The sequence below is a fragment of the Molossus molossus genome, unplaced genomic scaffold, assembly GCF_014108415.1.
Source record: "Molossus molossus isolate mMolMol1 unplaced genomic scaffold, mMolMol1.p scaffold_m16_p_12, whole genome shotgun sequence".
NCBI lineage: Eukaryota > Metazoa > Chordata > Mammalia > Chiroptera > Molossidae > Molossus > Molossus molossus.
Genome location: NW_023425347.1, coordinates 102,995,890 through 103,063,244, shown reverse-complemented (window position 1 = coordinate 103,063,244; position 67,355 = coordinate 102,995,890). Strand labels below are relative to the sequence as shown.

Genomic DNA, 67,355 nt, shown 5'->3' with positions numbered 1-67,355 from the left:
CTTCCCCCTTCCTTCCTCCTTCCCCCTTCCTCCTTCCTCCTTCCCCCTTCCTTCCTCCTGCCTCCTTCCTCCTTCCTTCCTCCTCTCTTCCTCCTTCCTCCTCCTTCCTTCCTCCTCCTTCCTCCTTCCCCCTTCCTTCCTCCTTCCCCTTCCTCCTTCCTCCTTCCCCCTTCCTTCCTCCTTCCTCCTTCCCCCTTCCTTCCTTCCTTCCCTCCTCCTTCCTTCCTTCCTTCCTCCCCTTCCTCCTCCTTCCTTCCTCCTTCCTCCTTCCTTCTCTCTTCCTTCCTCCTTCCTCCTTCCTTCTCTCTTCCTTCCCTCTTCCTTCCTTCCTTCCTCCTTCCTTCCTTCTCTCTTCCTTCCCTCTTCCTTCCTTCCCTCCCTCCTTCCCCCTTCCTTCCTTCCTTCCTTCCTTCCTTCCCTCCTTCCTTCCTTCCCTTCCTCCTTCCCTCTTCCTTCCTTCCTTCCTTCCTTCCTTCCTTCCTTCTCTCTTCCTTCCCTCTTCCTTCCTTCCTTCCTTCCTTCCTTCCTTCCTTCCCTCTTCTTCCCTTCCTTCCTTCCTTCCTTCCTTCCTTCCTTCCTTCCTTCCTTCTCTCTTCCTTCCTTCCTTCCTTCCTTCCTTCCTTCCTTCCTTCCTTCCTTCCTTTCTTCCTTTCTCCTTCCTTCCCTCTTCCTTCCTCCTTCCTTCCTTCCTTCCTTCCTTCCTTCCTTCCTTCCTTCCTTCCTCCTTCCTTCCTTCCGTGCCCACTAGTGCCCCCGAGCGAGCACTGTGTGATGAGAAAGGCCCTCCGTGCCCCCAGGGAGGTGCTCAGAGCAGTGGCCGTGCAGTAGCCCAGGTCCACGTTGGCCGCCAGACCCCCTGAGACCCCGTCCGGTCCATCCGCACAAACGGGGTCGGAGCCTCATATGTAGTTCTGCGTTTCCCAGCAGCCACATTCAGAGAGGGCAAAAGGGGCCGGTGGAAATGATGGACTTGTGTCCCAGACTCTGCTGGCCTCAGTGTGTGACCAGATGAAACGGTGAAGCAGAGGTTTTTCTTTTACAATCTTTTCATGGCGGTGAGGCCTCGGCGCGGGGGCGCCCTCCCGCCCCCCTACAGCTCCATTGACGCTGGCCACCCGGCTAGAGGCTGCAGAGGGGACGGCCCAGCGTGGGGCAGCTCAGTGCCGGCGTCCGGCTGGGCAGACGGAAACCACAGGCTCCCAGACGCAGCGCACCCCCACTCGGGGTCGGGCGAGGGCACCGGGGCCCAGCCTGTCTCCTGGGGGTGCCTGTCCCCCCTCACGGCCGTGCTGGCTGGGGAGGTGAGGCTCGGCCTCTGCCTCGTGGTCAGTGGCTTCACTGAGCCGTAGTTTACGTTACACACCGCTCGCCCATTTCAAGTGCGTTGTTCCCGGATCCGTGTGCCCCTCACTGTGGTCGGTTTCAGGCCGTTTCCGCACCCCCAGAGGAGAGCCCAGCCCCTGGCCATCAGCCGTCCGTCCGTGTGTCTGTGGCCCTGCCCTCCCTGGACCGTGAGCCGCGGAGCCTGAGCCGCGATCCGCCTTCCCTCACTCGGCAGGTCCCGCGTCTCCGCCGCGTCAGAGCGCGTGTCCCCGAACGCCACCCTGCTTGCTTGCCCATTGCCTGCTGGTGGGTGTGGGGCCTCCCCATGTTACAGGTGAAGGCACAGGAAGCCAGGAGGGCTGTGGGGGGCCCACTGGACCGAGGTGGGAGGTGGTCCTGCAGGGGGACCCCACCCCACTGGTAGGCCGGTCCCCGGGTTCACAGTGCCAGGCCAAGATCCACGCTGGGTGGCAGCGGGTCGTGCCGGGAGCCGAGTCATCTGAGAAAAAGCACCTGCCTGGCCTCCGGGTGGCACAGGGTAGTGGTGTTGGTAAGAACCTGTCACCTGCCACCTTGCTCCCCTGTCATCGCCTGAGTCTCCTTCAAAGACGTCAGTGGAGCACGTCCCCCCTGAACACACCCCTCGGGCTGTGCAGCCCCGGCCCCTGGGCTGGAGAAGAGACTGGGGTGCAGGAGGGTGCGAGCCTCTGAGGAAGGGGCCAGGGCAAAGGGGACCCTGCTCTTGCCGCCCATCCTGCCTCTGCCCCTGCCATGGGGCTGTCGGACCCTCTGCCAGCCAGACAAAAGCCCCTCCCCCACCTCACCGTCTCCACTGGCCCCAGGGAGGGCCGGCTGGTCTCTTGTGCTGCCCACCAAGGCCGCTACCTCGCCCCAGGCAGGTCACTGCTGCTCCGGGCCTCAGTTTCCTCATTTGTGAAACACACACTGACAGTGCCCACGCGGGCCGTGGAGGGAGCCTCCAGGCACAGACGGGCTGTCTCTGTCCGCGGTCGGGGGCTGTTCAGGCTGCTGCTGTTCCCTCCTCGCCTGCCCTGCTTGGGGCCTCCAGACCCGGGGCTCCGCGTGGGACCTGGTCTGCTCTGGACTCGGGACAGTGCCATGTGGGCAGCGTCCCCTCCCTCGCTGGGCCCCCCTCAGCTCCTGCTGGGGGCTGATCCGTCCCAGGTCCCTGGACCCCACAGAGGGTGACCCAAGGAACACACCCACACCGCGAAGCTCAGAGCTCCTGTTCCTTTGGTGTGTGGCCAGGGGGAGGGGCTGGGTGCCAGTGCCCAGGTTGGGCAGAGGGTGTGGACCACGGAGAACTCTGCCGGCGGAGAAATGCGGGAGGCAGCCCCCGGACGGAGGCCCTTGGGTAGTGGCTTCTGACTCAGACACTGACCTTCAGCCCCCACCTCAGCCCCAGCCCCTCCATGGCCGGACCTGGGAGCCAGACCCGGTCCCCAGGGCCTCTCAGGCACCCCTGCACCAGAGCTCAGGGTGTCTACCTTGCTTGGCGGGTGTGCCCTCCGTCCCAGCCCCCTGGCTCCCACGGCCTGGTTCCCGGTGGCTGGGGTCTCCCAATGTGAGCTGTAACGGGGACTCGGGGAAGGACGTCAGGGTCGGGGTTGCCCCAGAGGGTCCAGCTGGAGCCCGAGAGGGTGTCGAGGGCTGGCACCCCACCGGCAGCTGCCTCCGGGTCTGCTCCGAGAGCCCAGGAGCCCTGGCACCCAGGAGGCTGATGGAGGGAGGGCGAGGTGAACGTGTCAGTTTATCCTCACACAAGTAGTGACCTGTCAGGGGTGGGGGGGACCGAGAAAATATTTGGGATGACGAGCAGCTGGCCCTTTAAGGCTTCTGTAACAGGACACCTCCCTGCCGGGACGGGACGGGCCGCGCTCTCCAGCCTGACTGTGGGTCCCCCTTCCCGCCTCCCGCCAGGCCCAGTTCAATCTGCTGAGCAGCACCATGGACCAGATGAGCAGCCGGGCGGCCTCGGCCAGCCCCTACACTCCGGAGCACGCGGCCAGCGTGCCCACCCACTCCCCGTACGCACAACCCAGCTCCACCTTCGACACCATGTCGCCTGCGCCCATCATCCCCTCCAACGCCGACTACCCCGGCCCCCACCACTTCGACGTCACCTTCCAGCAGTCCAGCACAGCCAAGTCGGCCACCTGGACGGTGAGTGGCGCCCCGCTCCCGGCGGGCCTCTGTGGGCGCAGGGCAGCAGAGAGGCGTGTTCTGGGCACGAGGGAGGCCGAGCTGCCCGGCTGTCCGGCTGTCCACACAGGGTTCCCACCTGGCCCGTGCCACCCCACCGGGAGGAGCATCGGGCAGGAGGCGTGGCTTGGGGCTGGGCAGTGTGGGTGTACACACCCCTCGGACATGTGGCCAGAGCTGGCCAGCCTCCCACAGGGCCCCGGGGGGGATGGATGAGGCTCCTCAGCAGGGCCAAGGACCAGAGGCTGCCTGCCTTTACCAGGACTGTGGGGCCCACATGCTTGCAGTCAGGTGGGGGCCCTGGTTTGAATCCTCCCCGGGGTGGGCAGGAGGCGTTTGGCTCTGTTGCCTGGAGCCATCGGAGGCCAGGTCCATGGAGGCTGCCTCCGCCAGGCAGGGGGAGGTCGGCCCGGAGCATCTGAGGGCGGCGGGCACGGCTCCGCCTCATGCGTGGCCCCCGCCTGTCACCTCCAAGCACGGGCGTGAGTTGGGGACGTCAGGGAGAACCACGGTGCTGCGGGCTCGAGCTTCGGCCCCGTGGGGACTGTGCCGCCGTGGGTGACAGCTGTGCACCTGTGCCCTGGGCTGAGCGCCTTGAGTCTGCGTTAACTCTTGAGGTCAGCAACCCACGAGGCAGAACCTGCCATCGTCTGGTTCCACAGCCAAGGAAACTGAGGCGCAGGGAGGGAACGTAGCTTGCGCAGTTGTGCGGATGGAAAGCGGGGTTGCGGCGGGGGCGCCAGGGCCTGGGCTCTGGGCTCTGAGCGCCTGACCACAGAGCCGCATCCGCACTGCAGCCGGGAGAGGGGGCTCTGCCCGCTGTGCCCGCTGTGCCCGCTGGTGGACAAAGGCTGGGGGACACCTCCAGGCAGAGCTCAGGTTCACCTGAGGGCAGGGGTGCAAAAGGCAGCCCCAAGGCCCTCTGGGTCTCCTGCCCACCCCCAAAAGGGGGAGAGTGAGCCCTGCCCTGCACCCACCCCGCAGACACCTGGTAGTCCCACGAGCAGCGCCGCCTCCTCCAGGGAGTAGCCTCTGCTTACTCCCACCTGGACATGGGACCTGGATCGGAAAAGTCCTTGCAGGGTGCCTGTGACCTCCCCCAAGGGAGCAGCGGGCAGGTGACCCTGATGTTCTACCTCTGTAAGAGCCCACTGCCCTGTGGCCGAGGCTGTGGTTTCCCCACGCTCCTGGGGTGGGGAGATGATGGAGGTGGGGCGGGGCCACAGGTACCCTGGGTGCAGCTCTGCAGGGGGCCCGTCCGGGGTCTAGATTCCAGACCATGGCCCCCCTGCAGCTGTTTCCAGTCCCTGCTCGGGCCGTGGCCTCCCCAGGTGCCGGCCCCTCGCCGGGTTAGGGTAAGCCCACCGCCACTGGCTGTGGGGGCCGGTTTTCTCATTCACGCTCCTGCTGAGAGTGGCGACAGGGCTTGGAGGAGAGGGGCCAGCGCACAGCGTGGGGCCAGCGCGGGCGGAGCGGGCGGGGGCCTCACGCCGTGTCCCTGGCGGGCAGGTGGTGATGGGGCTGGGAGCCTGGTGTTCCTGCACCTGCAGGAGGGCTGTTTCAGTTCTCTGGTGCCTGTAGGGTGCTGGTCCTCGCACCCCAACTTTGAGGCCTGGCTGCGTGACAGGGGCCCCCCCGTGGCATCCCAAAGTTTCACCTTGTCCGAGGTTTACTGCTCTGATTCTGCCTTCGACTCGCTCCCTAAGCCCTCCCTCGCCGCTGGAAGGGGCAGGGTCCCAGTCCCTCCTGCACGCACCTCTGTCATTGGGGCTGAGCCGCTGGGTGTGGCGGCAGGCCCTGTGGGGGCCCTGATCCCCGCCTGTCCACAGGGTGCCGCTGGGGTCTCTGTGGTATCTGGGAGCTCAGGGTGCCTCCGGTGGCCTGAGCTGGTCCAGGGGGCAGGAGCGGCCTCCCAGCTGGCTGCTGCCCCGTGTCGGCCCTCTGCCCCCCTTCTGGTTGCCCTCTGCCCCCCTTCTGGTTGCCTCCGCCGCCGCCAGGTGCGTGGCCACGGAGCTGGGGGCTATGGCCGGGTCACAGTTCTCTCAGCCTGAGTGTCCGCCTGGGGTGATCTGCCAGGATGGAGGCAGCCCCGCCAGACACACCAGGGGCAGGGGAAGGCTCACCTGTACTCAGAGCCTCTGCCTCCATGGGGCAACCCCCACCCCCACTCCCTAGCTTGGCTCCAGCCCGCCCTCCCTCCTGGGCCCGCTGCTCCAGCAGCCGAGCGGGAGGATGCTGCGCTCCGCCGCCCTGCCGGCCCTCATCCACGCAGGGGCGGGGGCAGCACAAACGTGGATAATGAGATTTTTGGCACCTCGGCTCCCGGGAGCAGACCCCCCACGGGCTCCTTGCCTGGCCCACGGAGGGGGCGGGCGGGCTCACGTGCAGGACAGGACTGCCAGGCCCCCCGCCCGCTCACAGCTCTGGGGGTCTGATCTCGAGGGCGCTGCCCAGACTTGCCGTCCCGGCCTCCGCGCCACGCCAGCCGGCTGGTAACTGATAGATAATTCATATTTTTCTCAAGTACAATTCCAAATGGACTGCTTCCTTCGCTCCTCTTCCCGCTCAGGAAAAACACCCTCACCCGTCCCCAAGTGACCACAGCTGTTAATGGGGTCTTTGGCTTCTGCCTGGCTGGGGCCCCGCGGGTTGCCCCTGCGGGTGGTGTATCTGCCCTGATCAGCTTCCCTTGGTCTCCACACTTCCTGCCTGTGCTCCGGGGGCACCGGGTGCCGGAGCCCTCGGCTCACAGGCCGCACGCGTGGGCACGCATGCAAACACCGCACACGCGTGCACACAGGCAGACGTATACACACACGTGTGCGGGCCTCTTCTGGTCACTGCCCAGGGTTCGGACAAGCCCACTCCCCACGGAGGGCTACGAGGAGGGGGTCTCAGGCCACAGCAGCTGGAGACGGGCTTTGTGCTGACCAGGGACGGGGCCAGGGCCAGGCTGGGGTTTGTGAGGTGGGAGGAGGTGGAGCACCCTGCTGTGCCCCATCCTGGCTGATGCTTGCTGTCTGGGGGACATTTGGGCTCAGGGGAGGCAGACACTGTGCAAGGTCACGGTTTCCTGTGAAGCCCTCAGGAACTGATGTTTCTTGGACCGGTTGGCAGAGGAGCCCGGTGTCTGTGTCTCCATTCCACACCCTCCCCCAGCCCCCCTACGTGTTGGCCGTGATGGGACAGCTGGTGATAGGAGTCCCAAGGGAGAGGAGGAGCCGCTCCATGAGAGGGGTGTCTGGACACCGTCCAGCCTGGCTCAGCCTCTTCCCGCTCCCAGGGCTGTGCTGGGTGTTGAAGAGGTTTGGGGAGGGGGCTCTGAGGTCCAGCAGGAGGCATGGTGTGGTTGGCATCCTAGCCCGGCCTCGGGGGCACCTCTGTGGGGTCGAGTGGCGCAGCAGTGAGGTTTTGCATGCTACAACGGCAAGCCAGTCCCCGGGAGGGGCCAGCCCGGACACAGCCCCTGAATGACCTCAGCTGCACGCGGCGTGTGCGCGTCCATCGGGGCGGTGGAGGCAGCAGGAACACGGGCTCGCGGGAGTCCTGGGTGGAAGGAGGCTGAGTCCACACTCGGGGGCTGGGGAGAAGCTCTCCAGGCCTCGCAGGCAGGGAACTCATCCCGGAGGTGCCCCGACACGACCGCGGTATCAATTGCGTTACCCTCAAAGTTTATGGAATGCGTAAGTGGAATTAATCCCCTCTGCTGGCACCAGCGGCAATTACGCGTAGTTAGGGCCCAGGGAAGCATCCCGGCGGTGCTGATTGTGGAGATGAAACGCGGATTATTGAGGGGAAACAAGAACACTCGGGAGAAATTGCCGAGATTGCTCCCATTGTGTGCGGATGAGCTTCCTGTGGGCGGGCCCTGCCGCCGTACCCCTTCTCTCTCCACCCTCCCTGGCAGCTGGGGGAGCCCTGGCCTGGAGGTCACGGACCTTTCGGCTCCTCCTCACACCCCTGGCTCTTTTTTTTTTTTTTTTTTTTTTTGGTACGTGCCCCTAGCGGGAACCGAACCCGGGACTCCGGTCCACAGGCTAACGCTCCAACTGCTGAGCCAAACCGGCCAGGGCACACCCCCGGCTCTTGCAGGGGACACACAGGGCAGCCCTTGGGAGATAGGAGTCAGTCCCACGGGGGCTGTGGGTGGGCACCTGAGGTTTCGTGGAGAATCACCTCTTTGCTGGGACTTGTCTCCAAGGTGGAGCAAGGCCTGTGGGCCTGGCAGGTGGTCAGTGACACTGAGGGCACCCAGCAGAACCCCACGCCGCAGCCACGTGCTGTAGGCAACTGGGGTTGCCCACTTTCAGGGGTGAGGAAACCGAGGCTCACAGAAGGCAGGTCCCTGCTCAAGGTCACCTGTCAGCCAAGGGTGAGGCCACGTGGCCATCACCACCTGGCCCGGCAGCCACCCCCTCTTCAGGGGTCACCGGTTTAGAAACCAAAACTGCTTTCCCGGGCCCCGCCGGACACATACGAGGCTCAGCGAAACCCGCGGCTGTGTCCAGCTGGAACGGAAAAGGCGCAAAGGGACCGCCCCACACGCGGGCATGCGGCGCCCGGCGCCTCTCCTGCCAGCCGGAGTCGGGCGAAGAGCTGCCACTCGCTGCTTCCGGACGCGGGGCAGGTCCTGACCTGGGGACTAACCTGCCGCTTCTGTGGCGGGCCGGTCAGAGGCGGGAGGGCCCCATGCCCCGGGCTCCCCACTGGAGCCAATGTGACAGTCCTCCCGAGAGGCCCCCCTGAGCACCTGCCAGCTGTGTCCAGAAGATGTGCCAGTCAGAGGGTCCGGGACTGTCCTGCAAGCAGAAGGTGCCCGCGGACCCCAGCGTCCTGCCCAGGTGGGCTGACCCTTGCAATCACCACGGCAGACAGCCAGGCCAGCTCAGAGGACACCAGAGAGGTGGGAGGGGGGCTGGGCTCCTTCCCCCAGCAGGCAAGGGGGCCGGGTCTGCGGACCGAGCTGGCTGGTCGCCAGCCTCCCGCTCCATCCCCAGGCAGGGCAGCCCTGTGGCCTGGCCGGCTGCCCGGCTGCCCGCGGCTGGGTCCCTGCCAGGGCGGTTTCCCCGTGAGGCCCGCGGCGGGCAGCGGCGCCTCCCTTCTCCGGAGGGCTCTGTGGGCTCCCCAGCTGGCAGAGTCAGGAAGGCAGTTCACGGGCAGGGTCAGCCGCGCTTGGACCTGGCTGAAGCTGAGGAGCGTGAGCCCCTGCAGGAGCGCTCGGCTGGCTGCACCCGGGCGGGACAAGCAGACCCAGGGGAGGTCCCAGTGACTCCTGCTCACCAATTTGGGACCTGGCTGGAGGGAATGGGGGGCAGCTGCAGCTCCTGAAGAGCCCCGCCGGCCCAGGCTCGCCTCTCCCCTTCGCCTCTAGGGACTCCCCTGAACAGTGCTCACGGTCACCCAGCACCGGCATGTTTCTGCTTCCTGTCCATCCTCCCCTGGGCTTCTGTGAGGGGACCTGGCCATCGGCCGGTGTGCGGCTCAGTCGATGCTCCTGCCCCACCCCCTGGGGAATCACAGCAGCCTCTTTGATCTGGCGCATCCGCGGGGCTGGACACTGGCTCCACAGGGGCCCAGGCCCCTGCGGTCTCCAGCCATGGGACCGGGGCCAATTTGGGGTGTGGCCTGTGGGTTTTCTTGTGCATGCTCTGAAGCAGGCTGGGGTGGTTGTCGCGGGTGCCCCCTACCCCCTCTCAAGGCTATTGGCTTCACCGTGATCCTGGCCAGTCTCCCTACACCTGCCAGAGCCCACTGGTGCTCCTAATGGCTCCCCACGGAGTGGAAACACGTGAGCAGGGAGGGCAGGGAGCCTCGGCTATGCAGGGCGAGAGGTCCCACAAGGGGCTTTTGTCACCAGGAGGGAGGAGAAGGTCCCGTACCTGGGGGCACTGGTGCCGGGGGCTGGTGACCGGGGCTCCCGAGTCTCGGGTTTGCCCTGTGAACTCAGGGCCACTTGCTAAGGGTCCGCCAGGCAGCTGGGGAGCCGTTCCAGGGTGAGCGGGTCTGCGGCCTCGGGGGGGTCCTCAGAGGGACCTTAACTCGAGACAGGAGAGAGAGGTGGCTGTGAGCACACGCACACACGCACACACACGCACACACATGGAAAGCAGATAAAGTGGACTCCAGACACACATGCACCAAATCAGCGCCCCCACGCAGCCCGGTCTTCCAGAGTGTGTTGTAACAGATCCGCCCGAGCTGGTTAACGGTATTTGCGGTTTGCAAGATGCTACACGTCCCTGGAAAATGACAGACAAGTTATTATCACCTCTCCACGCTCCTCCTGCCCAAACCTGCCTGCGCCGGGCACCCAGCTGCTGAGGAGTGGGCGCGAGGAAATTAACAGCCACCGCGCCTCGCCCGCCACCCACCCGCCGCCCTTGTGCCCACTGCCCTGCTCAGCCCGGCCAGGCCTGGAGCTCCCAGCCCGGCCGGCCATGGTGGGCCGGGGCAGGGGGCTGGAGAAGGGCGTGGGGGGCAGGGTGCGTATGCCCAGCGTGTGGGCAAACCATTTCCTGCAAGCACAGGGGATACTCGCATCCCAGAGCGGCAAGTCCAGACGGCTCTGTGTCAACAGCCGAAGATAAATAAGATTTTATCGGCTCAGAATCTGTTGAAACACATCCATCTAGCGGTTCCGGGGAAGGAGAGGCAGGAGGGAGGGAGGGGCGGAGCGTCTCCACGTGACCTTGTCTACACTGCAGATGAGGACCCAGGAGTCCTCCTGCCCGGTGTCCTCAGCACCCAACCCCAAGGCCCAGGAGCCTAGGAAGAGGGGGCACCCAGCCTGTGAATGGGGGCTCAGGCCTGCCTCTGCGGGCTCCTACAGGTCACACCCTGCCCCGCCCTCCTCCCCCACAGCCTCCTGTCGCCGCCTGACGCTGCCAAGTGGGGGAGACCACGGGCGACTTGGCCGGTGCCTCCGTGGGGGCTGGCAGGTGGATGTGCCCGAGAGCCTCCGGAGCAGACAGCGCGGGCAGCATGGGGCTGGGGACCCACCGTGGGGAGTGGGGCCAGGCCCAAGGCTGGCCGTGGCCGCACCCGGGACGCAGAGGGAGGGAGGGGTGTTTCCTGTGACCCCTGCATCCCGGGCCCACTCGCGGACCGCCCAGGTGAGAACCTGCCCACCCCGGGCAGCTCCCTGCTTCCCGCCGGTTCACCTCCGGGAGAGGCTTCCGCCTGCGGGACTCCTAGTACCAGGGACAGCTCCCCGGCTCCGCCCGGGGGCGGGGTGACCACCGAGCGCTCCTCCTCCCTCTGACCGCGCCTCCGCCTCCGCACGTCCTGCGTTTTCCCGGACTCGGGTGGCGAGTCCAGGCCCCACAAGCCCCCCTGAGGACCCCACCCCACCTGGGTTCCGAGGAGACTGGTGTAGGGACCCGGGCCCGGCTGGGAGCTGCCCGGAGCCCCATCCTCACCCCCTTCTGTGGGCCCGGGAAGTGGGGCCCAGGCTTCTAAAGAGGTGGCCAGAGGGGCTGCAGGGGCTTTGACGTGGGGCCCCCACTGCTCAGACCTGGCCTCGGGGAGCTGCAGGGAGGGCTGAGGGCGGTGAACAGCTGCACTTTCAGCCTCTACTCCCCGTGGGAACTGGCCAGCAGCCACCGACCCCTGTCACTGCTGGCCACCCCCTCCAGCCACCTGGGCCTGGCCTGGGGGGACCTGATGACCCCATCTCAGGTCATGGTTCCCAGAACAAGGGGAGAGGATTAGCAGGGGCCTGTGGGTGGTCGGCCCAGAGAGGGGACTGCAGGCTCTCCGGGGACCCTCATTCTCTGCCAGGGTCCCCTGCATGTTCCTTTCCCAGCCAGGTGACCTCACTCACTAAACGGTCCCAGGGATGGGGCACCTGGGCAGGGCAAACCCCATGGACATCCAGTCCCATCAGATGAGGGCGCGAGGGGGCTGGTCCTGAGCCGGGTCCTGCTTCCCAGCCTTCTGGTTCCCAAGCCCCCTCAGACCCCACCCAGAGACAGGTCGGTATTTCGGGCTGGGGTTCAGGCGGGAAGAGACTGCTCGCTCTGCCAGGGCCCCGGGGCTGTGAGGGCGCTGGGGCCCCTTGCTCCTGGGCTCCAGCCCAACTCCATGCGCCCACTTGGACGTGCAGGAGGGGTGAGGCCAGAGGCGGTTCTGATGGCCAGTCGGAGTCTTATGTTTTGGGGCCCTGGTGTCAGGCCCCCAGCGTCCTTGACGAAGCTGGGCTGGGACCTGCTCTTTCCTTCCTGTGGCCTCAGTTTCCCCAATGGCACCATAGTGGGGCATGGTGGGTGCTCTCTGGGCCTTGTGGCTGGTGTGACAGCCTCTGAGGGCTTGTGGTAGCACAGGGCACAGGGGGACAGGAGGGACCCTGTGAATCTCAGACCTGGAATGTCCCCCACTGTCCCCGGGGAAAGGAGCACGAGGAGCCCTGGACTGGTCCCCTCCCAGGCGCTGGGAGGTCAGCCACCCTGGCAGGGACTGATTCTGTAGTTACCAGCATCACCTTTGAGCTCACGAGGGCCAGCCTGCGTCCTCAGGTGGGCGACTGAACCCCGAGGAGCTGTCTGCGGGGGCAGGAAGGGTAGCCCCTGGTTCTCCCTGGGGCTGGGGCCCGGGCTGAGGGTCCTGGGGCTTCAGGGTGGAAACCAAGCTGCAGGAATTATCTCCTCCGCCTCCATGTTCCAGGGTCTCCCTCCCAGAGCTTGAGTGCAGAGGGGCACCTGGCTTGTCCGAAGATTGCACCCCTTCCCTGCACAACTCCAGGCTTCTCAGACCCGGGAGTCCCTGCAGCAGCCCCTTCTCCCTTTCCTGGCCTTTTCTGACCTCCTCCAAAAAAGGGACACGATGGTCCCTACCTCTCCGGGGTGAGGCCCACAGAGAAAGCATCCAGGTCTGGCTGCGGTGGGCACCTGCAGCAGCGCCGTCGCCACGCCCAAGCAGCCAGCCCGGTGCCCCTGAGGGACAGGCACTTCGAGGGGAGGAGCCTGGAGCCATGCACGGGGTGGCTGTCCTCAGGAGCTTGGGGAGGGACTCCTAACTGCCCCGACGGGCGGGCGCTCCCAGAGGGCAGCACCGCAGTGAGGATGTGGAGCTGGGACTGTGGCCTCATGCCCGCTCCCTGCCCACCAGTACTCTCCACTGTTGAAGAAGCTGTACTGCCAAATCGCCAAGACGTGTCCCATCCAGATCAAGGTGTCCACCCCGCCGCCCCCGGGCACGGCCATCCGTGCCATGCCTGTCTACAAGAAGGCGGAGCACGTGACCGAGGTCGTGAAGCGCTGTCCCAACCACGAGCTCGGGCGGGACTTCAACGAAGGTGAGCCCCCAGCGCGGTGCCCGGGCCCGGGAGGGGCTGGGGCCCGAAGCGCAGGGCTGCTGGGCCTGGCACCCCACGGGCACCAGGGCTGCTGGCCGGTCTCCCCTGTGAGGCCCAGGGGGCCGGGCCCTGCACTCCCGAGTCTGCAGGATGTGCCTGGCACCGGGGTGGCAGATCCCGTGGGCACCTCGCTGAGGCGGCCTCCCCTCCTGGCAGGACAGTCTGCCCCGGCCAGCCACCTCATCCGCGTGGAGGGCAACAACCTCTCGCAGTACGTGGACGACCCCGTCACCGGCAGGCAGAGCGTCATGGTGCCCTACGAGCCCCCACAGGTAGGCCGGGCTGGGGGACAGGGCCCACAGTTAGCTGTAGGGTGGAGCCCGGGCAGAGACCCTCGAGTCTCCTCGGCAGGCAGATTCGGTTGGCCCATGTCCCTAAGCTAAACCCGTGCCATGGGGCTCCTTCCTCACCCTCAAGGCCCCTCCGCTGCCTCCTCCCTCCCCTTGGGCCCTCTCTGGACCTGGCCCCCCTCCACAGTGATGGGGTAACTAACGGCCCCTGATCTCAGCCCTCGCCTGTCCCTCTTCCTGCCTGTCTGCTCCCACACACGGGACTCAGGTGGAGGGGCTGAGGCCTGGGGTGGGAGGGCAGGGTGGGAGAGACCCACGGTCAGGGGTATGGTACGTGCAGGGCCTGGGGGTGAGGGGTGACTGCTGCAAGTGGGGGGCTGCAAGTGGGGGGAGTGGAGAGGCCCTGGGAGGCCAGACGCTGACCTGAGGCCGCAGAAGGTCTGGGAGGGCCAGTCTGAAGCTGACGTGGGGGCCCAGCTGGACTGAAGAGCGGGGGGTGGAGAGAAGTGGGGGTGGAGGGTCCCAGGGGTGCTGGTGGGGTGGGGCCGGGACAGGGGGTGGACAGTGAGCCCTGTTTTCCTCTACCTGGTTCTGAAACCACCCCCTCCACCCCATCTCTGTACCTGGCTTCCTGGGGCCCCCAGGCCTAAGAGCAGCCCTGATCTCAGTGGGCCCCGGGCCCAGGGTGGGGTGCGCTCCCCCTGCCGGCTCCCCCTTCACCTGGCCCCGCCTTCACCTGCCAGGGCTGGCCAAGAGAGTGGGGCTCTCCTGCCCCCTGCTGGCTGCCCTGTGAAAGGCTAGGTCTTCCTGAGCCAGTGACAGCTTCTCCGTGCTGCCCGAGCCCAGGACAACGCCCGCTTTGTGTTCTCTGTGTCCCCCCGTGGTCAGGAGTTAGGGTTCGCGTCTCGGGGCTCCACACACTCCCTGGGGCTGGGGTCTACTCCAATGGCTCTGGTCCCTCCCTCTGCCAGGGCAGGGTAGGGCGCCCTCGTGCCCCGGAAAGCCCACACCACGCAAACACACACCTGTGCCCATTCGCACCCAGCCTGCAGGACTTGACTTCCAACCTGTGTCAGGAGAGATGGTCAGGGCAACCAGGCCACAGCACTCTGTGCCGCCCGGGAGCAGAGGCCAGGTCTGAGCCTGCTTGGTACCCAGGGCCAGCACAGCACTTGACTCTGTGTGCCGTATGAATCAATAGATGCGTGGGTGGGTGGGTGGATGGATGGATGGACGGATGGATGGACAGATGAGTGGGTAGGTGGGTGGATAGATAAATGGATGGATGGATGGATGGATGAGTGGACGGATGATGGGATGAATAGATGGATAGATAGGTGGATGGATGGTGGGTGGATTAATGGATGGATGGATGATGGATAGATAGGTGGGTGGATTAATGGATGGATGATAGATAGATAGATAGATAGATAGATAGATAGATAGATGGATGGTGGGAGAATAGATGACAAAGGACCATAGAGCACACCTCATCCCCCCCATCCCAAGCCTACCCAGAGCCAGGGATGCTGCTTTGAAGGTCAGAAGCCCCCACCTTAGTGGGTTGGGGGCTGCATGCTATTACCACAGCCCTTGACCCATCTCCCCTGTGCAGGTGGGCACCGAGTTCACCACCATCCTATACAACTTCATGTGCAACAGCAGCTGCGTGGGGGGCATGAACCGCCGGCCCATCCTCATCATTATCACCTTGGAGACCCGGGAGTGAGTCTGCAGCCTGTGGAGCGGGGGGCATGGTGTGGAGACAGGGGGCCAAGGGCAAGGAGTAGTGTGGCCCTGGGTGGGGGGATAGTTCGGGAAGGGGCCCTGCAGAGGGTGCCGCGGGGAGGGTGGGACCTCCCCTGGCTGCAGGGGCTGCTGGAGCAGAGCTGGGCCTTGGGAGGGACCTGGTGTCCCAGAGCAGCTGGTCATTCGGTCAGGAGCCCTTGACCCATCCTGGTCCTGGGCGGGGAGGGCAGGCAGCGCCGGGGCCCTGAAGCTCACAATGCGGCTGATTCCTCAACAGCGGCCAGGTGCTGGGCCGCCGGTCCTTCGAGGGCCGCATCTGTGCCTGTCCTGGCCGAGACCGCAAGGCTGATGAGGACCACTACCGGGAGCAGCAGGCGCTGAACGAGAGTGCTGCCAAGAACGGAGGAGCCGCCAGCAAGCGTGGTGAGCGGCGTCAGTGGGGTGGGGTGCACAGGGCCAGCCTGCCGCTCCCCGCTGGACGGAGCAGGGCCTGCCTCAGGGGCTTGGGTGAGGTGCTGCAGGTGCTGTGACCCCGTGTCCAGGGCAGAGAGCCAACCCCACCCACATGGCCACCCCTGGGTCCAGCTCCAGCCAGCACGGGCGACAGCCAGGCTTCTGGTGGGCTCGCACGGCGGGGTGGGTGTCCGTCGGCTTTATCTCTATGGTCCCGCCCCCGCCCTGCCGCTCACAAAGCCTTTCCCCGCCTGGCCCTCCAGCCTTCAAGCAGAGCCCCCCGGCCATCCCCGCCCTGGGCACCGGTGTGAAGAAGAGACGGCAGGGGGACGAGGACACGTACTATATGCACGTGAGTGCCCCAGTCTGCAGAGCGAGGCCGGGCAGCCTGGGATGACACCCAGGGGCCACCAGGGGGCAAGAGAGCCTGTCACACCCTGAGAGCTGAGACCCCATGCTCTGCAGGTGGCAGGTCCATGAAGGGAGAGCCAGGTCCCACAGAGCCAGACCCCAGACAACCAGGTCCCAGACAACCAGATCTCAGACAGGGTCAGACCCCAGAGAGCCAGGTCCCAGACAGGGTCAGACCCCAGACAGCCGGGACCCAGACAGGGTCAGACCCCAGAGAGCCAGGTCCCAGACAGGGTCAGACCCCAGACAAGGCCAGACCCCAGACAGCCGGGACCCAGACAGGGTCAGACCCCAGAGAGCCAGGTCCCAGACAGGGTCAGACCCCAGACAACCAGATCTCAGACAGGGTCAGACCCCAGAGAGCCAGGTCCCAGACAGGGTCAGACCCCAGACAAGGCCAGACCCCAGACAGCCGGGACCCAGACAGGGTCAGACCCCAGAGAGCCAGACCCCAGACAGGGTTAGACCCCAGAGAGCCAGGTCCCAGACAGGGTCAGACCCCAGACAAGGCCAGACCCCAGACAGCCGGGACCCAGACAGGGTCAGACCCCAGAGAGCCAGGTCCCAGACAGGGTCAGACCCCAGACAACCAGATCTCAGACAGGGTCAGACCCCAGACAGCCAGGTCCCTGACAGGGTCAGACCCCAGACAGCCAGGTCCCAGACAGGGTCAGACCCCAGACAGCCAGGTCCCAGACAGGGTCAGACCCCAGAGAGCCAGACCAGACAGGCCAGACTGCAGGGAATCAGGGTCTGCATGATGCAACTCCGAGTGTAGATACAGTGTGTGGGGTGATGCAGATCCTGGGGTGGGGGCATCAGGAACCCTAGATTCCAGACTCTGGCAGGCTGCATCACTGTCACCCAAGTTTACTCGACGGTCACGTGATGTGGCCACTCCGGCCGGTAGAGCAAAGCACCACATGCCTGGCTGAGACTGGTTTTCTGTTACGTGGGCTCTTTATTTTTGAGTCAAGAAAGAGTCCCTTGTTCTAAAATCCCCTTTGTTGAGTTTTTTTGCCCCTGGACCCCGAGAGTACGGGACACTGGAGAGAGGAGGGGAAAGGCGGGGTGAAGACTCGGGGCAGGAAGGGGTGGGCACGGTTGCGGGGACAGGGAGCACCTGCGCACCTCCCGGGAAGGAGGGAAGAGGAGGCCCGAGGGTGCTGGGGAGCCCACGAAGCTGAGCCCAGGGTCCTCTGAGACTCCCACTGGGGGCTGGGCCGAGAGGAGCTCCTGTGCCCCTGGGCCGAGGTCTGCCTCCTGTGCTCAGGTGCGGGGCCGGGAGAACTTTGAGATCCTGATGAAGGTCAAGGAGAGTCTGGAGCTGATGGAGCTGGTGCCCCAGCAGGTGGTGGACTCCTACAGGCAGCAGCAGCAGCTCCTGCAGAGGCCGTGAGTGCGCATCTGCGGCCTTCGAACCACTTCGGTCCCCTCCTCCGGGAAGCCTTCCTGAACTGCAGTGGTCACGACCATCACTATGCTTTTCTGTCCCACAAATGTCCTCTGAGTGGAGGGGAAGGAGGAGTGGTTGGAGCAATGCACACCTCCCTCCTGCCCATCCCTGGGGGGCAGGGGGGGTCTGTGAGAGCAGGCCGGCTCAGGGTCAGGGTCCCCATCCCCCTGCAGCAGGGGCACCGTGTGGAGGTGACATGGGCAAGAAGCTGCCTGGGCGCGTACCCACACGGGCTGTCCCTTTCTGAGCAGAAACCACCTGCCGCCACCGTCCTACGGGCCAGTCCTCTCGCCCATGAACAAAATGCACGGGGGTGTCAACAAGCTGCCGTCCGTCAACCAGCTGGTGGGCCAGCCCCCCCCGCACAGCTCAGCCACAGGGCCCAACCTGGGGCCCATGGGTGAGTCATGTGGGCATTGGGGACCCAGGGTGCGCTGGGGAGGCCCAAAGGCTAGGCCTGGCTCCACACAGCTGCCTCCTCCAGGTGGCCCCTCCGCCCCCTCCTGCTCTAGCAGAGGGCTGTGCCCAGGCTCTGACAGTCGCACCCGCCCCGAGCAGGCCCTGGGATACTCAGCAACCACGGCCACACCCTGCAGGCCAACGGCGAGATGAACGGCAGCCACAGCTCCCAGTCCATGGTCCCAGGGTCCCACTGCACCCCACCGCCCCCCTACCACGCCGACCCCAGCCTGGTCAGGTACGTGGGCCCCTGCTGGGCTCTGCCACTCACCCACTCACTTCAGCCCCTTCGAGGCTCCCGGTCCCCTGGCCTGAGCCTGGGGACAGTCTGCCTGCTGCCCGGCCTGTCCGCGTGGCCGTCTCTGCATGTGGATAACTGACCGGGGCTGAGCGAATGACGGGAGCGGGTTTCCGACAAAAAGCTAGGGTTTCTTTGGAGACCGTGCCCCAGGTGAGCATGTCCGTGGTGCCGTGGCCACGTGGGCAGCGGTGGCCAGCAGGGTGGCCAGGAGTCACCCTTTAGGAGGACGTGCCCACCAGCCAGGCCAGTTCCTAGAAGTGAATGCAGTTTTATGGCGCGAATTCTCTCTGCAGTTTTTTAACAGGATTGGGGTGTCCCAACTGCATCGAGCATTTCACCTCTCAAGGCTTACAGAGCATTTACCACCTGCAGAACCTGACCATGGAGGTAACCGCCCAGCCCTCCCCGTGCACCCGCCTGCCGGGCCCTGGCGCTGGGCAGGGAGCTCTCGCCTCTTTCTGGGGTGGTGCTCTAGCCGGTCCTTATTCTCGAGGTTCGGGGAGCGGGCTGTGAAATTCGAGAAACCCTTTTCCCAAGCCCACTCCACGTCCCAGCCCTGGATTTTGGGCTCTGTCATAGGTGTAGGCAAGTCTGACTGGGCAGGCGGTGGGCCTGGGGGGACCCCATGTGGTCTGCGGCCCCAGCAGCCAGGCTGCCTTTGATTTGGGGGACTTGCTGTTTGAAAGGCACAGAGAGTTCGGGAAGGCAGAGGTCAGAGGGCCTCGGAGCTGGTCAGCCTCAGCACTACTCCCACGGGGAGGAGAGCTCCCCGGGGCGCCACGTGAGCCGTTCTGCCATGGGCACACGCCTTCTGTGTCCGCGCAGATGCCGGCCACCGAGTTTCTCCCCAGCCACCAAAGACTGAACCTCCGCTAGGGTGCCCGAGCCGGAAGGTGCCATTAGCCAAGGGAAGCGCAGGCTGTGGCCCCTGGAGACACAGCAGTGGCCTGGAACCCCTACTCCCTCCTCCGTGTCCCTACTCCCGGCCCAGAGCCCCTAGCCAGACATGTGCTTGTCAGGGAACTGGGGCCGTTCGCCCAGAAGGTGGCCATGTCAGCAGTCTGTGTGTCAGCAAATGTCCCTGGTGACCCCTGCTGGGCTGGCTCAGTGTTAACTCTCTCACCAGCATGATGTGTGTGTGCTTGGTGTGTGGGGGGGGCGGGGGGCAGGGATGGTGGATAGGATCCCTGTGATCAGCTCTGGTCTCAAGGGGCTGGGTAGAGGGGCTCCACTGGTCATTGTGCTTAAGGACAGGGTCCCAGGCCCCACAGAGCTCTGCAGGGACCACACACACACACACACACACACACACACACAAATGCACTAGCACACACCTCACTTCTCAGCTCTCCTGACCTCTCTCAGGGCCCCCTAAAATGGGTGTGTCCAGACCCGCTGCACAGGGTGCCCCCCACCATCGAGTCCTGCCGGTCAGGGGTTCCCTCCTGGTCCTGGGGGCTCTGCAGGAGCAGCGTGGTCCCCGGGCGGCCGTCCGCGGTGGGAGGGGAGGGCGCAGGGTCCTGGGCTGGGCTCTAACGGGGCTGCCGCTGCCGCAGGACCTGGGCGCCCTGAAGATCCCGGACCAGTACCGGAATGCCATCTGGAGGGGCCTGCAGGACCTGAAGCAGAGCCATGACTGTGGCGCGCAGCAGCTGATCCGCTCCAGCAGCAACGCCGCCACCATCTCCATCGGCGGCGCGGGCGAGCTGCAGCGGCAGCGCGTCATGGAGGCCGTGCACTTCCGCGTGCGCCACACCATCACCATCCCCAACCGCGGCCCGGGCGGGGCGGGGGGCGCGGCGCCCGACGAGTGGGCCGACTTCGGCTTCGACCTCCCGGACTGCAAGTCCCGGAGACAGCCCATCAAGGAGGAGTTCCCCGAGGGGGAGGCCAACTGACGGCGGAGGGCGCACGCGGCTGGGCGCGCGCGGACCGGAGCCACCAGACCACGGAGAGCCAGCGGAGCCTGGGCATCTGTGGCCTGGAGCCTGAGAGGCCTGGCTTTACCCCTTCCTTTCTGGCAAAAACTGCCCTGGGAGGCAGGACCTGGGCTGTGCCCGAGAAAAGGCCACGTGCAGCCGTCCGTGGACAGCGGGCCTGGTCAGCAGGGACTCCCGGAGATGCGCGGAGGGTGTGGAGAGGCGCAGCGCTGCCGGAACCAGCCAGCCTCCCTCCTCCCTGCCTCATCTTTCCTGGGGACTCTGCTGCTCCCACTCGAGATCCTTAAAAATAAAAGGAGCCTCTGTCCGTGGGCTGCCGAATGGTATTCTTCCTGTCCTCTGCACCTGGGTAGCGCCCAGCGGCTGGGTGGTTGTCTGAAACATTTCTTTGCAGGCCAGTGCTCCAGACTGTCTCTGCAAGGCTGGGTCCCTCCGGACCGGGCGTCAGCCCATCCCTGCCACTCCTGACTGCTAGTTCCAACCCCCTGCAGCTACCCTCCCCCACTGCCAGAGTGAGAGCCAGACTCTCTGCACTCGGAGGAGACTGGGAGGAGGGTGCTGCCGAGTCCACGGTCCCTCCTGGGCGGCGAGGGAACTTCCGGCCCTTGGCCACCAGCCAAGGCCGTGCCAACACCGCTGGCCACAGTCACCTCTCTTCGGCGACCATCTCAGCGGACAAGGAAGACGTGCTTCTCCGACAACTGGAAATTGTCAATATCTGATACAATGACGCCCTTTTGTACATTGCGGGGGTGGGGGGGTCGGCTTTTTTATAAAAACAACTCATTTTTAACATTCCCTTCAGGATTCCACCTAGGGGCACCCCAGGTCTACAGCCGGGCTAAGAAAGTGGAAGGGCACAGCAGGTGGGGTCCTGGTTTGGCTGGGTGGGGATGAAACCCAGATGGAGAGGCTGTGGGGGGCCTTGTGGTTGGGTGGGGAGCCCTCCCCTTAGTGACCCTGGCAAGTTGGCAGAGGAGCCCTGGGCGAGAGTCCCCCCCCCCCCAGTGGAGGGAGCAGGAGGCAGGCAGGTCCGCTCCTGGGGCTCGGAGTGGGCTCTGTGCTGGGAGAGGCTTCCTGTCTTCTGAGGGGTGGCGGGGTCTGGTCCTGCATGAGGCACCCCAGGAGTCGGTGGGCTTGGCAGAGACAGCTTCTCCATGCCTACCTGATGGGGCCATTGGGAGCCGGCTGCAGGGCAGGACACAGGAGACCGCAGAGAGCATGGGCAGTGGGGAAGGAGCCCCTAGTTCTAGGCGGGTGGGGTGGGGGACCCCGGCTAGTGCGCACCTGAGACACTGCCCCCTGGTGGCTGCCTGGCACTTTCCAATCAGCCGCTCCATCCCTTTGCCTCCCTTGGCCGGGTCCCTGTGTTCATCCTTCCATCTGGCTGCTCCTCTCAGTAATGTCGCCACAGGAGCAGGGGAAGCCCCCAGGCTGGGGGGTGATGGACACACAGCCCTGGTTTCCCTTGGGGTTTGCCGGTTGCTGTAAACCCCCAGCCCTCGCCCTTCTGTCTGGGCCGGGAGGGCCCTCTTCACGCTGTGCGCCCAGAGAAGCAGCCGGTCTCCTGCGGTTGGTTCAGAAGTGAGGCTCCAGCCCTTCCCACGTTGACGGGGGAGCAGGTGTTAAAATGCCAATGTCTCCCTTAGATCTCCAGGCTCTCAGGAAGGGCTGGCCTAAGGGGGGCGGGGTGAGGCGTTGCTGGGGAAGAGAGACCTCCAGCGGCCAGAACTGTCCTGGCCGGAGGGGACATGGCTACAGAGCCCCTCTGCCCCAAACCCTCCGCCAGGGGTGGGCGTCTCCAGACCAGACTTCACCACAGGAAGTCGTGAGCGGCGACCCTGCCAGTTGCGCTGGTGCCCGTGCCTGTGTCCAGGACGGTGGGCCCACCCTCCCCTCCACGTGGCTCCCAGGACCACGCATCAGGGGTGGCGTTGCCCTGGAGGCTCTGACTGGCACCAGGGATAAGAGCCTCGGGGTGGCAGAGCCAGCTGTGTCCGGCAGGTGCCAGGCTTTGCCAATTAGCTGGGGGCGCTCTGCAGTTTCCCCAGAATACACACCCCAGGGGAGGGGTACAGGCACCGCCGCACACTCCCCTGTGGGCTGCGCATGGGGCTTCCCCGTCTCGCTCTCACAGGGCGCAGGGCAGCTGTTCCTGCCATTGCACAGAGGGGTAAACTGAGGCGCGGGAGGCCTTTCTGGCAGCGAGGAGGTGGGAGGGATGCTGCTCACTAGGCTCTGAGGACACCTGCCGGCTGACAACCAGAGCGTGTCGGGCCCACGCCCTGGAGAGGTTTGGGTCAGCTACCTGATCTTGAGGTCCCTCTGCCCCCCAGCGCCCCGCCGTGCTGCCGGGAAGCCGGCACTCAGCAGGCTTGGTTGGCCGGCCGGCGGCCCAGGTCCCCGCATGCTGGGCTCCAGGACGCAGTGTAACTTGTCTCCTGGGACGTCCCCCAAGTGGGCGCATCTCTGTTCCATGGGTCGGGGTGCAGGGTGCCCCAAGGTTGGAGGAAATGCCCGATCTTTATGTAACGCGGTGCTTCTCCAGGTCGTGTTAATGGTTCGCTCCCAATGAGTCCCCCTTCGGGTCCTGTCCTCTCGGGGAGATGTGTTATTTTTGTAGCTGTGTTTGGTGGGAATTTTCGTTTTTGTAACATAATAAAGCACATGTCCCAGCGACCGTCTTTTCTGAGTCAATCAGTCCTGAAGGCAACATTCGCTCCTAGCAGGCGAGGGAGACCACGGCGCCCACACCGGCCTGGGTCACCCCGTTTGGGTTTCTCCCACGTTTTCAGTGAGGCGATGAACCCCAGCACCCTTCTCCCCCGTGCCTCAGAGCTGTGTGCTCAGCGTGCACTCGAGACACGAACGGCCGTGGGCGAGTCGGTCTGTCCGAGCAGAGCCAGCTAACCTCCAGGCACGGACCTCAGCCTCAGCCTGGCCACCCGGGCTTCCCGGGGGGGGGGGGGCGCGCCATGACCCCCTCCCACGTCTGTGAGGCCCGGGGTCTCCGCCTTAGAAAGGTCACCCGTGGCTTCTGTGGAGATCACCAGTGGAGCTGAAAATGGACGATGACAGAGAGCTCGCGTCCGCTCAGCCCAGGTGTGAGGACACACGACCCTCGTTTCTGTCTCCCCACGTCTCAGGCTCCTGGATTTTAGAACTGGGGACCTGCCCAGAAAAAAACTGGGCTCTCAAAATCCCTTCGACTTCGAGAGGCCGAGGCTTTTCAGACACCAGACTGAAACTGAGCGGAACAAGGTGCCCAGGACGAGGGCGAGAGCCGCTTCCCTGCGGTGGTCTGGAAGCGAGCACCCCTCCCCCTCCATCCCCCACGGGCTTGACCTCTCTTTGTGAACTTGGTCCCTGGCGCGCTGGGATCTCCTTGTCTGTCTCTGCACGGGATCCAGCAGCACAGGATGGGGACTTGGCTGCACTGGGAGCCGTGCCCCCCGCGGCAGGTGGGAGGTGACCATCTGCACATGGATTGAAACTCAATGCTGGCCGCTGAGGGGACATCTGCACCCTGTTCTGGAACCTCCCGCATGTTGGCCAAACACTCGGCCCTGAAGTCTCTCTCCTTGTCACACACTGACCCCCAACCGCAGAAGGGAAGCAGTAGCTGCCAGGTCTGTCACACTTTGGAAGGGCGCTTTGCTCCCGTGCCCCACCCTGCGGACACCAGCCAAGGCGGCCACATGTCCCCGCTCCCGTGTCCTGAAACCAACGCATGCAGCCTCCCGGCGCTGCGCCCTGGGGTTGGAGGCTTCCGAGAGCAGTCTCTGGTTGGCCTGCTTTGAGGGGACTGAGGGCCTTTTCATTTGGCCAGAAATGCTGAAAAGTGGCGGCAGAAACAAAGAGGTCCTCTGGGGGAGCCGGCGCTGGTGGCAGAGCTGGCCGCCCTGGGGGGACCAGGCAGCAGGGAGGAGGAGAGGGCTGCTGGGAGGTGGGGCTGCCGGAGACAGTGGGGGGCAGCTGAGGACTAGAGGCCCCAGCAAGCCCTGACAGAGGATGACAGGTCCGGCACACCACAAATGTGGGGAGACTCAGTGTCCCCAGCGCCCGAACCACCCCACCGACTGCTCACTCCAGGACGTCCCCAGCATGGGGTACCAGGAAGCTTCCAGTTTAACAAGAGGGACGAAGAGCTGGATTTACTCCCCAAGTTAACAAGCCACCAGCAGGTCCCGCTAAACTAGAGTAGGATGGGGCGGCCTGTCCACGCAGTGGGTAATCCCCTGCAGGACACAGGATCCTAAAGCCAGGCCCACCGGGATCTCAGGAAACAGTGGTGTCGAGCGGTGGGGTCCCGTCCAGGCTGGGGTGACACCTGAGAACCTGAGAACCGGGTCCGGAGGCCCTGCAGGGCGGGGCTCTGAAGGCAGGGCCTTGGGCTCTGGGTGGGGCGGGGCTCTGGGGGCGGGGCTTGAGGCTCGTAGTGGGGCGGGGCTCTGGGGGCGGGGCCCTGGGCTCAGGGTGGGGCGGGGCTCTGAGCTCGGGGTGGGGCGGGGCTCTGAGCTTGGGGTGGGGCGGGGCTTGAGGCTGGGGTGGGGCGGGGCTCTGGGGGCGGGGCTCTGGACTTGGGGTGGGGCGGGGCTCGAGGCTGGGGTGGGGCGGGGCTCTGGGGGCGGGGCTCTGGAGTCCAGTTAGTCTCTCTCCAGGTGCCAGCCTCCCCTACTGGGGCGGTTTCTCTGTGACTGTTGTGTCCTTGTGGGGCCTCTCCTGACACCGGATGTCCCTGACCCGAGCACCCTTGCACTTACTATTGCTGCCAGAAGGTAGTGTCATGGCTTGAACTGTGTCTCCCTAAAATTCGCTTCTTGAAGCCCTAACCCCCGGCACCTGGGAATGGGACCTCATTTGGAAATAGGGCCGTTGCAGATGTAATTGGTTAAGAGGAGGTCATACTGGAGTAGGCTGGGCCCTACTCCCATAAGACAGGTGACCTTATAAGAGGGGAAATTTGGACACAGACATGCACACAAGTAGAATGCCACGTGACGACAGGCAGAGATGGGTGATGCTTCTGCAAGCCAAGCAGCCACCAGGAGCTGGGGAGGCCCGGGGCGGGTTCTCCCTCACGGGCCCATTAGGAACCAGCCCCACCGACACCTCCATGCTCCAGAACGGGGAGAAGGGAACTCTGGTGTAAGCCCAGCCCTTGGTGTGTGTTACAGCTGCCCCCGGAACCAGCAGTGATATTCACCCTTAGGGATTCTGGTTGCTTCCAAGAGGTCTCACACTTTTGCCACCAGGAGGAACACTGGCCCCAAGTTCTGGCTTCTGCTGCTCTTTAAGCCAAGCTGACTTCCACCCCAGCAATGGCCTTGCTCCTGTGCTAGGACCACTTTCCTCCCAGTATTCCTTTTTGCCTCTGAGTCTGTCTACTCCAGGTCCTCATAGAAGTGGAATCATGCAGAATTTGTCCTTTTGAACCTGGCTTATTTCACTTAGCACAGTGTCCTCAAGATTCATTCACGTTGTAGCAGGCGTCAAACTCTCCTTCCTTTTAAAAGCTGAATCATTCCATTGTATGTGTATGTCTCATTCTGTGTATCCATCCATCCGTCCATCCACCCGTCCATCCATCCATGGACCCTTGGGTTGCTTCTACATTTTGGCGATTGTGAGTGACGCTGCCATTAAGATAGGTGTGCAAATATCTTCTCTCTCTTTTTAATCCCCTAACCAGAGTGATGGCCATCGTGTTTGGAATGCTACATCATCAAACAGCCAGTCCTTTAGTCCATCTCTTCAAACGATCGCTGGATCGCAGGTTCGGGGAGAGAAAGGTCCCAGTGGGTCTGAATTTTCACTGTATCCCAGCTGGGAGAGCTGAGCCGGGCACAGGAGAGACACGTGTGTCTGTTGGGAAAGGACACTGGTGGAAGGCTCGCTTGGCTTAGGAAAAGCATAGTGTGTTACGCACTTTACTGGTCTTGCATACCTGGCTGGTCAATTTTCACAAAAATAGCCTTCAAGAATGAAGGCAAAATAAACCTCTGTGTAGGAGGACCCCCACTGTAAGAGATGCTCCATGAAGCTTTGAGCTGAAGAGAAACGTGTAAGTGCAAAGGGCCGCTTCTCTTAACTGCTTTGAAATACTGTTCATGTGGGGCATTGTGGGTCAATGCAATACTAATGAAAACTACAGGTTTGTTTATTAAAAGTCACCACTTAAATTTTTTTTTTATTTTTTTATTTTTTTTAGAGAGAGAAGGGAGAGAGAGATAGAAGCATTGATGTGAGAGAAATACATCGATCGGCTGCCTCCTGCACGTCCCCCACTGGGGATCAAGCTCGCAACCTGGGCATGTGCCCTGATCAGGAATCGAACCAGGACCTCTCAGTCCGTGGGACGATGCTTCATCCACAGAGCCACACCGTGGACGACACTACATCCACAGAGCCACACCGTGGACGACACTACATCCACAGAGCCACACCATGGACGACACTACATCCACAGAGCCACACCGGCTGGGTTAAAAATCAGCATTTTATTTATTTTATTTATTTATTTATAATATGTTTTCTTGATTGATTTTAGAGAGAGAGGAAGGAAGAGGGAGAGATAGATAGAAACATTGATGAGAGAGAACATCGACTGGCCGCCTCCTGCATGCCCCCCACTGGGGATCGGGCCCACAACCTGGGCATGTGCCCTGACCGGGAATCGAACCGGCGACCTCTTGGTGCAGGGTCAGCGCTCAGCCGCTGAGCCACACCGGCCGGGCTACAAATCTCCATTTAAAGTGCAGTCAGAGGCATGCAGCACACCAGCAGTGTCGTGCTCCCATCACCACTGTCTAGTCGCAGAAATTTCCTCCCACTCCAGGGAGCCGGTCCCAAGCTCACTCCCCGCCCCCAGCCACTGGTGAGCTCCGTCTCTGTGGATCTGCTGTTCTGAACATTTCATACTCATGATCGCACGATGGGGCCTCTTATGCCTGTTTGTCTTTTTGTTTCTTTCACTGCAGTTTGGAAACCACGAAGCAGCTGTAAAGAAACTTTTCAGGCAGCAGCCGGGACGCGGAGACTCGCCGAGGCCGCTCCATAAAGTCCTTGGCCAGCCCGAGGCCTGTGCGTCCGGGTGTCTGGCACAGTGAGGTTTAACAAAATCACAATGAGCGATTTTCTAGAGGACGTGTCTCCCCTTTCCACCCCCCAATTCTATATTTTTAGAAAGAATTACCTGCCTGGCTGGTGTGGCTCAGTGGCTGAGCGTGGACCCATGCACCAAGAGGTCGCCGGTTCGATTCCCAGTCAGGGCACATGCCCAGGTTGTGGGCCCGATCCCCAGTGGGGAGCATGCAGGAGGCAGCCAATCCATGTTCTCTCTCATCGATGTTTCTCTCTCTCTCTCCTTCTCCCTTCCTCTCTGTCTAAAACCAATAAAAGAAAAAAGAAATTAAAAAGAAAAAAAAAAGAATTACCATATCAGGTGTTAAGAGATGCTTCTAAATTGTGAATTTTAACCCAGGACGTCTAATTTCATACCAGAGCCACTGACCCAATGTCAGGTTTTTTGAAAGCAGCATAGCCCGGCCGGTGTGGCTCAGTGGACTGTCATCCCATGGGGCGTGCCGGAGGCAGCAATGGATGTTTCTCTCTCTCTCCCTTTCTCTCGCTCTCTACAAAATAAATAAAAACACATTTTAAAACATGGAAATAGTCATAAAAAAGGTAAAATACTGATGATGGAACAGGAAAACAAAGCAAACGGAAGATGCCTGCCGTCGCCTCAGGCCGCTACTCTGCGCGCAGAACACCCTGAGGTCCAGCAGAAGTCGCTTCAGAGCCCCTGTCCAGGAGACAATGAAGACGAGGCTCAGGAAATTAAGAGGAATGGCCTGCTCTGTTTCCATGGAGACATCTGTGATGCCACAGCCTGCTCCCAGGATCCGAGGATGTGTGCCGGGCGTTGGGTCCACACGGGGGCTGTGCCCCCGATGCCCTGCTCCGGAGTCAGAAGCCCACAAGAGCCTTGCTCTAAGTCACCCTCCAGGTGGCAAGCTTGGCCCCCACCCCCCTCTCCTGATGTTGCCTCTGGGGCCCAGAAGTCCCCCAAAGCCGAATGTCTTTCCCAAGTTGATGGAGAATGGCCTGAAGGCCCTGCGGAGCGTGGCCAGCCGGAACTGCCAGACCCCGGAGGGGAAACTGCGCCCCAAACAGCGGTCCCTCAGCAAGTCGGCACAGGCCATCTGCTCGTACTACAGGAGGAAGGTACGGGGAGGGGGCTGGAGGCCCGGGCGGCTGCCCACGGAGCTCCCCAGTAAGTTTGATGATGGGGAGAAGATGCTGCATTGGCCTGAGCCTTCCTTAGGGGCGTCTTGAAAAGGAGCAAAGGGGGACGAGGAGAAGCTGGGAGGAGAACCCTCAGGGATCATGCGTCTGCCACGTGCCAGGGAGACCGGAGCCCCCAGCCCCCGGCGTTCTAAGTGGACGGGCACCTAGGCTCAGCCGCTGCAGTTCTAGAGCGGGGTCCGCCCGCGTGGCTCCGGGGACAAGGCCCTGGCAACGTGGGGCCTTTTCTCTGCGTGACTGTCCTCTCCCCACCGTGCAGAGTGAGTTCAGGCCGGATGCCAGCCCCAAAGAAAGGACTTTCGTGTCGGAAGTGGAGGAGCTGCGGAAGATGTTCCTCAGGCGTCCCGGCTGCCCGCAGTTCTGCACGCGGGCCACGTCCATGTCCAGCTACGGTGAGAGCCACCGCCAAGGGCCCGGCAGTCCGCTGCTCCTGAAAGCACGGTGCCCGCCCCTGGTGTGGAACGAAGGGGGCGGGAGGGAAGGACACCTGCCCAGGCTGTGATCCTCCATCCCCGGCCGCTTGCTTCTGTCTGTCTCAGAGACGCAGTAGGGTTGGGGCGGGAGAGAGGGAGAAGGTTGACGATGCTGGAAGCTTCGGGAGAGAGGTCCAGAAGGCCGAAGGGAGCTGATTGGGAAGCCACCCCTGTGGAATGCGGGAGGGCGGAGGACAGCCGGCTCCAGGTGGCCCTCCGAGGAGCTAAGCGCACGTGTTCTGAGGCTCAGGGAGGACAGCTAAGGCACACAGTGGCCGCAGGGGGGCACCGGTCCAGCCAGGCCTCACCCAGACCTGCCAGCTGCCGGTCCTGGGCTGGTCCCGTGGCCCACACACAGGGTGATGATAACGGTGAAGCCTTCAGCCGCGGGGACCGCACCCACCCTGCAGGTCTAAGCTGTCTCCGTAGGGCCGGGCCTCGGAGAGCATGACTTGGGGGCAGGTTCCGGGAAGGGTTGAGGGGCCCCCGTCCTGGGTGCAGGGTCTGTGCCTGCAGGTGATCCCAGGGCTCTGCCGATGGTACGATTCCTGAGGCTTAGAGGAGATGGTCTGTCCCAGGGCTGGGGGCTCTGTGAGGCGGAAGGGGGGCCATTTTTACAGGCGGGAACGGGGGAGGAGACGCAGCCATGTTTGAATGGCTCCTCGGGGTTCAGCCCTGAGAAAGGTCACCTTTAACCCTACCTGTGTATAAAGAGATGACATAAAAACTGCTGCCCCGGGCGTCTGAGGAAGACGCCCGCCATCGTCAGCCGCCCGGTTGCCCCCTGCAGGTCTGGCTTCCACCATCGCGTTGCCCGAGGTGTGCCTGGGCTCTGAGGCCTGGAAGACGGCCGAGGACGCGCTGTCCAGCCGGCAAGGCTCGAAGGCGGACGGTGAGGGCAGCCCCTGAGGGCCTGGGTCCTCTCCTCGGCACCCAGCCCTGAGAGCCTCTGCCTGCACCTGCTGGGCTGCTGCTCCCCCAGGAGAGGCCCCTTCCCAGGACCACCTGCCCGGCCACCTCCCTGCGCAGGGCCCCTGGGACGCATCCCTCCTCGAGGCCAGAGACCAGTACGCACTGTCCCCACAAATACCCTCGCTTCGGTTCCCCAACGATGAAATCCACACCTGGGCCTGAATGCGAGGGGCCCCTGCAGGGCCCAGGGCCGCCTGTGCGCGGGCTGCACCAGGATGACCGTGTCGTCCTGACTCCGGGCTCTGGGACCCTCCCGGGCCCTGTGCCTCCCTCCACTTCGTCAGCAGACACACTGGGCTGGTGTGGGGGATGGACAGCAGGTGGGACCCAGAGACACGGAGGCAGGGTCTCTGCGGGGTCTGGAAAGGGGGACGGTAACATGGAAGACGCCAGGACCGCCCTGACTCCTCTGCCCCTTGACAGGGCCCTGTCTTCCCTTCAGTAAGAGCGCCTGCGAGTTCCACTACTTGCGGAAGACGAGCGAGCCCCAGCCGTGGAGCCCGGGCACCAGCAGCCCAGTCCTGGGGCAAAGCCACCTGAGGAAGCGGATACCCTGGTACATCTCGGTCATCCATGAAAAGGTACCGCCGAGCGCAGGCCCTGGGCAGGGATCCGGGTCCCCACGCCCCAGCTCTGCGTCCTGCTGGAGAGGCAGCCCCTGCCCCCCCTGAGCCTCTGTCCTAGAATCTGGTCAGCTGTGCCCGCAGGGCCCCAGGCCCCTCCTCTGGCCTCTGGGAATCAGACGCTCTACAAACCTCCAGCCCAGAGGGTGGCGCTCTGAGCCGCAGCGGGTCTCACCAACCTGCACGCAGAGGCCAACAGGCATCAGGACCTTTGACCAGCTGAACAACCTCGGCCCAGTCATTCCGCTTGGGAGAATGTGCTCTTAGAAGCAGTAGCAATGCCCTGGCCGGTGTGGCTCACCGGTTAGAGCATCAGCCCACAGACCAGAGAGTCCTGGGCTCAGTTCCCACTAAGGGCACGTACCTCAGTTGCAGTTTGTCCCCACCCCGTTTGGGGTCGTGTGGGTGGCAATCACTCTGTGTCTCTCTCACATTGATGTTTCTCTCTCTCTCTTCCTCCCTCTTTCCTTCCCCCTGTATCTGAAGATAAATGCAAAAATGTCCTCGGGTAAGGATAAAAAATAAAATAGAAGAAACAGTAGCAGTGCCCTGGCCAGTATGGCTTAGCGGTTAGAGCATTGGCCCGAGGACCAAAGAGTCACGGGTTCAATTTTAGTCAAGGGCATGTACCTCGGTTGCAGTTCAGTCCCGGGCCCTGGTCAGGGTTGAGTGGGAAGCAACCAATCGGTGTGTCTATCTCACATCGATGTCTCTCTGTCCCCCCCACCCTCCACTCCTACTCTATCTGAAGATAAGTGGAAAAATATCCTTGGGTGAAGATTAAAAAAAAAAAAAGAAACAGTAGCAGTCACCTGTAACAATGTGTCAAGGTGGACCTGCGAGGTGGTTTCTGTGTCTTCTCCCTGCACCTGTGCTTCTGAGGGTGAGTGGCCACTAGTCATCCACCCAGTAACTCCTGTGTTTGATTTGGGTGTCAGTTATTTTGACCTCGTAACCAAAAAAAGTTGGGATGCATTTCCGGTGTGTCCTTTTCTGTTCTCTGAAAGAGTGTGCGTAAGACTAGAGCTTCTTTGTTCAATTCTGAAACTCGCCGTTGAGGTCATCTGTGTTTGCGGGTGTCTTACAGGGTCGGTTCCCAAAACAACACATTCCATTCCTTTAAAGATACTCAGATTTCCCTCTTTCTCTTGCTTTGTTTGGGTAAGTGCTGTCTTTCTAGAAATGCGTTCATTTCGTGTACATTTTCAGATGTATGAACCTAACCCTGTGCATAATAATTTCTCGCTGTCCTCCCCATCCCTGCGGGGGTTCTGCGGGAGGAAGGCTCTCTGTGGACATCGCTAGTCACCCTTCTCTCCCCTTCTCTCCATCTGCCTCGCTCGAAGTTTATGGATGTTAATGGTCTTAGGATCAGCGTCTGTTCTGTTTTTTAAGGCGCTGAAGCTTAGTGACAATGACTGACGTGAGTAACACAAAACCTTGGGTAGTTAGCGGGTCCACAGTGGGGACTGACCAGGTCTGATAGTGAGGGTCCATGCGGACTAATTTCATGTCGAGTCCCTATATTCTGCCTCTATTTTTATTTTTTAATCCGCACTCAAAGATATTTTTTTCATTTTTTTTTTTTTTTATCCTCACCCGAGGATATTTTTCCATTTTTTGTACAGATAGAGCGGGAGGGAGAGAGAGGAAGGGAGAGAGAGAGAGAAACATCGATGTGAAGGGACACATCGAGTGGCTGCCACCCGCACGACCAACCAGGGCCGGGGACAAACTGCAACCGAAGTACGTGCCCTTAGCGGGAACCGAACCCGGGTCTCTCCGGACCGCAGGCCGACGCTCTAACCGCTGAGCCAAACTGGCCAGGGCTTTATTTTTTAATCCGCACTCAAAGATATTTTTTTCATTGGTTTTTAGAGAGAGTAGAAGGGAGGAAATGACGGAGGGATGAGAGAGAGAGAGAGAGAGAAATATCAATCTGAGAGAGACACATTGATTGGTTGCCTCCCTCATGCACCCAACTGCAGCTGGGGATCAAACCTGCAACCCAGGTATATGCCCTTGACCAGGAATTGAACCCAAGACCCTTTGGTGCGTAAGCCAGCACTCTGTCACTGAGCCACACCGGCCAGGGCTCTGCTGGTGTGATAGATTTCACAATTTAAAAAGTGTTGAGCCCTGCTGGTTTGGCTCCGCAGTTAGAGCGTCGGCCCGCGGTCCAGAGAGACCCAGGTTTGGTTCCCACTAAGGGCACGTACCTCGGTTGCAGTTTGTCCCCGGCCCCGGTTGGGGTCATGTGGGTGGCAGCCAGTCGATGTGTCTTTCTCACGTTGATGTTTCTCTCTCTCTCTTCCTCCCTCTCTCCTCTTGCTCTGTCTGAAGATAAATGCAAAACTGTCCTTGGGTGAGGATAAAAAAAATAAAAATAAATAAAGAGTGTGGATGCCCTTTGACCCGGCAATTCCACTTGGGGGAAATGGCCTGAGGATATAATGAGATAGCGTCACACAGATATAGTATAAAGGATGTTCTTTGCAGTGCTGTTCACTATTCAAACTGCAGGAACAAAATGATCAGCTCATGTATGTGAACAGCCAGGGGACGGGCTGCAGACGTGGCTGCCTCCAGGAGCTCAAACAGTACCCTCAGTTTTCTCCCCTTTTCTCTGCATTCTTCTGAGCTGTCACAGGTGAACCCATCTCCTCCAGAGGCAAGACAGCCACCTGCAGCCATACATGTGTGTTGTGCAAACTCAGCAACCCCAGCAGACATGAACACCTCCTTACCAGTAATCACTGTCTGCTTTGGGACATGTGCACATGTCTATGTCACCACGGCCAGTGTGAAGACATATGATTTCTGCATGACTATGTTTACCTCTAACCTAAAGTACAAATAGTTCTCACGTACCCTTTAGATTATCCAAATGGTCAAATGTTGCCATATTTACTCTGTCCTCTCCTTCCCCTCTCTCTTCCTCACTATATCATTCATTCTTGTACTTGTCTGTACTATTCCCCTTCTTCTTTGTTCTTTAAGTTGAATTTGCGGTTCTTTTTCTGAATTCTAGAGATAGATACTTACATAATTGTTTTCCATTGTTTTCTCTGATAGATGCATTTTAAGGCTATACATTTGTCCTTAATTACTGCTTTAGCTGCACTCCACCAGTCCCAATATGTTCAAATATGTATTATTGTTCAGTTTAAAATATTTTCTAGCTTCCTTTGTGACTTCTTTGACTCATGGGTTGTATGGAAGTCTATCACGTCATTTCCAAACATTAGAGGACTTTCTAGTTACCTTTCCTTCCAGAGTTCTGTCTGGGACCATCTCCCTTCTGCCTGAAGAATTCTCTTTAGTTTCTCTAAGTTCAGATCTGCTGGAGAAAATGTCTTTCTGTTTCTGGTGTGTCCAAAAAGAACCCCATCTGTATTGTGTCTCCAATTTTGAAGAATCTAGGGCATTAAGGTGTTGAGAATGGAAGGCCGGGAGGCAGAAGGCCCCCGGTTGGCCCTCAGAGGGAGTTACTGGTTCGGTGTGGGGTTGCACAGAAGTCCTCAGTCACAGTGGGCAGCTGGCCAGGAGCCAAGCTGAAGTGGAGGCTGCCAATGATCTCCCAGGACCAGGATTTCAGACCTGCCTAAGTCAGGGCGTGGCTGCAGTAAAGAGGCACACATCCTGGGCTTGGGATTTCAGGATCCCAGGAGAGGTCTGCTCCTCCTGGGTCCACAGCTGCTGTCCTGCTGGTGGCTGGAGGGCGTGAGGAAGAGTGTGATTGTGTGTTACCCTGGCCAGTGTTGGTCAGGGGCGTGCACCTGGGTTTCAGGTTCAACCCCTGGCCCCAGTTGGGGTGCTTGTTGGAGGCAGTCAATCAATGTGTCTCTCTCACATCGATGTTTCTCTCTCTCTCTCTCTCTCTCTCCCCCCCCCCCTTCCTTCCCTCTCTCCCTCCCTTCCACTATCTAAAAAATAAAAAAAAATAAAAACAATGGGAAAACTACCCCTGGGTAAGGATTAGCAGCGATGACAAGAAGGGTGTGGCTGTGTGCACACGGGTCTGCCGCTGTGTTCTGCCCAGGACCACTGCCTGTCCCTGCTGGGGGAGGAAGTCCAGCGCCTCTCCAAGCTGGAGGTGCAGGTGCAGCAGAAGGACGAGGAGATCTTGGCGCTGCAGGAGGAGAGGGAGACCCTGAAGAAGCAGCTGAACTACCTCCTCAGACGCAAAGGCCAGGAGATCATGTACCAGGGCACGAAGGTGAGCCGAGCGTGGGGGCCAGGCGGGCCTGGTGAGCCACACACTCTGCTTCCACGGCGTCCAGTCCTCCTGGTGACCCTCAGCACCCTCGCCCCCGCCCCGAGTCACCCTGGACGGTTGCTGGGTCCTCGTGGGAGCTCGGGCGGGGCTGGACAGCGCCCTGCGCTCTGCCGCCCCTCGCTCTCTCCCTGGGACAGCCGTGCGCTCTCTGGACTCAGTTTCCCTACCTGTGAGTTTCCCTACCCGCTTTTTTGTCATCAGGAAGGAAGGTGCCCTGCAGGCGGAGTCCCCAGACCTGGCCTGGCCGTGTCCCGAGGGCAGCAGTGACATGGACTAGCCTGACCTGTTCTGACTGTGGGACCTGGAGCATCAGTGTCCCTCCTGTCAGACAGCCTTGGGGATGCTGCCCCTCGCCAGGTCTGGGCAGGGGACTGACCCAGGCAGGTCCAGGTGGGGTCCAGGGGCAGCTCTGCAGGTCCCAGGGAGCAGCCTTCGGTCTTGCTAAGACCTCTTTTTCTTTCATGCCCGAGGGTACAGCCCAATTTTATGCTGGGGGCGCGCACGAGGGGAAAGAGGGGTGTTTCAGGCCATCGCTGAATCCCACGGATGTCTCCAAAGACAACTGCCCGGACGCTGCCTGTGGGGCGGCTGGTGGGCAGCGGGAGGCCCAGAAGCACTGCCCAGCCCCCCAAGGCCGTGGGCGAGCTGGAAGTGGTCAGAGAGCAGGGCAGGGATGCGCATGGAAGGTGAGCACGTCCACAGCTGGACCCTCGACTCTTCCAAATGACCGGGCTCACAGCAGCCAAGCCACTGCTCCAGGGCCGCCACCTGCCGGTCCCTGGCCTGGCCTGCTGCCGTGGAGACGGCCGTCAGCCTCCCAGGAGGGCAGGTCCCCGCGGTGCATCCAAGTGGGAAACCCTGAGGCCCAGGCGGTGTCTTGCAGGAGCAGCCCTCTGAGTTCCTGCCGAAGACACAGGGCAGGCTCAGCATCCTGAAAACCTTCAGCCGGGAGGAGGAGGAGCTGCAGCGCTGGCGGCAGGTGCGCTGGCCAGGCCCGGGCCCTCCGGTCACCCTGTCAGGGAAGGAGTGAGGGGGCAGGCAGCTCCCACCTGGAAACGCAGCTCCCGCCCCTGCCCTGGGGAGCTGGTCCCTGGCAGGTCCCCAGGCTGCGAGGCTGCGCTGTCTGGGCTGGGGAGGTGGCAAGTACCCGGCGTGCCCCTGTCCCCACGCCGCCCCGGCACTCACAGCCCTGCCGTGTCCCCTTGCGTCGCAGATGCAGGAGGGGCTGGTCGTGACGGACAGAGCCAGGGACCTGGACGGCCACGGCGAGGAGGAGGAGGGCCGGGAAGTGGAGGCGGAGAGGGCAGATCCGGCTGCGGGCAGGAAGGAGGCCGAGGGCGAGCGGGCGGAGGACAGTGAGGAGGTGGGGCTGGAGCTGGACTCGGAAGAGGAGGCGCTGGCGGAGGAGGAGGCCAGCAGGAGAAACACCTGCCTCCTGGACGAGGCCTTCGAGGAGGAGCTGATGGCGCAGCTGGAGGAGTACGAGCAGGTGATCCAACAGTTCCAGTTCGAGCTCGAGATCACCAGGACCAGGTGCTCCCTGGCAACAGGTAGCTGGCACGGGGCGTGGAGGCGGAGCCAGCCCCCAGGCTGGGCAGCGGGGACGTGCAGGCAGGACAGGCCGGGGTCCACCCCGTTCCTCTGAGCTGGGAGCCCGGCGGGGAAGGGCGGGAGGGAGCCGAAGAGGTGGTGCTGGAGCTGGACGGCGGGGGGCAGTCCGAGCCCTCCAGCTGAGGGGTGACCCCAGCCCGCGCCTTCCCTGCTCACTCAGGGGCCTGCATATCGTTACAACGGCAAGTGGACTACCAGGAGTCCCAGCTGCAGAAGGCCCACAGGGAAAACGAGCTGCTGCAGAAGGAGCTGTGGGAGCGGAAGTGTCAGATTCAGGCCATGAGTGACAAGGTGGCCGCACCCTTCACCCCGGCGGGCCCCCCACGGCCGCACTGGGCCCCCCAGCAGCTCCGGAGGGGATGCCGAACTTAGGGAGCAGAAGGGCCTCTCCCAGTGTCACATGGCTCACAGAGGCAGAGTGGACCACACACCAGGCCCCAAGGCCCCTCGCTGCCCTCCGGCCCCAGCAGTCACGCTGTCTCCTGGGCCTGTCGGCTCCTGGCCACTTCTCAAGCACCTCCTGGCCCCTGAATCCCAGGGGTGAGGGCCCCACCCACGCTTAGAGAGGTCGCCACTCTGCAGAGCCCACTCCTTGTGAAGCATTTTTTTTTTTTTAATCCTCACCCGAGGACATTTTTCACATTTTTCCATTTTTTGTACAGATAGAGTGGGAGGGAGAGAGAGAGAGAGAAACATCGATGTGAAAGGGACACATCGAGTGGCTGCCACCTGCACGACCAACCAGGGCCGGGGACAAACTGCAACCGAGGTACATGCCCTTAGCGGGAACCGAACCCGGGTCTCTCCGGACCGCAGGCCAACGCTCTAACCGCTGAGCCAAACTGGCCAGGGCAGTGAAGCATTTTTAATCTTTATCTTTACAGGAATTTTCCACTCACATAGCTTAAAGAACCAGGTGCCACAGTCTTGTGACACAAAACAGGAGTGTCCTGCCCTCCTCCCTCTCATGTGTCCCTTCCCCAAGGCAACCACTTTCACCTCTTCTGTTCATTGGGAATCAGATAGCAGGCTTACGTACCAGCCTAGAGCTTCCTCCATCTTAGCGTTACCTAATGCTTCCCTCTGTCGTCCATGCCCCTCCCAAAGCCATTCCCGCAATGTCACTGAGCTGACACTGCATTTGCCCCTTGGGGACGGGTATTGGTAGCACGCGCGCCATGGAAACACGTTTGTGAAACACTATTACAATTCAAAAACCACGCGTCACAACATCTTCCTCTTTCTCGATCTGCCCTTATTTTCTCTGGAGCACACCCTGCAGTGTTTCTTTGAGAAAAGATGAGCGGGGGTCAGGTTTGGAGGATGCCTCCATGTCTTTACTCTGTGCATTGCCGTTTGCTTGGACACAGAATTCCAGTGGGGAAAGTGTCCCCTTGGCAGGGCGACAGCACTGTTCCCTGGCTCCCAGATTCCGGGGGTGCCGGTGGGAAGCCCAAGGTCACCTTACTTTCTGTGCTTTCCCACACCTTAGTTCCTGGTGGTGGCCACTTCCTCTCTAGAAAGGTGGACGGTCCTGCCTGTGTCCCAGGTGTTCTGAAATCCTGAAGTTGCGCCTCATCCAGGGTCTACTTTCATTGCCCCAGGCACTCGGGGCGAGTGGAAACTTGTGTCCATCCTTTCATTCTGGAAATTTCTGTTCACATTGTAGTTTTGGTGTTTTTTTGTTCACATTGTTTTTTATCTTCTCCCCTCTTTTTTTATTTTTAATTTTAAACTTATCATTATTGTTGAATGTATTACAGATGTCCCCCCTTTTTGTATCCCATTGACCCCCCTTACGGCCCCCCCTCCTGCCTTCCCCACACTATTGTCTGTGTCCATCGGTTATGCATATACGTGCTTTGGTTTGTCTCTTCCCGCTGGCCCTCTTCCCTCTGAGGTTGGTCAGTCTAACCACCAATCTGTACTTCTTAATCCCTTCACCTTGTTCACCCAGCCCCCCAGCCCCCTCCCGTCTGGCAACCAACAAAAAGTTCTCTGTATCTATGAGTCTGTTTCTGTTCTGCTTGCTCATCTTGTTTGTAGATTCAGTTGTTGATAGATATGTGTTTATTGTCATTTTATTGTTCATATATTTTTGTTCTTCTTTTTTTCTTCTCCTTCTTCTCCTTCCTCTTCCTCTTCTTCCCTCCTCCTCCTCCTCCTCCTCCTCCTCCTCCTCGAAGGCCCATGAACATTTCCTATAGCACTGGTTTGGTGGTGATGAACTCCTTGAGCTTTTTCCTGCCTGGGAACCTCTTGATAAGGCCACCGCTTCTGAACGATGGCTTTGCAAGATGGAGGCATGCCCCTGACTTCCCCGCAGCACTCCTGAGGCTGGATTTGTGATGAGGGTCACGGCGGCCCTTCCGTCCTCTGGAGGCTCCTTCTTCGAAGCACACTTTCTGTCCCCCATTCAGTACCGTCTCTCTCCCCAGCGAGGGTGTTCATGACCGGCCTGGTTTCCACCTTCTCGCACCGTTTCGGTCGCTTTGACTTCTGTCCTCACGCGAGAACGTGGCTCCAGGGTCAGAGCGCGTGGTGGCTCCGTGTGGGCATTGCAACCGAGAGCTCAAAGGCAGAATTTTGGGGTCTTTCCTCTTGGTCGGGTCAGATTCCCCCGGAATCTAGGAAACTGGAGGGATTTCGTGCCTGGGGCGGGAAGGCCCCACGGCAGTGCTCTGGAATGCAGTGGGGAAGGAGTGCGCGGTCCCCACCTTCAGCACCGATGTCCCCCCCTGGAGTCTGGGGTCTCCACCCCCAACGGGGCCTGGCATCGCCCAGACCAGCCACCCCTGTAGGAGCCCTGACACCCAGGCCCCTGCGGGTGGGAAAGGGGCGGGCGTCTGGCAGCTCTAGTCTGGGAATGTTTTTGAAACTACATCCCTCCAAGCTCCTCCTCGAAGCCCCTAGCCCCTGAAAGAGCCGACTCCTCCCATTTCTGAGCCGGTCAGGGACCCCGGAGTGTGAACGGGCTTGTTCTCGGCTCTTCCTGCTGCCGCCTCAGGGCTCCGCGTTCTGGGACCCGCTTTGTAGCCCTGGTGTTGGGTACCCTCCTCTCCCACCCTCCCGAGGCTCAGGGGGGGACAGAGCCACTGTGGCCCCCGCCCGCTGTCTGCCCTGGAGACCTGAGCAGCCTCCGCTGCCTTTCAGTTCTCCAACCTCCAGGAAGAAAAGAAGCAAACCGAGATGATGGGGCTCATCGAGAAGGACAACCTCCTCCTCCGACAGGTGACCGAGGGCTGGGAGAGCCGGCCGGTCATTTCAAGCAGCGCCCCATTCGACACACCCAGGAGCGCACGGGCACAGGGGCCCCGGGTCCTCGCTGGGTTCAGAGTTGGAACTCGGAGACGGGCGGCTCTCTTTGGGGGTTGTGGGGTGGGCACACCTGGGCCTACCCCTCTGTCCCCCTGCCCCGCCCCCAGCAAGTGTGGGAGCTGGAGCGTGAACTCACGAAGCGGGAACACACCATCGCCGAGTCGGAGGCCAAGGTCAGCCAGCTGCAGGCCCAGGTGGACCAGGGCCAGGACCACCTGCAGAGATGGAAGCAGCTGCAGGAGGAGGCGCAGGACAAGGTGGAGCTGGTCCAGCAGGCGGAGCAGCAGGCCCGCGTGGCCCTGGAGAGCGCCCAGTCCAGGGTGTGCCCCGCCCCAGGGCCCTGTGCAGCAGCGGGTCCCAGAGCCCCACCTGGGGTCCCAGAGGGAGCCACCAGGGCTTCCTGAAATGCCCAAAGGGAGAGCTGAGCTGGGGCACAGGACGGGGGTCGGTCAGGGAGTCTCCCTGGCGGCAGGAACGGGAAGCTTCTTCAGGAGGGAGGGTGGTGTTGGGGTGTTCTGACTTCCTATGCTTTTTTTTCTTCTTTTTTTTTTACTTTTTCCATTAAAAAGGTTGGTGAGGTAGAGAGTCCTTGGTGTTAGGCTGCCCGGGTCTTATTTTCCAGACGTTGACCCCCCCAGCCCCGCCCCCACCCCCACCCTCCGTCCCTGGTTCCAAAGCGGCGAAGCACCAAGGATCCCACTTTCTGTGAACGGATCAGGTGGCGGGTGGGTCCCCCCTGGGTGCCCCCCCCCCCAGGATGGGCGCTGCCGCCCTCCGGCAGAGGCCAGTGATGGGATCTTCCCTTGGCTGCAGCTTGAAAGACTGAGGAACAAGATCATCCAAGCCACCTTCAGCACCTCAGGGATCAAGTCCTTGGCCACCGAGATCTCTGATAACGACATTCTGGAAGGCTTGCAGGTGCCTCCTGTCCTGGGGCCTCACTCATCCGCAGCCTGGGGCGGAGGGCGGGCCTGGACTGGGTGCTGGGGAGGGCGCGGCTTGTCCTGGCAGAGTCACTGTCCTGTGACCCAGTACTGTCCCTCCTCTGCTCAGGCAGAAGGGACCAGCCCTAGAACTGGGGAGGCCAGGCTGCTCGCAGTGTGGGGTGACCACTAGCCGGTGCCAACGCTCCCGGGTCCCTGGGAGGGCCGAGCGCAGGGCTCCTGCAGTGATTCAAGCAGGAGCCCGGCCCCCGCTCTGCCCAGCTCAGCCTCCTCAGGATGCTGCCTAGCACCTCAGTGCAGTCGCCGTCTGCTGAGCCAGGGCCCTGGCATGGACCCCCTTCCACGGCTTTGGCCCGTGCCCGTCCCTCACCTTCCCCAAGCAGAGGGCTCGGAGGGGCAGGGCTGGGCCAGCAATGGCGTCACCATCCGCCTGGCCTGTGGCGGAGAAGCTGTGAGCTGGTCCCTTGCCTTTGCTGAGCGGCAGGGCGTCCTCTCTGCACGGGAGAGCACCTGCCTTCCCCGGGCAAGAGCTGACTCAAGCTCTGGACGGCGCACTTGTCACTGGAGCCGCTGCCACCCCCGGCCCCTCTGCCAGCTGAGCAGGTGCCGTGGCCTCGCTCCCACATTTCCCTGGGACCTGGTTCCTTTCCTCTGGGAACCGGATGGGCCCCCAGGGAATGGTGCTCCTCCAAGGTGGCAACCGGCCTCAGGGGACAGGGGCGCCTGCGCAGGGGGGCCTGGGGAGAGGTCTCTGTGGCCTGGCTACTGTTTGGGCTAAGTAAGAGGGAGCAGGGAGAGAGGAGAGGAAGGAATAAGAGGAGGGAGGCAGAAAGAGAAAGGGTGAGGAAGAGGAAATGGGAGGGAAGGAGGGTGGGAGGAGAGGGATGAATGGGAAGGGCCACCAGCACCACCCGGAGCCAGGAAGAACTTTCCGTGGTCAGCGGCCCAGAGGGGGCGGAGGGAGGGGAGGGGACAGCTCCCTGTGCAGGACGGCCGAGGCCCTGGCGGTCTCTGAGCCGCCAGCTGCAGACGGTGCTGCCCGAGTCCACGGTGGGCTTCTCTTCCTGGACCAGCCACCAGGGAGGGTGTTTCCAGCTCAGAAACAGGCAAACGCTACACAGCAGAGCTTCCCCACTCCCGCTGTACACACTGGCCGGCCCAGCAGGGCTGCGCAGCCCTCCGGGGGCAGGACGGGGTCCCTGTGGGCGTGTGGCCTGGCAGCCCGGATGGCCTTCCTTTTCCAGAGACTCATCTCAGAGAGGTCCGACTACTACAATCAGCTGAAGTACAAAGGGGTCAAAATGCCTCCCCTGCAGCAACTGGAGATTCTCTCCACCCTGACCAAGTCCAAGAAGGCGGTCTCCTCCAAGTAGGCCCCGCCCCGCGGCGACCAGGACCCCGCTCGGCAGCTGCCCGAGTGGCCCGGCTTTTGCAGATTCAGAATTAAACCCTGTTGTTGGCCTCACTTTTCTCCCAGGGCACTCGGATGGGGTCTGGGCTTCAGTGACACCCCCCTGTACAAAACACACTCTTTGGGGCTCAGCACACCAGCCTGCATTGCGGGCTCCATCCTGGAGACACCCCACATTGAGCAGGGGCTCCAGATTTAGGAGGCCCACCCACCACATTCCATGTTGACCCCACAGGGGTCCTTCTGTTGTAGGCGGTTGAAAGGGTACCAGGCGTTAGACTAGTGGGGTTACACTGGACTGGGGTTCAGCAACCTCCGTACTCGAGTTCTGGCTAGGAAAGAATTCGGAGCCAAGACTCAAACTAGCAGAGAACATTTATTTGGAAAATCACAGAGGTAGGAGAGAGAATCTGTAGAAGAAATGGGCTCAGGAAGCAAGTTGTAGAGATCAAGAAAGGCCCTTAGAGCTTGGGAGTGAGGAAGGTCATGGTCAGGCGCCAGGGGGAAGGGAGAGGGGGAGGAAAAGGCACATGCTCCTGGGAGGGAGAGCAAGCTGGGTCCTAGTCCTAAGTTTTAAGGGTGGAGATTTTAGGGGACGTCTCTGGGGAACAGCTCAATAGACTATTCAGCTCAATAGACTTTCTGGCTGTGTCCTTCGGGGTCTTGGTCTCCACTGATTGGTTGGTCAGCACCATGGCAGAGGGTCATTAGGGAGCGCAGCTGGTCCTGAGGTCAGCCATGGGGGAGTTCGTCTCCTTTGGGCTGGAGCAGAAACACAACTGAGGCCTAGATGTCATCTCCAGGGAGGAAGGGTCAGAAGGGCCAAACCACATGAACAGCCATATGCTAGGGGAGGGAAGGTCACCCTACAACTGCCCTTTCCTAGGCACCCAGGGTTTCCACCCTGGTGACCTTCTACACCTGGCCCATCGTCCTTGTTTGCTTCGCCCATGGCTGACTAACTGCCCACCACATCACCCCCACCTCAAGGATTTGGGCTCTGAATTCCTTCAGACAAAAGGGGCCCTGGATCGCTTCTGTAGCTGCTTCCTGCTGAATTAGGGCGAAGTTTTCCTTCAGAGCCCAGAGATCCTTGCTCTCTGTCAGAGGGATGAGGAGGCCCGGGCAGGCGAGGGGTGGTGAGGGTGTCTAGAGGTGGTATTCCCTCAGCACCACTAGGGCTTGTAACCTGGTGGAGATAAGCTGTGTTACAAATCTTAGTACTATTGGTGCAAAAGCTAAAACAAGAATTAGGAGAGTCTAGTGGAAAGAAAAAAACAAAAACAAAACATACCTCCAAGGGGCTCTTACTGGCTTCAAAGTCAATGTTCATTCCTTAAGGCAGTGGTTCTCAACCTGTGGGTCGTGACCATCTTTGGGGGTCGAACGACCCTTTCACAGGGGTCGCCTAAGACATAATAGTAGCAAAAGTACAGTTATGAAGTAGCAACAAAAGTAATTTTATGGTTGGGGGTCACCACAACATGAGGAACTGCACTACAGGGTCACGGCATTAGGAAGGTTGAGAACCACTGGTAAGGCTTTCTGGTGACATCCAGAGTCCAGGCATGCCTCTCTCAGACATGACACTCCAGCCAAAGTCTGGTGACATCCAGAGTTCAGGCATGCCTCTCTCAGACATGACACTCCAGCCAAAGTCTGGTGACATCCAGAGTCCAGGCATGCCTCTCTCAGACATGACATTCCAGCCAAAGCCTTGGGTAATAAAACCACAATTGGAAACTGGTTTCATGTGTCCTGTTATAAAGGAATCAGACTCTTATTAGATTTATGCAAATAAATATATTGCCATGAAAATAATACTTGAGTTTTCGAATTCTGGAGAGATTGGGTATGGAGAAAAATAAAATTTACCAAATTGCTTTAAAAAATAAGTCTAAAGCAAGAGGAAAATCCTCATCCTTTTAACAAAGTGGAAACAAACCAAACTCTGTGTTAGCTTACTTTTGATTTTTAAGTTCATTCACTTAACTTCTAGAAACTTAAAAGTGTCAGTGTGTTTGTGGCAAACACACTCACACTTTTAAAAGACATATTTCTAATAAAGTATAAGACATTTGCTAAAAACTCCACATCTATTTTTAAAGCTGTTTTGTAATAAAAGGCCCAAAGTAGGTGAATTTAAGACTTGTCTAGAAATCAGTGTTTAACAACTGAAATGAGTTCGATTTGCTTAAATGTGTTTTTTTTCCTTTCAATAAGGATTACCACCCAGAAACATACACTTTAAAAGATGGCCCAGGTAATATTTGGTGGGGTTTGAATTGTTTTTGGAGACACACCTCTGACCCTGTAAAGACTTCATTGGTAAAGCAAGGACAGTCATTTTTAATACCTCAAGGACTGGCCCGTGTTGGTAGAAGACTGACAAATTCATTCATCCACCCTTAGAATGTTTCTTTTTTTCTTATTTTTTTTTATTACATGTTTTCCTTTTTTACCCCACTGACACCCTCCTCCCCATTCCCCCCACTCTGTCCCCGGCTTTGTTGTCCATGTCCATTGGTTATGCGTACATGCATATAACTTCTGTGGTTTATCTCTTCCCTCTCCCTACCACCCCCTCTTCTGAGGGTTGTCAGTCTGTACCCTACTTTCACATCTCTGGGTCTACCCTATTCCTCATACTGTTATGTTCATTATATTCCACAAATAAGTGAGATCATGTGGTATTTGTCTTTTTCTGCTTGGCTTGTTTCACATAGGATAATACTTTCCAGGTCCCTTTATGTCGTCTCAAAGGATAATAGATCTTTCTTTCTTACAGCTGCATAGTACTCCATTGTGTGTATGTACCACAGCCTTTTTATCCATTCATCTACTGATGGACACTTGGGCTGTTTCCAGATCTTAGCTATTGTAAATGGTGCTGCTATGAACATAGGGGTGCATATATCCTTTCTGATTGGTGTTTCAGGCTTCTTAGGGTATTAATTTTTTGAGGTAACACCATAGTGTTTTCCTTAGTGGCTGCACCAGTCTGCTTTCCCACCAGCAGTGTACTAGAGTCCCCTTTTCTCCACACCCTCGCCAACACTTGTTGTTTGATGATTTGTTGATGGCAGCCATTCTGACAGGTGTGAGGTGATACCTCATTGTTTTAATTTGCATCTCTCTGATCATTAGTGATGTCGAGAATTTCTTCATATGTCTCTTGGCCATTTGTATGTCCTGTTTGGAGAGGTGTCTATTCAGCTCCTCTGCCCATTTTTTAATTGGGTTCTTTGTCTTCCTTTTGTTGAGTTGTATGAGCACTCTATATATTTTGGAAATTAACCCCTTAACTGATGTATCATTGACAGTGATGCTCTCCTGTACAGTGGGTTGCCTTTCCATTTTGATGGTGGTTTCTTTTGCTGTGCAGAAGCTTTTTAGTTTGATGTAGTCCCATGTGTTCATTTTTTCCTTTGTTTCTGTTGCCTTAGGTGATGTATCAGTAAAAATTCTGCTGTGTATGATGTCCAAAATTTTGTTGACTACATTTTCTTCTAGGATTTTTATAGATTTATGAGTTACATTTAAGTTCTTTATCTATTTTGAGTTTATTCTTGTGTATGGTGTAAGTTGATGGTCTAGTTTCTTTTTTTTTTTTTTTGCATGTAGCTGTCCAATTTTCCCAACACCATTTATTAAAGAGGCTGTCTTTACTCCATTGTATGCTCTTGCCTCCTTTGTCAAATATTAATTGAGCATAATGTCTTGGGTCCATTTCTGGGTTCTCTGTTCTGTTCCACTGGTCTATATGCCTGTTCTTGTGCCAGTACCAGACTGTTTTGATTACAGTAGCTTTGTAGTATAACCTGATATCTGGTATTGTGATCTCACCTACTTTGTCCTTCTTTTTCAAGATTGCTGTGGCTATTCAGGGTCTTTTTTGGTTCCATATGAAGTTTTGAAGTATTTGTTCTACTTCTGTGAAATATGTCATTGGTATTTTGATGGGGATTGCATTGAATCTATAAATTGCTTTGGGTAATATGGACATTTTAATGATGTTAATTCTTTCAATTCATAAACAAGGTATATGCTTCCACTTTTTATATCTTCCTCTATTTCTTTTTTCAATGTCCTGTAGTTTTCAGCAAATAGGTCCTTTACTTCTTTGGTTAAGTTTATTCCTAGGTATCTTAATTTTTTTGCCGCAATGGCAAATGGGATTGTTTTTTCAGTTTCTTTTTCTATGAGTTCATCATTGGTGTATAAGAATGCCATCAATTTCTTGATGTTAATTTTGTATCCTGCTACTTTGCCAAATTCATTTATTAAGTCTAGTAGATTTTTGATGGAGTCTTTAGGGTTTTCTATGTCATGTCATCTGCAAATAATGACAGTTTCATTTCCTCCTTTCCAATTTGGATCCCTTTTATTTTTTCTTCATGTGTGATTGCTGTGGCTAAGACTTCCAGTACTATGTTAAATAAGAGTGGCCAAAGTGGGCATCCCTGTCTTGTTCCTGTTCTTAAGGGAAATGCTTTTAGTTTCTGCCCATTGAGTATGATGTTGGCTGTAGGTCTTTCATATATGGCCTTTATTATGTTGAGATATCCCTCTATTCCCACATTGCTGAGCGTTTTTATCAGAAATGGATGCTGGATTTTGTCGAATGCTTTTTCAGCATCTATTGATATGATCATGTGGTTTTTATTCTTCATTTTATTTATGTGGTGTATCAAATTTATTGATTTGCGAATATTGTACCAGCCTTGCATCCCTGGGATGAATCTCACTTGGTCATTGTGAATAGTTTTTTTGAGTATTGCTGGATCCGATTTGCTAGTATTTTGTTCAGGATTTTGGCGTCTATGTTCATCAGGGGTATTGGCCTATTTGGAAGTCTTCCTTCTTGAATTTTTTGAAATAGTTTGAGGAGAATGGGTGTTAGTTCTTTTTGGAATGTTCGGTAAAACTCCCCTGTGAAGCCATCCGGGCCTTGCTTTTGTTTGCTGGGAGAGTCTTGATTACCTCTTCAATTTCTTTAGTTGTTATTGGTCTGTTCAAGTTTTCTATCTCTTCCCAGTCCAGTTTTGGGAGACTATGTGTTTCTAGAAATTTATCCATTTTGCTTAGATTGTCAAATTTGTTGCCCTATAATTGTTCATAGTAGTTGTTAACGATCTTTTGTATTTCTGTGGTGTCATTTGTTACTTCTCCTCTTTCATTTCTGATTTTGTGTATTTGGGTTCTTTCTCTTTGTTTCTTGGTGAGTCTAGCTAAGGGTCCATCAATCTTGTTTATCTTTTCGAAAAACCAGCTCTTTGTTTTATTGATCCTTTGAATTGTTTTTTTTTTTTTTTGGTCTCTATGTCATTTATTTCTGCTCTGATCTTTACTATTTCCTTCCTTCTACTTGCTCTGGGGTTTTCTTTTTGTTTACTTTCTAGTTCTTTAAGTTGTGAGGTTAGATAGTCTATTAGAAATTTTTCTTGTTTCTTTTTTTTTATATTTCATTTTATTTATCTATTTATTTTTATTATTTTTTTATCCTCACCCGAGGACATTTTTCCATTTTTTGTTCAGATAGAGTGGGAGGGAGAGAGAGAGAGAGCGAAACATCGACGTGAAAGGGACACATCAGTGGCTGCCACCCGCACAACCCAACCAGGGCCAGGGACAAACTGCAACCGAGATACATGCCCTTAGTGGGAACCGAACCCAGTTCTCTCTAGACCGCAGGCTGACGCTCTAACTGTTGAGCCAAACCGGCCAGGACTCTTGTTTCTTGAGGTAGGCCTGTAGTGCTATGAACTTCCCTCTCAGTACTGCTTTTGCTGCACCCCATACATTTTGTGGTGTGTGTTCATTTTCATTGGTTTCCAGGAAGTTTTTCATTTCTTCCTTGATCTCTTCGGTAACCCATCCATTGTTTAATAACATGCTATTTAGCCTCCAAGTGTTCAAATGTCTTTACATGTTTTTGTTGCACTTGATTTCTAGTTTCATGCCATTGTGATCTGAGAAGATGCTTGATATGATTTCAATATTCTTGAACTTGTAGAGATTTAGTTTGTGTCCTAACATGTGGTCTATCTTTGATAATGTCCCATGTGCACTTGAGAAGAATGTGAATTCTCTAGTTTTGGGGTGTAGTTCTCTGTAGATATCTATTATATCCATTTGGTCTAGTGCTTCATTTAGAGTCTGTTTCCTTGCTAATTTTTTGTCTAGAGGATCTATCCAGTGATGTCAGTGGGGTGTTGAAGTCCCCTGCTATTGTATTGCTGTCGATTTCTCCTTTGAAGTCTTACAGACTTCTTTAATATATTTTGGTGCTTCTATATTGGGTGCATATATGTTTATCAAGGTTATATCTTCCTGTTGGAAAGATCTTTTCAATATTATGTAGTGGCCTTCTTTGTCTCTAGTTATGGCCTTCATTTTGAAATCTATTTTATCAGATATGAGTATTGCTACCCCAGCTTTTTTTTTCCTTTCCATTTGCTTGGAAGATTTTTTTCCATCCCTTCACTTTCAACCTATGTGAGTCTTTTGTTGTGAGGTAGGTCTCTTGTAAACAACATATAGATGAGTCATACGTTCTTATCCAATCAGCTACTCTGTGTGTTTTTATCGGAGCATTCAATCCATTTACATTTAAGGTGATTATTGATATGTACTTATTTATTGCCATTTTTGTTTAGTTTGGCTATATTTTCCCATTTCTTCTACTTATTACAGCAGTCCTTTTAACATTTCTTGCAGTGCTGGTTTGGTGCTAATGTATTCCCTTAGCCTTTTTTGTCTGGGAAGCTTTTTATTTGACCTTCTATTTTGAATGATAGCCTTGCTGGGTAGAGTAGTCTTGGATTCAGATCCTTGTTTTCATTGACCTTGATTACTTCATGCCACTCCCTTCTGGCCTGTAGTGTTTCTTGTGAGAAGTCAGCTGAGAGCCTTATGGGGTTTCCTTTGCAGGTAACCAGTTGCTTATCTCTTGCTGCTTTTAGGATTCTCTCTTCGTCTTTAATTTTTGGCATTTTAATTATTATATGTCTTGGTGTGGACCTGTTTGGGTTCTTCTTACTTGGAGCTCACTGTGCTTCTTGAACTTGAATGCCTTTTTCCTTCACCAAATTAGGGAAGTTTTCTGTCACTATTTCTTCAAATATATTCTCTAACCCTTGCTCATTTTCTTCTTCTTCGGGGACTCCTATGATGCGAATATTATTACACTTTCAGTTGTCCCACAGTTCTCTTAAGCTGTCTTCCTGTTTTTTAATCGTTTTTTCCTTTTAGTTTTCTGATTGGTTGATTTTTTTCTATCCTGTCTTCTAATTCACTGATCTGGTCCTCAGCGACATGATATTTTTTCCATCTTCTCTGTTTCTGACCTGGCAGAGAAAATGTACAAGCACAAGGTGGAGCTAGAGAAAAGTTATTTGAGGTCTGTGTGTGCCACCTTTTGTGTGGTACTGCCACCCTGGTGTGTTTGCAGCCACAGCCTCCCCCAGCCTCCTGCACTGGACACAAGCAGCTCCTTTGGCATCAGGAAGCCACCAGAAGCGATGACAGTGGGAACAGCACAGGTACAGGAGAGGGAAGCCGCTTAGAGACCCCGAACGTTCCAGCAGGAGGATGGACAGGTGACCTGTCCCACCTACTTTGCTCCATCGGGAGCCTGACATCCAGGCAGGAATGACCTGAGTCACAAGCAGAGATGGAGTTAACTTCAGGGCCCCCAACTCCCAGGGCACAGCTGTCTGGGGACGAGAACGTACAGGGCCCACAGTGCAGGGACCAATGGCCGTAGGGGTCACTGGGTGCCACTGTTTCTCAGAGGGAAGCCGGGGCCTCAGGGAAGAGGCTGTGCCCCGTGTACCCCTGGCAGTGTGGCCCCTGCTTGGGAGGTTCAGACAGCTGTGTCTACACTAGTGCTCCGGGCTGTGGGCGTCCCTCCCACGAGCCCCACTTTCCGAACACGCAGGGGAGATGGCGTGCCCAAGAGGGGCGCCCCCCCACAGAGAGCCTCTGTCTCCCCTTTGCTGAGCCCTCAGGTGACGTCAACCTGCCGTCCTGGTGAGCGGACCTCCCGTGTGTGCTCGTCAGCTTCCGTGGTGACCAGTGTGTTTTGTTTCGTGTTCGTCTCCCAGGTCACGAGGAAGCCCACCCTTTGCCACCTGGAGCTGAGAACCCGGACTATGTTTGCAGAACTGCCCGCCAGCACCCACAGCAACACCTCTCCTTCCCGCAAGGTGGAGGGACCCGCCTCAGGAGGGACAGTGACCTGCACGGCCACCCCCCTCGAGACGGAGCCTTTTCCACCTCTGGCTCCGAGGGTCTTTCCCGTCAGGCGACCTGTGGCCCAGCGGGGCTTCCCCGCGGCCGGGGGCCGTTTTGTTTCATGGGCTCTGGACTCTCTCAAAGGGACCCGATCCTTCTGAATGTGCATAGCCCCGGACAGAACCCCTTTGGATAAAGGGTGTGTGCTCCTGATTGTAGGAACACCATGGACGTCTGAATGCTTTGACAATTCTGTGCACAGTTGGTGTACACGCGAGTGAAACCAGTGCACACAGCTGCTGCTCTCCCTACAGGCCCCGGGGGGAGCTCAGGAGGAGGGGGTGGAACAGGTCTGTTCCCTGCAGGACAGCCCGGCGCTCAGACCCTTAGACTCATGGTAAGTTGCCAATATGACTTATCAGTGTACAGCGTGACGTCATTAGAGAGTGACGCTAGCCCTGGCTAGTTTGGCTCAGTGGTTAGAGCATCAGCCTGTGGATCGAAGGGCTGCGGGTTCAATTCCTGGTCAAGGGCACGCACTTCGGTTGCAGGTTCGATCCCCTGTCCTGGCCGGGGTCATGTGGGAGGCAACGAACTGATGTGTCTCTCTCACATCGATGCTTCTCTCTCTTTCTCCCTCCCGCCCTCCCTTCCATTCTGTCTAAAGATCGATGGAAAAATATCCTTGGGTGAGAATGAACAGCAACAAAAAGGACATGCTGGCCTTGGAGTCCAGGCAAGCCCGAGCCAGAGCCGCGCGCCTGAGCCCGGGGAGCCCGAGGAGCCCGGCCGAGCCCCGAGAGCCGAGAGCAGGTAGGACAGCAGAAGTATGTTCAGCCTGGCGAGAAGGAGCCAGGCCCTGGGCCCGGGCAGCTGTGGCAGCTGGGCTCTGGGCCTCCCTCCAGCTGTCCGAGGTCCTGGCTTAGGTCCCAGGTAGCTGGGGCTCTGGGCCTTGTTCTGCTGCCCAAGAACCAGGCCCCGGGCCCAGGCAGCCGGGGTGCTGGGCCTGGTTCTTGGAGCCAAGTGACACCTTCAAGCCTAATCCATGTTAATCATATGAAATCCACACTTCAGTCTCCTTAAGCAAAGGGTTATTAGACTAGAAAGGTGTAGCCAGCAGAAACAGTACGAGGAGGTCGGCCCGCGGGGTCAGCCCAGACCTGGTTCAGCAACCTCGGTAACTGAGCTCCTGCGAGGAAGGAATTCAGAACCAAGACTCCAACTACGGGAGAACGTTTGTCTGCAGAAGCAGGGGCAGAGAAGTAACCTGGGGAAGAAAGGGGCACAGGTTACAGAGGCAAAGGCAGGCCCTCGGATACGCTAGGGAGGGAAAGGTCAGCCACCCTAGGGATGAGGTCTCCTCCTACAACTGTCCTTTGCTGGACACCTTGGGCTTCCCACCCTGGTGACCTCCGTACGAAGCCCGTGCCCTTGCTCTGCCCCGATGACCTGCCCACCACACTTCCTCTCCTGTGTACCTGAGGCCCCAGCCTGGGCTCCCTGGCAGGGGCCCCTTGTCTGGCTAATGCAACCCCTGTGGAAGAAAGCGAGTGGGTGTGGGTATTTCTGCTCCCACTGTGGATGAAAAGGGTCCACATACCAAGCCTGACAAGCTCAGGGGAGGCCTTGGTGGTGGCCTTATAAACAGACCACAGCCCTGGCCGGTGTGGCTCGGTGGTTAGAGCGTCACCCGGACCAGAGACGTGGGTTCGATTCCAGTGAAGGGCACGTACCTCGGTTGCGGTCCGCCCGGGGCCCTGGTCAGGGTCATGTGGGAGGCAACCAGTCGATGTGTCCCTCACGTCAATGTTTCTCTCTCTCCCTTTATCTCCCTCTCTCCCCCTCCCACTCTGTCTGAAGATACATAGAATATCCTTAGGTGAGGATTGAAATAAATAAATAATAAAACAAACCAAGACCACAAAGGGTGGTGTGAAATGAAAACGTCTTCCGGAAAAGCAGCTTTGGCGGGCAGTCTTGTGCGAGGCTGAATGTGCCCTGACCAAGGCCAGCGCTTAGGTGGACTGAGCCTGTCTGTTGTCTATTGAACATCCGGCCTTCGGGTGTCCAGTTAACTCCCCTTTCCCGGACCCCTCTGGGCACCAGCACAGCACCAGTCCGGAGACACAAATCACTTACCCTGTTAACTGCTGCCTGTTAACCACCCTGTACCCATCTGGGTAACAGCAGGTCTACATTGTCCTTTTGATCCAATCCCACAGGTCCCCATCTACCCCCACCCCCTTTCCTTTCTCCCCCTTCCTAATCTTGCACCAACAGATTCCTTGTCACCCCCTCAAGGTCCCTTCATTTGATTGTCCCGTAAAGCAGAAGATGCAAAACTGCCCGTCTCAGGAGCCTCTGCTCAAGCCGGTGAGATTCTGCTTTCTGGAAACTTGTGTTGGTTTGGCTCAAACTCAGAAACTTCTACGGACACTAGTCATGCTTCCCGCTCCCTCCCGCTCCCTCCCGGCCAGGGACAAGCCCGTCTGCTCTGCTTTCCGACCTGGCCCCGCCCCCCAGGGGCCGCCCTCACTGGGGCGACCCAGGTCCTGCCCCGCCCAGGCTCCGTGTGCCCCTCAGCGACCTGGACAGGTTCGCTCCAGGTGAGATGGGAGGTCGGGGTGCAGCCTCCTCATGCACCGGGTGTTGGGGGTCCTTCACTGTGGCAGCCCCTGGCCCTCTGAGAGGTGGACTGAAACCAGAATCTCCGGGGCGGGAGGTCCGGTTGGGGGGCCACGGGCTGTCGCCATTGTACCGATTCTGGCCTGACCCTTCCAGGGGTGGCCAGATGTGAACCGCCTGGGGACACCCCAGGGCTGCTTCTCCTCACCTTGCCCATTTTTTTTTTATCCTCACCCGAGGATATTATATCTTCAGATAGAGCAAGAGGGAGAGAGGAAGAGAGAGAAACATCGATGTGAGAGAGACTCATTGACTGGCTGCCACCCACAGGGCCCCAACCGGGGCCGGGGACAAACTGCAACCGAGGTACGTGCCCTTAGCGGGAACTGAACCCGGGTCTCTCTGGACCGAAGGCCGACGCTCTAACCGCTGAGCCACACGGGCCAGGGCTCTTTCCTGTTTTGAAAGGTTGCACATGTCGGTGGGGGCTGGGAGGAGGTGGGCTCCACTAGCCAGGCTCTGTCTTCCTGGGCCCCGGCCGCTGGCCAGGACTCCCCCTTTTGGGTGTGAAGGGGTTGAAGGGGTGGGGCGCTGTCCTCATGCTCCGAGGAGGAGGAGGTGGTACCCCCGAGGCTCCCAGGCCTTGGTAGGTGTCCCTGCCAGGTGGCACAGCCCCAGGCTTCGGGGACGCGGTGTGACCACACGTGGGGGTTGGACAATCACTGCGCAGGAGCCTAGCTCCAGGGACCTCACCAGCTCCTGGTGGCTTCGTCCAACCAGGATGACTGGAGAGCCACCGTGTGCCTGGGTTTGGAACACATTCTGCTACAAATGACAAGAACCTGCTGTCCCAGGCTCTCCTCACACCAAGAAACCCACAGGCGGGCCCTTGGTGTGGACAGGGAGGCAGCGCCTTTAGGGCTGGTGTCGCCGGATATCGTGGTTACAAGGTGGCTGCCATGGCTCTAGCCATCACGTCAAGGCAGGAGAAGGATGTGGCTGCTGTTTCTTTTCCCACCCCTTGCTGCACCCCCCGTGTCACCCAGCACCTTGCCCACCTGGGTGACAGGAAAGCAGGGACCAGGGCAACCCTCTGGCTGGCACCCAGCTGTCTGGAGAGAGGGGCTGAGGTAGGGAGTGGATGCCGTTGGCCTGTGGCCCGTCTCCCGGACATACCCTGGGAAAGAGCCCCCCTCAGGCCTGAGGACTGTTCTGAGCGGCTGCCGCGGAGCAAGGGACCCTCTGGATGACAGGCATGTGGCCTGAAGGCAGGGCTGGCTGCCTTCCTCCCGCCGGCCTGGGACTTAGAAAGGGCAAATACCGAGGCATGCCGGGGCTCACGACGGCTTGGTGTTGACTTCCGGGCTGGCTTCTTGCAGCCAACTGGTCTCTGTGTCCAAGACTCCCCGGGCCCAAGGTCAGCGTCCCCAGGCTGGTAGGGGCTGAGCCCAGTCTGAGCCCCGGAAGTGAGCGGCCTGCTGCTGCCTCCCAGCCCTGGCGCCCAGCAGGCCCAGGCTCCTCCCACAGGCGGTGGGGGACAGACGGACCAGGGGCTGCTCCCCAATCAGAAAGGCAGTACCAGCCACCAGCTGCTGCCCACCCCGTTCCCCCAGTGTCCAGAGATGGCCGGGCCTTATCTATCAGGAATGGGGCAGAAGGCAGGCAGTCACCAGGCTGTCAGCCTGGCAAGAGAGGAGGACCCAGGGCCGGGGGCTACGCACCCTCATTCCCAGGGTTCAGGGCCTCGACCTCCCTGGGCTGGAGTTTCCACTCTGCCCCTCCCTTGGCTCTGGGCAAGCGGTTTAGCCACTGTGGTCTTGGTGACCTTGTGAGGCAGATACGATGTGGGTGAGGAGCCAGCTCACCTTGGCACCTCCGCCCCCGGGAGACCCTTGTCCTGGATGCTCCCCTCTCTGTCACCGTCCTCACAGGGCCTGCTCTGCAGCGAAGGCAGCGCAGCGAGGCCCCAGCCCCCGCAGGCAGCCCCAGGACGTGTGCGGTGGACAGATGCAGGGGGCATCAGCAGTGGCCCGCGTCCAGCTGGAACAGGTGAGCACCCGGCGGAGCGGCCCACCTGGCCCACAGGCCGTGCGGAGCCCTTGCCGCCCGTCCCTACCAGCCTCCACTCCATAGCAGCCGGGGGCCCGCCCTGGCAGCCCCAGCAACCTGGTCCTCCACCTCTGCCTTCCCCGCTGGGCTCTCCTGACCCCGTCCAGCAGAGCGCCCCCACCCCCCGCCTTCTGTTGGGGCCCAACGGCCCTGGGGCCACTGCCCCCACCCCAGCTCCACTCGGGCTCACATGCTAGGCCCTGCTGGAAGCTGCGCTCGGGCGAGCTGTTACCATGAAGGTCCTGGGCGTGGGCTTCTTCATCCTGGGCTTTGTCGCTGTCCACTTCACATACAAGTGCAAGTAAGTGCTGACCACATGCCCTCAGGGGCACAGGCTGGGAGGGAGGGACATGGGTGTATGAAAACTCCCTCACCCCCCTGTGCACGGACACCCAGATAGCTCTGAAGGGAGCTGTGTGCCCCTGCCCTCCCATGGGCCCAGACCCCTCCTGGAAGATATTTCTCAGGCAGAGCAGGGAACCAGGCTCCGCCCCTGTCCCAGACCCACCCCGTAGACCTCACTGGGCCGGCTGGAAGGGAGCGGGTGCACAGAAGCAACCACTGAACACCTGCTGAAGAGGGACTGATGGAGGGTGGACGGAAGGTCAGCTGGAGGGGTCTGGACAGTGTGAGGCTGTGGGAAGGGCCCTCCCCTCTGAACGAGGGACTGGTGGAGGGTGGACGGAAGGTCAGCTGGAGGGGTCTGGACAGCGTGAGGCTGTGGGAAGGGCCCTCCCCTCTGAACGAGGGACTGGTGGAGGGTCGACGGAAGGCCAGCTGGAGGGGTCTGGACAGCGTGAGGCTGTGGGAAGGGCCCGCCCCTCTTGCTGGGCGGGGGTCTTGGAATGTGCCCTCCGCCCCTTTCTCAGCAGTACCCTCCAGGCCTTACGTTCAGTCTCACCCGACGCACACGCATCTCCGGCCTCGGAACCCTGGCCACACACACCTTGGGACTGCGGGTGGAAGATGGGTAGTTACTGTCCTTGTGGGCCTTATTTCAAGTCCTGAATATCAGGCCAGCCTGCAGGGGGGTCACAGACCCCAAAGAGGGAGGCAGGTTGGGGCCAGGGAAGCAGGTTAGTGGACAGCCAACTCGAGTCTCGGAACCTCAGCACCTGTGTCCAAGGAGACCCCACTCCCACCCTTTAGGCCACATCTGGGGGAGGGTACAGCTGGCCCACCCTCACCAGCCTCCCCTGAGTCCCTCCTGGTCATCCAAGACAGGTCACAGGGAGGGGGCAGTGGGCTCCAGGCAGTTGGTGGTCTGCTCCGGAGGTGCAGGGGCTGGCCACGGGCGTGGGCAGAAGGGAGGAGGGTGCGGGCTACCCTTCCCCTGCCCACCCCTCCTCCCTGACTTCTGAGACGCTTTGCAGGCACCAGGGCCACGGTCCCTGAGCAGCTGCCCGCCGGTGGGAGCAGATCGGCTAACAGGTCAGATGTGACTGGCCCAGGGCAAGGCCAGAGCACCCTGGGCAGGGAGTGGGGTGAGCAGGTGTGACCTGTGCAGGAGGCACCAAGGGAGCCGGAGGAGGGGCATGACCAAGAGCCCTGAGGGTGGTGGTTTGCTTGGGGACACGGAGGTCCTCAGCAACGCCTCCTCCCTGCCCCCTGTGCCCCCTGAAGACTGTCCGGTCTCAGGATGGAGCCAGGTGCACTCGTGTGCAGTGTCCCCCGTGGGCTGTCGGCACCCCTGCCCTGCCTGTGGGAAGCACAGGCAGAGGCCCAAGGGGCACAGGGGCATCTATGAGACCCGATCCCCCAGGGCCCCCAGGCCATGTGCTGGGCAGGCCTCAGGGCAGGGCCGGGGAGAGGAGGGGATGATCTGTGGGTCGAGGGGATCCACCGGCTGCTCAGTATGGGGCCCATCAGGGTGGGGCACAGGAGGCAGGGCTGGAGGCAGTTACTGCCCGGCCTGCAGACCCAGCAGGACAGCAGCACTGGGGAGGAGCCCAGGGTTTCCACCGAACGTTTCTATTGGGCAGCTGGACGCAGAGGCAGGGGGTCACACATGGTGTGCTGTGCGGTACATCTCTGATCCCCAGAACACAGCTGCACCAGGAGCAGCAGGCATTGGGCTTCGTCTACACTGAGGTCCCCTGTGTGACACGATGTGGCCACTGAACCATAGGAGCCAGCAGCCAGGACCCCAATGCCTGGAGCTCCCATCAGGGCACCACTGTAACCCTTGAACCCTGTGCTGCACGGCAGCCCCAACTGCCCGAGGGTCCCGCAGTGAGGCACCAACACGCAGAGCTCCGCGGCTCTGGGGAGCAGAGCAGAGGGACGCTCACTGGCACGCCCTCCCCGGGAAGGCCTGTCACCCCACCCCGTGCACAGGGCAGGCAGAGAGCTCGGGGCACCGCGGGGCCTGGCTCACACGCCTCACACAGAGGTTCTGAGGGCTGAGTGTCCCCACAGACCTACCAAATGAACTGTCCTGGGCAGGTTAGAGACCCCTGAACAGCAGTGTCCTACAACAGGGGCCAGGGGTCGGCTTCTCGTGTCCCAGCCAGACCGTGAGCAGCGAGGTCAGTCGAGCGTCGACTCTGTGGCTGGCCGGGTTTGGGAAGGGGCTCACGTGTTGCACGCGCGCGCGCGCGCGCGCGCACACACACACACACACACACACACACACACACGACTTACAGCTGAGCCGTTCAGATGGAAACCACAGCCCCTCACCTGGTGCACCCGCTTCAGAGCCTCCGCCTTCGGGGGCATCGCCGCCACCACTGCCGCGGGCCGCCTGCTGACACCGCCCAGTGGAGGTGTCCTGCCCACCGGGAAGCAGCGCTGTACCTGGAGACCTGCATGTCCCCGAGACTCCTGCGGGCTCCTTCGCAGACGGGGTCGCATCCCGCGGCTCCCGCGGCCCCGCCGGGCGCTCCCCCACTCAGACACGCCGCTGGAAGGTCCCCGCTTCTCCGGCCCCTCAGCGCCCAACAGCAACACTGAGACACTTACTGAGAAAACGCGCGTTTATGAGCAGGCCGCCTCGCTGCGGGGTGGGAGCGCGAGGCCAGGCGCACACGCACGCTGCTCGCAGGACGCGCAGGACGCAGCGTGGCAGAGGCCTGTGCAGCCCGGCGAGACGTAGCCACTTCCTCGGCTCAGCTCACACCGAGCGCCAGGCCTGCTGCTGCGTCCTTTCCCGCGACCGTGGGGCCGTGTCCGTGCCCCAGCACGCCTGGAACCTGCGCTCGCTGTTTGTGCAACTTCAGCAACGCTGCAGTGCGAGCTGCAGAGGCGGAGGACTCGGGCGACACCGCGGTGCCATCACGACAGAACCTTCTGGGACTGGACAAGGAACGCGGGGGCTTAGAAACACCCAGGGGGAGTGTAAGAGGAACTCGCTACACCACACGGAAGCCCACGGGAGGCCGATCCATCGGACAGCCGACCGTCTCAGCGCAGCACGGTCACGTGGGAGGCAGCGATGTCCAGGTCCGTCTTGGAGGGGTACACCACCTTCAGGTGCCCCTCCTCGTCCACCACCCGGACCTGCTCCACCACCAGGGGGGCGCTCCTGTCCTTCTCGGCACTGCTGTCAGTTCCGGGGTCCGAGAGACGTCCAGGGGTGGCGTCAGCTTCAGTATCGGACACAGATCCCTCCTCCTTATTTCCTAAAGTGTACTTGTTGATTTCTGCCATTTTCTGCAAATGAAAAATATTTTTTTAACCTAGAGATCAGAGGCGACCCCGGGAGGACGCTGCGTGTCCCAGATGCGGCAGGAGGCGGCAGCGGAGGGAGCCGTGACACGCGCGGCCCGGGCCTGGCACCTGGAAGGAGCCACGTCACTCACCAGAACCAGGGCGTCCATGACGTCTTTGCAGATCTGCAGACTCGTCGCGCTTGTCACTTCCAGAAACAGAGCGGAAGTGGTTTTCTTAATCTTAAAGAGAAACCAGGAAGGTCTCAGAAGAGTCGAGTGATCACAAGCAGACATCAGCACCCACCACATTAAATCTGAGGAACATCCAGACTGTCCCCTTCCTGGGCACACAGGAAGCTGTACAGGGACTCGGGGTGCCCAGGCGTGAGTGTGCGCAGCCCCAGGGGCTCGCAGACACAGCCCACCTTCGTCTTCTCGCTGTTCGTCACCGGGGGGAAGGAGATGACGTCGCCGTCCGCATCCAGGAGGCAAGGGTACTGTTCTTTCCCGTCCAGCAGGTGGAGGTACCTGCAGAGGACCCGGCACAGCAGAGCGGCAGGGCGCACCGCAGTTAGAGGGGCGCACCCGGCAAGCCCCAAGGGCCGGGCCCGAACCCGGTCCACAGGTCGGCGCCTGCTCAGAAGGCAGGTCGAGGGCCTGTGGGCACCTTCCCCGCCGGGCGAGGCCTGGGTCGACGCTGTGGGTTTGGGGCTGTGGGTGATGCGGTTCCCTCCCCGAGGTGACACGGGACAGCAGCGCCGGCCCCCTTGGCAGTGGCGTCCACTCCCCACACGTCCACCAGACCCGGGTCTGACAGCACTGCCTCTTACCACACGAGAGTCCCGACCAGAAGGGTGAAGGACTTGGGGACATTTCTCGTTTGGCAACTTTAGGAGTTTCCTAACTGGCAACTGGGAGACAGCAGGGAACACGCACCCCGCGGGCCTGCGCCCCGAGGCCCCGCGCACCTGTGCAGGCCCGAGACCGTCTGCCTCTTCCTCTGCTTCCGGTGCTCCTCCGCCTCCAGCTGCAGCTGCCGCACCAGGTCCTTGGCTTTGACTTCCTTGCGCCCCAGGGGGACGATCTTCGGGGCAGAAACCTCCGGTCAGCCCATGTGGAAACACTCTTCGCCCCCCACCTCTGGCTGTGAGCACCAGTGACCCAGCCCTTCTCCTCCGCCAGCCCCCGTGTCGTGAGAGGCGACAGCTGCCCACAGTGGACCGTTCTGCACCCCACACCACGTGTGATCACATGTGCTTCCAGGACACTTAGGAGCCCAAACACTCCAATACTCTGAATACTCCAGTACTTCTGCGTCTGCCCAGCACACAGCTGCGCTTCCAAGGCTACGGATCCCGGGGGCCGAGGAGGAGACAGGCCGGCAGCAGCGCAGGTCAGGGCAGGCCCGGGCCTCGGTGCCCACGCAGAGGCCCCCAGAACAGCAGGGCTGATGGAGCAGCTCACTAGTCAGACCCGACTAGGGGTTTCGCAGTCGGGATACAAACCACACGTTTTTGGGTCAAAATCAGGGAGCTAGTGAAGACACTCTGTCAGGTCAGGGCCTCTTCAGGAGTCTGCCTCCCAAAGTGACCGTGGACACGGCCACCCTGCGCATCCCGGGCACTCGAAGGGGCGCTGTCTGCCTGCCTGACGCTCCAACACATCGCGTGTTTCCCCCAAACACAAAGGCACACCTCCCCTCGCAGACCTACAAGGGTGCAGCGTCACCTTGAGGTCCTGCGGCGGGCGGGCAGTGTAGAGCAGCGGCCCTCGGACGGCGCTGAGGTCGTGGGTGGCGATGGTGGCCGCCGTCCTCTTCTCGCAGAGGTCCTCGTGCAGCTTCATCTGCAACACACCAGGCTCAGCGCCCCGGCCCGACCGAGGCGGAGCTGCCCAGCCCTCCGGCCACACGTCCATTTGGCCGAACCACCCTCGGAAACAATCAGCTACCAGCGGAATTTCTCTCCCTGACTCTAGAGCACAACTTATGAGACTTCAAAGAACCCGTCTTGAACTAAGTTTGACAACTGAGTGAACAAAGTATGACCTAGACAGGGAAAGTACTCCAGAACGTTTCCTTCCGAAAGAGTGATCTGAGTCCGAGCTCCCCACGTGCCTCCTGCGACCTCCCTGAGGCAGGACTCCCGACACACACCCAGGGACCCCCCTGAGCAGCCGTCCCCAGGGGCACACTCAGTGATCTGAGCTCAGTGCCTCCTACGACCTGACCTCCCTGAGGCAGGACTCCCGACACACACCCAGGGACCCCCCTGAGCAGCCGTCCCACTCAGGGTCTTTCTCAGGGCAAAGACGAGCCTTTTATTTGAAAAGCTGGGCACACTGTACAGAAAGACGACCCGTCTGGAAGTCTAGCTAAAACCTGAAAGAAAGTCCAGTCCGCATGGGAACATGCTGGCCAGGGCGGGTGACTCGGACATCACCTTACGTGAAACCAAAAGTACAATTTCTTACTGGAATCAGAAAACTCCAACCTCAGTGACTGGAGGAGCACGGGTTTCCCATGGCAACAGCCGTCTTCACTAATACGCTCGACTGTGAGCGCGGTGGGTGAAGAGCAGGAGGGACCCCAGTGCCGGGCACTGCCCAGGCACAGAGGTTCTGTCCGTGTGAGGCGCCTGCGACAGCCGCCCCCCGGCCCTGAGGCCGGGTCCCTCCCGCTCGGGCACACACGGCCCTGAGGCATGCTCACCACGCCCACAGCCAGAGCCTGCTGCGTTCCCATTTCCCAGGTACACCCACAGTGTGTGCCCCCGGTCTCAGCCCACCTGCAGGCCGCCTGCACCCACCTGAGAGGTGAGGAAGCGCTTGAGCGCATTCCCGGTCTGCAGGTCCATGCCCCGCACAACGGCCCCCACGATGTACGGCCGGACGTCTCTGACCTCGGGGCTGGCTGTGACCACCAGCGGGGCGGGGTTCTCGGAGACGTGCAGCACCCTGAGCAGTAGCCGGCTGGCCTCGTCCACCTCCTCCTCCTCGCCCTCGCCCCCCTCCCTCTTCTTCCTCTCCTTCCTCTTCCTCCGGCTCTCTTCTCTCTCGGGGTCGGCCTTGCCCTTGCCCCGGCAGCAGCCCCGGCCCCCCGCCCGCAGGTAGTCCAGGATGGACTTGGTCTGGCAGCTGCCGACCATCTTCTCCAGGCGCCTGTCCTTTAGCTTGTTCCCACGGAAGTTGACCTCCTTGAGCTTGGGGCAGTCGGCCAGCTCCGGGGGGATTTCGCTCAGCTGGTTGTTGGAGAGGTCCAGTGTCTGAAAGGCAGAGGGAGACGTCAGACTCCTGGGCGGCCTGACTGCGGGATGAGCGGGAGCGCACCTCCCCAGCCCCGCCCCAGCCTGCCGGCGGCCCAGGTGGCTTCCCTAGGGGCAGGAGCTGGCAGCGGCTGCCAGTCTTATGAAACTTGTCTCGTCTCGACCCTCAGCTTCCTCGAGGCCACAGCTCCAGCAACGTTTCAGATAGATGGTTAGGTCAGAGGAGCAAGACAGCGAGGCACAGGGGACCGAGCAATTTGGCTATGCCCGATGGGGACTTCAGTTGACAATAAGCGCCCCACAAAACGGCACTAAGCCTGCTGGAGTCCAGAGAGGCGACCGAGTACAGAGGAGCACCAGAGACCTCCCTCCAGACGGACACACCGCGCAAGACGCGCTCACGCCCGGGGCAGGCCAGCGGGGGCCTGGCCTGGAGTCACTGAGGGTCCACAGCCTGCTGTGACCAGGACAGGTGTGGGCCCGCCGGCCCCTGCGAAGCAGGGTGGATCCCGCACTCGAACAGGAACGACAAAAGGGCACAAAGTGCACCAGCTCGGTCTTCAGTCACCACTGGGGTCCCAGCCGCTGGAGGGGCCACCGTGTGGTAGACCAGGCCATGGCTGTCCCCGTGCTGTGACCCTCCAGGCCCTTCTCCACTCAGGCAGGACTGGACAGGGTGGGGCGGTTGGACTGTACCCGACCCCCATGGGACCTGGCAGCTCCCCATCTAGAGTGGAGCCTGCACCCAGCCCTGCAGTCTGCACCGCACACCGCCCTCTGCGAGGCCAGCCTCTGGCACTGGGAGGAGGCGGGGCCCCGACACCAGCTGGCCCCGCAGACCCCTGCTGGCCCGAGCATGGAGGGCAGTGAAGGGCTCAGGCCTCAGGCCTCTGGCTCTGCAACCCCCGCCCCGTCTGAAGGGCTCTGGCCAAACAGCTTGCCGCCTGCACTGGCACCACCCTCGTCACTGCCCGCAAACATGCCGCTGGGTGGCCAGAAGGTCTGCCTCCGGGTGGAGAGCCAGTGCGAAGGGAGGGTGAGGGCAGGGGTCTCAGAGCCCCTGAGAAGGGAGGTGCCCCCAGATGGTACAGAGACGGGAGGCTGAGCAAGGTTCTCTCCCAGGGGAAGCCGAGCTCCAACCACGGAGGACGTGAACACACTTGCTCAAAGGGGGAACTAACTGCACGGGGCGGCCCCCACGCGCCCCTGGAGCTGACACACGGGACCGTGCCCTCCCTCCTCGCAGGCAACCACGCCCAACGAGGCGAAGCAGGCGTCTCTGACCCAGACTGTGCGCCTTCGGGGAAAGGACCCGTATTCCTGGTTGTGTGACCCCCACACAGCCCTGCCTCTGGGCTCCGAGTGAGTCCCCACTGCTGGTGGCAATCGGCAAACCAACCGAGGCAGGGTTTTTACTTCAGTTTCTCTTATCATCAGACAAAAGGTCTCACCTCCGAAGTTAACTTCTCTGTGACACTCGACATGGGAGAATTCCACAGTGAGTGACATTGGGCGACATAAGTGGGCGCAATTCCCGGCAGGAGGTTGAAATCATGGCTGGAGTGGTCCTAGCTAACAAAGGTGCTGTCCCATTGCTTTCCGGAAGTTGGGGCACACCTGTCCCGTGCACCCCTCCATCTGTCCCAGGTGGGCTGTGCCTCATCTGGGACAGTCACCAAAAACAGGCAGCAGCGACATGGGGGTGCCACCCATGCTTGGCATGCTGAGCCCGGGCAGCAGGGCCCAGCGGCAACAGTTCTGCGCCAGGGCAGATGCCGCTGGGGAGAAGCCCACTCGCGCTCAGGTCTCGCAGGGAGGACGCCATGCTGACCTGGGCAGAGGCCGGGCGGTGGTGACGCCAGGCCCACCAAGGGCAGTGAACTGCCTGGAGAGGGAAAGTGGTCAAATGAGGCCGCCTCTCCGCTTCCTCGCCCTGGGTCCTGGAGTGGGGGGATGTTGCCAGGGCCACCACCTGGGGCAGCTCCACACTCTGGGAGGGCAGCAGAAGCAGAAGTCTGGCCCCTAAACGCTGTCCTCCCGGCATTCGCGTGGTGGTGTTGTGTCTCCCAACTCTGGCTGGGCTTCACTTACTGAATCAACAGGACAGTGGACTGATGGGCAGTTCAGGTCGAGGGAGCCTGGCAGCTCCTGCTTCCGTGCTGCGGCGCCCTGAGCTGCCATGCGAGAGGTCAGACTACGCTGACGGGGGAGAGGCCCTGCGATGACGTGGAGGGAAGCCCACCACTCGGCACTGTGGCCCTGAGCCTGCAGCCAGTGGAACAGCCACACAACCCACAGCAAGGAAGCGACTGTCCAGCTGAGCCCAAGGCCCTGAGTGGAGAATCATTAGCAAGCAGAACGACTGTGGTTTGCAGCCACGCACAGCCAACACAAGCCCAGTCCATCAGCACGCTTCTCATCCCGCAGGTGAGACGGAGCTGAACCCACGCTGTTTCCTCCATTTGGGCTGTGTTCCCACAGCGCAGGAGGACAAAGAACACCCGTGTCCCCCAAACCCGTGTGTGGGCAGCACAGCTTCTCACAGCGCATGCCTCACGAAGGAACTTTAGAAAGCCCCCTGCCAAGGACACTGAAGCCCAAATAGGATTCCAAGTAGCTCCTGCATGATGCTCTCTGAGAAACAGGTCTCTCCAACTGGATAGAAATCCAATGGAATATAAAAATGCCGAACAGAGCAGACCAGGTGAGGGGCTGAGCAGAGACACCCCTTCACCGTGAAGTAGGGTGTCTGGACAGAGTAAAGATGATGACTGGACCGGGCGGCACACGGACAGGAGTGCAGGAAAGACGTCGCGGACTCAGAGAAATACAACTGACTGCGCTCACCTGCCGCAACCCCGAGCCACACACCTGGCGCACCAGCCTTCTGAAGGACAAGAGCTCCATCGGGCAGGACGATGGCGAAGAGTCCTGCGTCCTGTCCTACCTGAGCCCTACAGGGACTCATCCCCCCAGCTTCTTCCCGGAAACGCCCACGCCATTCCGAGGGTGGGCTCATCTATTTCTCTTAAACACACACCCACTTTACACAGACAGACCTCTTTGTACCATCAGTTGGCAACGCCTTAGCCACTTTCACTATAAATAGATCTGTTGCTAAATTGCGCACACATTTTAAGATGAATCTGCATTCAAAGTATGAAAACCAAGCCCCAGCTGGTTTGGCTCAGCAGTTAGAGCATTGGCCCCCCTCGGACCAAAAGGCACAGGGTTCAATTCCTGGCCCTTGTTGGGATCATGAGAGAGGTAATCAACTGAGGTGTCTCTCACATCGATGTTTCTCTCTCTCTCCCTCTCTATCTAAAAATCAACGGAATACAAGGCCTGGGGTGAGGGTTAAAAAAAAAAAAAGTGTGAAAAATAGGAGGAAGAAGAAACCCGCAGGCCCGCCTTTTTCAGGATGAAGTGACAAGGGAAGACGTCGGGGGAAGAACACTGGACGAGCGCCCCAGACTGCAGTTAGGTGGTGGCTCTGGGACTTCGAAAAGCAGCCAACGGAATGGGCACCTGTTGGGAGCCAAGCATCGACCTGGGGCCCGGAGACCCAGTATTATTCGGTCCAGAGGAAAACCCAAATTACTTGCTGTCTACTCTGGACATCCTCTCCAGCCTTCTGCAAAAACAGGAGTAATAGGCTGACTGTCCAAGGCTGTCGTTGGGGTCAAGGGAAGGATCAGGCATCAAGTCGGGTCAAGGTGCATTATGCAAATTCTCGTCATTCCCCATGGGGGGGGGGGGCGCGGAGAGGCGCCCTCCAGAGGGCTCAGGCAGTCATTTCACAAATAGGTGAGACACAAGCCTTTGGTCGTGGGCCCGCAGCAGACCCGCTCCCCCCCGGGAGGGAGGCCAAGGCTAAGCAGCGTGCGGTGTGTGGACTGACGTCCAGCTGCAAGGGTGCGGTGCGTGCCCCGCCCGCCCACTCCGGCGCCCCGCTGACCTTGAGCGAGGCCAGGTGGGCGATGTCGGGGCTGAGCTCCCGCAGGCAGTTGTCGGCGGCCGCCAGCTCGCTGAGCAGGGGCAGCGCGCCCGGGCGGAAGAGCTCGGCGGGGAAGGCGTCCAGGCAGTTGCCGGTGAGGTTGAGGGTCTGCAGGCGCGGGGCGCAGCGCGCCAGGTCGGCGGGCAGCTCGCGCAGCCGGTTGCCGCTGAGGTTGAGGCTCTGCAGCTGCGGGAGGCCCGGCGGCTCGGCGGGGCCCAGGCCCTGGCCCGGCGGCAGCGCCTCCAGCGCGTTGCCCGACAGGTCGAGCACGCGCAGCGCGGGCAGCGGGCCGAGCTCGGGGCTCAGGCCGGGCCCCAGCGCGTTGCGCCGCAGCACGAGGCTCTGCAGCTGCGGGAGGCCCTGCGCCAGGCCCGGGCCCGGCTCGCGCAGGCTCCCGCAGCCGCTCACCTCCAGGTAGTGCAGCAGCGACAGCGTGAAGAGCCGCGGCGGCAGCCGCCCGCCCGCCGCCCGCACGCGCTCCTCCAGCGCCGGCCCCGTGAGCAGCAGCTCCCGCCGCCGCTGCCGCTCCGCCAGCTCCAGCTCGGGCCAGGCCTCGGACACCGCCGCCGCCGCCATCGCGCCGCCGCCCCTCCGCCGCCGCCGCCGGGCGCTTCCGGGGCACGTCGTGGCGTCACTTCCGGCGAGGACCGGAAGGGGCGGGGCGACGCGCTCGGGCGCGGGGATTGTCCCGCCACGTGGGCGTCGCAGCGTCGGGCACCAAACGAGGGCTTCCTCCCGCCCCTGGGCCCCGAGCCCTGCACCCAGAGGCCGGGGAGCAGCAGGCAGCGACCCTGTGACGAAGGGCAGACTGGCCGGTGCGCCCACACGCCCGCCTCCCGCCCCGCCGGCGATGCCCGGGAGGACGAGGGCCCGCGGAGGCTTGGAATCCGGGCTGCACCGCGGAGTGCGGGCGGGGCGGGGGCGGCCGGGGGAGCCGTGGTCTTTGGGGGTGAAGGTGTGATGTCCCCTCTAGTGCTCCCTCCCGATCGGAGCGCGTCTTCCTGGGCCTGGACAGTTGGGTCTCTTTGCGGGGGTGTTTTTACGCAGACGGGGTGCAGCGGAAACTCCCCGCGTTGGCTGGACTAGTCCGTGCACCAGAGCCGCACATTTGGGGTGTCCTGTCCTACTTCCCTTCAACACCTAACCTGCCTCGCCCGTGGCCCTGGCCTCCAGCCCCTGCAATAGTCTGGGACTGAATCAGCCTTGATGTTTCTATTTTATTTTTCTAAATATGTTTTTAAAAAAATTTCTTTATTAATTTGAGAGAGACAGAGAAACATCAATGAGAGAGAACATCGATGGGCCGCCCCCTGCACGCCCCCTACTGGGGATCGAGTCTGAAACCTGGGCATGTGCCCTGACCCAGAATAGAACGGAACCGGGACCTCTCCTCCATGGGATCAGGCTCAGTCCACTGAGCCCCACGGCTGGGCTTCCTTGGTTTTTTATTTTTTATTTTTTGTCCTCACCTGAGGACATTTTTCCATTTTTTGTTCAGATAGAGTGGGAGGGAGAGAGAAAAACATCGATGTGAAAGGGACACATGTAGTGGCTGCCACCTGCACAACCAACCAG

General features: G+C 59.8%; 3 protein-coding genes across 5 annotated transcripts; 2 read left to right on the top strand and 1 right to left on the bottom strand.

Moving 5' to 3' along the window:
• Positions 1-3,270: 3,270 nt before the first annotated feature.
• Positions 3,271-19,915, top strand: TP73 (tumor protein p73). Of its 3 annotated transcripts, XM_036256176.1 has the most exons (11): positions 3,277-3,507; positions 12,652-12,838; positions 13,055-13,170; positions 14,804-14,913; positions 15,215-15,360; positions 15,654-15,742; positions 17,075-17,196; positions 17,509-17,657; positions 17,816-17,954; positions 18,311-18,404; positions 19,574-19,915. In XM_036256176.1, exons 1-11 carry the CDS (start codon positions 3,292-3,294, stop codon positions 19,913-19,915), a joined length of 1,710 nt encoding a protein of 569 aa, XP_036112069.1. In that variant the 5' UTR covers positions 3,277-3,291. The 3 variants fall into 3 exon arrangements, with proteins under 3 accessions (XP_036112072.1, XP_036112070.1, XP_036112069.1); XM_036256179.1 differs by lacking the exons at positions 17,509-17,657; positions 17,816-17,954 and having other exon boundaries at positions 3,271-3,507; XM_036256177.1 differs by lacking the exons at positions 17,509-17,657; positions 18,311-18,404 and having other exon boundaries at positions 3,271-3,507.
• Positions 19,916-28,051: 8,136 nt separating this feature from the next.
• Positions 28,052-57,964, top strand: CCDC27 (coiled-coil domain containing 27). Its single transcript, XM_036256849.1, has 16 exons — positions 28,052-28,183; positions 28,524-28,656; positions 29,528-29,629; positions 30,133-30,290; positions 34,375-34,551; positions 35,495-35,590; positions 35,825-35,905; positions 35,972-36,161; positions 36,383-36,513; positions 39,376-39,453; positions 39,648-39,860; positions 40,354-40,458; positions 41,729-41,853; positions 54,690-54,807; positions 55,065-55,168; positions 57,568-57,964. Exons 1-16 carry the CDS (start codon positions 28,052-28,054, stop codon positions 57,962-57,964), a joined length of 2,340 nt encoding a protein of 779 aa, XP_036112742.1.
• LRRC47 (leucine rich repeat containing 47) lies at positions 57,953-66,356 on the bottom strand. The gene is made up of 7 exons (XM_036257458.1): positions 65,742-66,356; positions 61,328-61,783; positions 60,249-60,365; positions 59,489-59,604; positions 58,946-59,048; positions 58,671-58,760; positions 57,953-58,521 (listed from the first exon to the last, which is right to left on the bottom strand). Exons 1-7 carry the CDS (start codon positions 66,354-66,356, stop codon positions 58,273-58,275), a joined length of 1,746 nt encoding a protein of 581 aa, XP_036113351.1. The 3' UTR covers positions 57,953-58,272.
• Positions 66,357-67,355: the final 999 nt, after the last annotated feature.

Coding starts and splice junctions, on each gene's coding strand:
- TP73 (XM_036256176.1), top strand. CDS start 3,292: ATGGACCAGATGAGCAGCCGGGCGGCCTCGGCCAGCCCCTACACTCCG. Junction 12,839..13,054: donor CGGGCGGGACTTCAACGAAG/GTGAGCCCCCAG, acceptor CCCTCCTGGCAG/GACAGTCTGCCCCGGCCAGC. Junction 13,171..14,803: donor TGCCCTACGAGCCCCCACAG/GTAGGCCGGGCT, acceptor TCCCCTGTGCAG/GTGGGCACCGAGTTCACCAC.
- CCDC27 (XM_036256849.1), top strand. CDS start 28,052: ATGGAGAATGGCCTGAAGGCCCTGCGGAGCGTGGCCAGCCGGAACTGC. Junction 35,591..35,824: donor AGCTGCAGCGCTGGCGGCAG/GTGCGCTGGCCA, acceptor CTTGCGTCGCAG/ATGCAGGAGGGGCTGGTCGT. Junction 36,514..39,375: donor TTCAGGCCATGAGTGACAAG/GTGGCCGCACCC, acceptor GCTGCCTTTCAG/TTCTCCAACCTCCAGGAAGA.
- LRRC47 (XM_036257458.1), bottom strand. CDS start 66,356: ATGGCGGCGGCGGCGGTGTCCGAGGCCTGGCCCGAGCTGGAGCTGGCG. Junction 60,366..61,327: donor AGCGCTTCCTCACCTCTCAG/GTGGGTGCAGGC, acceptor GGTGTGTTGCAG/ATGAAGCTGCACGAGGACCT. Junction 58,761..58,945: donor CGAACAGCGAGAAGACGAAG/GTGGGCTGTGTC, acceptor TTTCTCTTTAAG/ATTAAGAAAACCACTTCCGC.